This window comes from Mesoplodon densirostris, chromosome 6 (genome assembly GCF_025265405.1).
Source record: "Mesoplodon densirostris isolate mMesDen1 chromosome 6, mMesDen1 primary haplotype, whole genome shotgun sequence".
In the NCBI taxonomy this organism is placed as follows: Eukaryota; Metazoa; Chordata; class Mammalia; order Artiodactyla; family Ziphiidae; genus Mesoplodon; species Mesoplodon densirostris.
In genome coordinates, this window is record NC_082666.1 from 128,377,275 (window position 1) to 128,449,363 (window position 72,089).

The 72,089-nt window shown below is 44.0% G+C and overlaps 1 long non-coding RNA gene and 2 pseudogenes across 1 annotated transcript; 2 read left to right on the forward strand and 1 right to left on the reverse strand.

Moving 5' to 3' along the window:
• Positions 1 to 20,755: 20,755 nt before the first annotated feature.
• LOC132491714 (polyadenylate-binding protein 4-like) lies at positions 20,756 to 24,693 on the reverse strand (annotated as a pseudogene).
• A 1,740-nt stretch (positions 24,694 to 26,433) lies between these two features.
• On the forward strand, positions 26,434 to 30,107 carry LOC132492224 (uncharacterized). Its single transcript, XR_009532788.1, has 3 exons — positions 26,434 to 26,518; positions 29,139 to 29,232; positions 30,056 to 30,107. It is a non-coding gene; the product is annotated as an uncharacterized LOC132492224 (long non-coding RNA).
• Positions 30,108 to 33,227: 3,120 nt separating this feature from the next.
• Positions 33,228 to 35,796, forward strand: LOC132491715 (large ribosomal subunit protein uL22-like; annotated as a pseudogene).
• The last annotated feature ends 36,293 nt before the right edge of the window (positions 35,797 to 72,089 follow it).

Consider the following 72,089-nt stretch of genomic DNA (forward strand, 5'->3'; position numbering starts at 1 on the left):
CATGGCTCACGGGCCCAGCTGCTCCACGGCAATGTGGGATCTTCCCGGACCGGGACACGAACCCGTGTCCCCTGCATCAGCAGGCGGACTCTCAACCACTGTGCCACCAGGGAAGCCCAGGGATCACCATATTTTGACAATTCAGGTTCACCTTCATAATTTTTTATATGTTTGGGTACCTCTTGTAGTTTATTTACACAGTATATTTTTATTTAAATAAACTCACTTTTCACTACCAGAGATTTGAATGTGATTGGTCTGGTTGTGTCCTGGGATTTTTAAAATGTCCCCAGTTGATTCTCTTATAAGCCAAGGTTGAAAACCACTTCTTCAAAGCAAGAAAGGGAAATCCCAAGTTTCTGGGGGTGAAGAGGGAATTGAAAGGCAGAGTGTTGGTGTGAAAGCTGGTGCTGTGGGCCCTGGAGTCTGGGTGGGTGGATTCTGACCAGGAAATGGATCTGATTGGCTAAAGGCTTGGGTTTCAACATTCGCACAGGGACAGGTGATGAGGCCCCAGGCCTGTGAAAAAGGGGAGCTGGACTTGAGACCCCTGCTCAGTGAAAGGGGGGACTAGAAATAGCCTACCCACTGGTGAGGGAGACTTTGTGTGCCTGGGGCTCTAGGTGGGAAAACATCTCCCAGGATAACCCAAACTCTAGCTGAGAAATTCACTTAAAAATCAGTTCCCAACAACTCAACTATCCATCCATGGATGAATGGATAAACAAAATGTGGCATATACATACAGTGGAATATTATTCAGCCTTAAAAAGGAACAAAATTCTGTTTATTTATTTATTTTTAAAATTGAGATATAATCTATGCATAACATTGTATTAGTTTTAGCTGTACAAGGAATGAAATTCTGACACGTGATACAATGTGGATGAACCTTGAAGACATTACACTGAGTGAAATAAGCCAGTCACAAAAAAGACAGATATTGTGCGATCCCACTTCTGTGAGGTACCTAGAGTAGTCAAATTGATAGAGAAATAGAGTCAAACTAATAGAATGGTGTTTACCAGCAGCAGAGGGGAGGGGAGAGTAGGGAGTTAGTGTTTAATGGGGACAGAGCTTCAGTTTGGGATGATGAAAAAGTTCTGGGAGATGGATGGTGATGATGTCTTCACAACAATGTGAATGTACTTAATGCCATTAAACTGTACACTTAAAATGATTAAAATGGTAAATTTTATATTATGTATACTTTACCTCAATAAAAAAAAATTGGTCCCAAGTTTATGGTATCCCTGGAGCTTTTGGCAGAATCAAATAAAATTCTCCTTGGAGGAACAATCCTCTTCTCAGAGTGTATTGGTTCCCACAGTAGAGTGGAGAGACAGGGGATGGGGTAGGGTGAATCCTCACTGAAAATAGTTTCATAGTAATAAATTACAAAACACAGGAAAATCACCTACCTCGATAGAGAAACAGCAGGATTACCACCCAAGAGAGCGAGATAATGGGACAATCTAAAAGAAAATAAATATCTTAAAGATGAAAGAAGAACTAGAAACCATTAAAACATACTATATACAAAAGAATAGCAGTTTAGATATGGCTAAAGGGAAAATTAGCAAATGAGAAAACAGGTCTGAGGAAACTTCGACAAATAAGGCCCAGAACAAAAAAGAGATGGAAAATATAAAAGTGAGTTTAAGAGGCATGAAAGATGGAATGAGAATTTTAACTATAAATCCGAAGATGATGTTGGTGGTGCCCTGTGCTAGTCCCTGGACCCACCTGATTTAGAGCAGTGGTGGTGGATAATTCCAAGCCCAGTGCCAACATCCTTTCTCAACCATGTGCCACTTCTCTGTTCTGACCCTGGGCTTTCACCAACTGCAAAAGCCTACTCAGTTTACACGTAAGCACAGGCTGGAAGTTTGAAGGTGTTAACACTTCCAGTAGCAGCCCTCAGTCAATGGAGGATGGGAGTAAGTAAATAAATGTCTCAATTAAACTGTCCTTTGTTGAAACAATTGGGGATATATGCTATAAAGTTCTCTAAAGAATCTGCTGCAGGATTGAGTCCCAGTTGGTCACAGTGGTAACTAGTTCAATAATGCAGACTTTTTTGAATTTCCTGCTTCACTCTCCATTCCTCACTATTTCTGGTCACTGAGATAACTTCCAGAATAAACTACTTGCACCTAAATCCTTCTCTCAGGCTAAACTAAAGCACGAGGAGGGAATGCAAAAAATGCATTATGTGAAGAGACAATATTGGAAGGGGTAGTATCTAAGAATTTTCCAGAATTAATGAAAGACAAGTAGCCTTAGATTCAATAAACACAGTCCTAAACAGGATTAAAAAATAAATTTAGGGCTTCCCTGGTGGCACAGTGGTTAAGAATCTGCCTGCCAATGCAGGGGACATGGGCTCGAGCCCTGGTCTGGGAAGATCCCACATGCCACTGAGCAACTAAGCCTCTGCACCACAACTACTGAGCCTGTGCTCTAGAGCCCATGAGCCACAACTACAGAGCCCACGTGCCACAACTACTGAAGCCCAGGCTCTGCAACAAGAGAAGCCACTGCAATGAGAAGCCCATGCACCACAACGAAGTGTAGCCCCTGCTCACCACAACTAGAGAAAGACCACGCACAGCAGCGAAGAGCCAACACAGCCAAAAAAAAGAAAATAACTTTTGCACGGTGAAGGAAACTATTAACAGTTGAAAAGGTAGCCTACTGAATGGGAGAAGATATTTGCAAATCATATATTTCATAAGGGGTTGATATTCAAAATATACAAAGAAGTCATGCAACTCTATAGAAAAAAAACCCCAAACAACCAAACTAAAAAATGAGCAGAGTACCTGAATAGACATTTTTCCAAAGAAGACATACAGATGGCCAACAGACACATGGAAAGATGCTCAACATCACTTATCATCAGGGAAATGCAGATCAAAACAACGAGATACCACTTCACACCTGTCAGAATGGCTATCATCAAAAAGACAACAAATAACAAGTGTTGACAAGGATGTGGAGAAAAAGGGAACATTTGTGCACTGTTGGTGGGATTGTAAATTGGTATAGTCACTATGGAAAACAGTATGGAGTTTCCTCAAAAAGTTAAAAATATAACTACTGTATGATCTAGTAATCCCACTTCTAAGTATTTATGCACCGAAAACAAAAACGTTAATTTGAAAAGATATATGTACTCCAATGTTTATTGCAGCATTATTTACAATAACCAAGATATGGAAGCAACCTCAGTGTCTTTTGATAGATGAATGAATAAAGAAGATATGGTATACACACACACACACACATATATATGCGCGATGGAGTATTACTCAGCCATAAAAAATGAAATCTTGCCATTTGCAACAACATGAATGGATCCAGAGGATATTATGCTGAGTGAAATAAGTCAGACAGAGAAGGGCAAATACCACATTAACTCACATGTGGAATCTAAAAAACAAAACAAAAACAAAACAAAAAGACTCATAGATACAGAAAATAAACAGGTGGTTGTCGGAAGGGAGGGTAGTGGGGGGGTGTGAAATAGGTGTAGGGGAATAAGAGGTACAAACCTCGAGTTATATAATAAATAAGTCATAGGGATGTTAATATACAGCATAAGGAATATGGCCATTAATATTGAAATACCAGGACTTCCCTGGCGGAGAAGTGGTTAAGAATCTGCCTGCCAATGCAGGAGACATGGGTTCGAGCCCTGGTCCGGGAAGACCCCACATGCTGCGGAGCAACTGAGCCCGTGTGCCACAACTACTGAGCCCGTACACCTAGAGCCCATGCTCCGCAACAAGAAAAGCCACTGCAATAAGAAGCCCGTACATTGCAACGAAGTGTAGACCCTGCTCACCGCAACTAGAGAAAGCCTGCATGCAGCAACAAAGACCCAACGCAGCAAAAAATAAAAATAAATAATAATTATATATATATATATATATATATATATATATATATATATATATATACATAGTAATAACTTTGTATGAAGACAGAGGATTACCAGACTCATTGCGGTGATCATTTCATAATATATGCAAATGTCAAATCATTGTGTAGTTCACCAAAAGCCAACATAATACTGCACATCGACTATATATCAATTAAAAAAATGATAACAATACCTATTTCTTCATCCTTTCACCAAAACCGGTTGTTTTCATCTTTTAAATGTTTTCCCTGACGCTGTTTCTCACTACTCTCCCACTTCTCCATCCCTTTGTGCCATCGACTTCTCTTCCGACACACCAAACACAGACACACTTCAGAGACTCATACTTTGTATTCAAGTCATAAAATCACACAAACATAATCCATATGGTCAGAAGTCATGGAGTGAAAATCACTCAAACAGGCATCCACGGGAATTTGTAAAATCACACACACACACGTCTTCACACACAAACCCAATCTTCTTTCCAGTCAAGATAAGACTATTGGTGGGAAAAGTGCCGCAAACTATCTCATTTCCCCGTGTGGGCGTCCCAGATAAGTGGCCTCCCACATCTGGACAATAATACCCCAGCTGACAGCTTCTCTGCAGCCCTCAGCCCGCCCGTCCGGAGAAGTCACCGTCGTCACGGCTGTGCCTGTGGCTGGGTTGGGCCAGCAGCTCTGAGCAGATCGGACGGGCGGACAGCGAAGAGGACCTAGGAGCAGGGGTCACAGCCACGATCGCGGCGTGGCTGGGGATGCCCGGGTGCCCAGCATCACCTGGGAATGGTGGCGGCCAATCAGAGTGATGAGAGTAACCCCGGGGGCCCACATTATCACTGTGGCCTGGAAGGGAGGATGCTAAGTGGCCAAGCTTGAGGGGTGCATCCAACAGGCGTGTAAACCGTCCTGTGCTCTGTCTACCGGGCACTCTGGGTGGGACGGCGCTGGTAACAAGACTCTCTCTGCTGACAACGTTCCCTCCTTTCCCTCCTTTCAGCCTCCTTTCAGCCTTTACGCTGCAGCTTCTGCGTTAGGTGAGTGAGTGCCAGGGACTCTGCTGGTCCTAAAGGAAACGGAACACACACAGTTAAGTGCTCACTGCTGCCCTCAAGTACCTCATGGTCTGGAGACGTGTCTCGGATCCCTCTGGCATTATAACTATTTTCTAATCCTAGACCATGTCTTCCCGCCCCGTGTTCCTTGCTGCTGTGTCCAACGTTCATGGTCTCGAGGCCACTGATCTAGCTGCTCACGATGCCTGTTTTGAGTCCTTACTGCTATTTGGGAAGTAAAAACCTTGAGACGGGCACGTGGGAGACCAGCAGCGACGAACCTGAGGCCAGAGGAATACACGGCTCCACGTCCCCGCATCCAGGGCTCGGAACGAGAGGCTGGAGCCCGAGAGACTCTGCTTGGAAGCCTGGAGGTGTTGTCAGGCTGTGCAGAGCGTGAAGGTGGCCCGTCCTGATGATGTCTGTGATCCTCCCACTTGGGAGGGAGGGGCAGGGCTCCTCACATCTGCTACAGACGAGAAACTGAAGCCTGCAAAGGTTAAATGACTCGCCCCAGGCGGCACAGCTGGAAAAGGAAGAACCCAGGTCTCTGGACTTGAGGAATGTGGGCCCAGCCACGGGTCACATCCACGGGAGCCTGGCAAGCGCCCTCTCGGTGGAGGAGGCGGGGGCATCCCTTGTGTTCTCCTGGGGCCCAGGCCCCTGTGTGCATCCTGAGGGAGACGGGAGACACAGCAAGTCACCTTTATGCCCTGCTCAGCCCCCAACATGAGCCTCCAGGTGTAACAAGGTTAAGAGGGGAAATTAAACATTAAGGGTGGGCTTGAGGGGTTTATGGGCTGGGTGTGTGTATAAGCCTAATATCCCCAGCACTAGCTGATGAAGCTGCTGGCTTTTCCCTTAGAAATAGTCTGAGCCTTTTGTTCTCCAGTCAGATGGAAACCCCAAACCCTGAGAGTTTTTTACTTGCTGATTTACCTCACATCGGCATCCTGACCCCAGTGAGAGCCGTGCGACGGGGCCCTGAGCTTGGATGTGAGGGCCACAACTTGCGCAAGTCCAAGCACAGCCTGTCTAGACTGGGAAGAGTCACACACTGGGGTCCACGGCGGAATTCTATAAAAGAATCTAGGGTTAAATATCAAACAGCGGGAAAACCAAATGCCAAACTGGGCCAGAAGAAGGAGTGAAGCTTTAATGTGGAGCTGGGATTCGGAGCTGGGTCAAGAAGAGGCTTGGAAACAGAAGGGAGGGTCAGGGAGAAGAACTGGAGAATTTGGGGGTCATGGTGTTAACGTGGTTTGAACCGTGGAGCCCAATCTCCCCCCAAAAAAGGTTGTTTCAATTTTCACTGCTCCCAGCAAGGGGTGACAGTTCCTGTTGACCAGCACTCTTGCCCATATGGTCAGTCCCCTACATAAGAACGAGTTCCCTTCCAAGAGTGCATTCGTAAGTCCAATTTGTTTGTAAGTCCCACAAAGTCAGCCTAGGTACCCAACTAACACAATCGGCTATATCGTACTGTACTGTAATAGGTTTATAGTACTTTTCACACAAAAAATACATTAAAAAACACAAAAATAAACATTTTTAATGTTTAAAACTGTTTTGTTTCTCTGACAATACAGTACCTTGAAAAGTACAGTAGTACCAGCTACATCACTGTTGCTTTTATGCTTGCTTCCAGACATCCTAGGTTTGAAATAAAGATACTGTACTACTGTACTCTATACAGTCCTGTACAGTAAAGTACACAAAAGCACAACCACTTGTGGAGGATGCACGCCACGTGACAATGTACACCAGACACGTGAGCTAACTTAGGTGATGACATGCGAGTGCACGTTCGCATCTTTGGAAGCTCGCAACTTGAAGGTTCATATGTAGGGGACTTGCTGTACTTGATATTACAACTAAAAAATGGGATCTCATCAGACTATGGTCCTGGAGGGTCTTACTGTCTGGGGGAATTTAAATGCCCAGCCCGTGGAAGACCCTCAGTAAGCATAGCAATTCATGGTTATCCCCCGGATTAGGGGGAAGGGTTTGCAGGCCTGGGAGGGGAATCTGGAGGCCAAGCCTTAGGTGTCCTGGCCCCGCCATCCCTAAAGGAGGGAGCCAGCCTCTTCCCTGGGGGCAGCCGGACAGATACAGGCCTGCTCTCTAGAACCAGAACCAGAAGGTCCAGATCCTAATCTGGAACCAGCTGTGTGACCTTGGGCAAGTCACTGGCTCTCTCCTTTCTCAATGTTCTTGAGCACAAGATAGAGACAGAAAAACCACGTTTCCCATACGTGGAGCTGTTGTCGGGAGATGAGGTACATTCAATTCAGGTAGGGAAAGATAAAAGTCTCACAGAAATGCAGGAAGCTATCGGAGGTATTAAGAGGGAAATGGGGAACAATGTGAGATCTTGGTGGCACGTGGGATGAGTTCTAGGCCCCTTCTGCTCCCTGACCATCTGCCCTGCATCCAGCCTCTAGGAGGGAGGTGCAGGGTTTACCTGGGAGATGACTCCTGGTCAAGAAGGGACACTCAGAGTCTGCGCAAACGTTCGTGAGAGTCAACTGGCCTGGTGCTTCCAGAAGGGTGTAGGAAGTGAGCAGAAGGGAGAGAGAGGCCCTGGGATGTGTACGGATGGCACATTCTCCATCACTGGCACCTCACCCGTGTGGGGTCGGGGAAGGCAGGGTGCAGTTGTCCCCTCATGTGTGACAAATGTCCCCTTCTCCATCTAGCGATTCCTGAAGTCAGGAGGTGGCTGAAGTGCCCAGGCACCAGGAATCACTGTGTGTCCTGGTCTGGGGGGAGAGGTTGGAGGCCTGTGATCCAGCAAGAGGGGGGCCCAGGGTCCCCTGGGGGGAGTCATAGAACCCTCATTTGTACACCTGAAGGTGGTGCAGGCAGATTGCTGGGGGCTGAGGGAGCCCGGCGGGGGCGGACCGCCATCTCACAGAGACAGGGGACGAAAAGGACATGTTTCCTGAGTGTTTGCTGCCCACCGGGCATGAAGTACTAATGTATTCGTCTATTTGGTCCTTGCAACATGCTCTGAGGAGTAACAGTTACACTCCCATTTTACAGATGTGGCAACTGGGGTTGCAGGGAACTGCCTCTACTTCAGAGCACGTGGCCGTGGGAAGCCCAGCTCCAGGCCCGTCCTCTGGGGATGACAAGGTGAGCCCCACCTGGCCGGGGCAGAAACCAGCCCTTGCAGTGCTGGACCAGACTGGAAACTGATCCCAGCTGTGAAGCCAGCAGAGCAGCGACATGGCCGTTCCCCTGGGCTCCCCCAGCTGCCCACAGCTCTCTCCATAGCCTCACATGACACCGGAGGAGGACAGTGGATGCTGAGCCTGCACTGTGCCGGAGACTTTAATTCCTGAGCTGGATGAATGCCACGCTGGGCTGGACTGAGACGGCCAATACGGATGGAAATAAATGGCCTGGGTGGTGGGGACCTGGGAGCAAGCACGGACTTTTATTTCAGGGGACAAGGGGAGACTCCCTCTGCCCTTCTGTGCCTGGCTAAGTGGTGGCTCTGTTTGCAGCTGGCCTTGTTCCCAAGTGCAGCTTGGACGGGGGTGGAAGCTGAGCTAGGAGAGGTGGCCATGTGCCCTGATGGCCGGGGCAGCAGGAACCCCCAGAAAAAGGTCCGGAGCCACGCGGATTTGAAGGCTGCGGCTGACAGTCTGCAGAGGCCCAGCCTGTGCCAAAGTAACCAGAGCTCGGTTGTCCTTTGCCTCCAGGCTCCCTCCCCTCTCCGGTCCCAGGGAGGCCGAGCTGATAGGAGCTGGGTTCTGCCATGAAGTCATCTGTTTTGGTGCCAGGGAAGGGAAGGGCTGGGGGAGCAGGCCGAGGGGCCACAGGGCCCCCGCTCTGTCTGCCTTCCCCAGGCCGGCGCCACGGGTTGGAAAGCCTGAGTCTTATCTAGGCAGTGCCCGCTGCAGGGAGGCGATGGTGGGTGGGAATGGGGGCCCTAGGAGGGCAGGGGGCCGGCTGGGAAGGCCTGTGTATTGTCAGCAAATCTGGAAGAGAAAATGAGAGTTTGGTGGAAATGTCAGGGATCGGGGCATCTGTAGGGCTCTGCAAAGTTTGTCTAGCTGATACAGGGAATGATTCAATCGTGACCTGATGTGAGCACTCCTTTGACCATGTGCCACTCTACAGAAGAAGGAAAGAACCTAAGGGACATTCCAAAGTGCCGAGGTCGCGGGGAAGACGTGGACCAATCCAGCTCTCTGAGAGGGGGAGGGGCGTCCTGGAGAGACGGTGCTGGAAGTTACCTCCTTGCGCCCAAATGAAGCAACAGAGAATGTTGCAGGGCAAAGTAACAAGGGTGAGAGAAGTGTGCGCCCACGCAGGGCAAGGGCACCCATGGGCGTAAGACCCAACCAACCAAGCATCAAGAAATCAAGACCAGGAGAAGGACCATCAGTGCCCCAGGGTCCAGGGCCCAGGCACAGTGAAGGATGTGTCTCTTAGGGGACAGAGAGGCTGGAGACAAGCCCTGGACGGGAGGTGGACAAGAGCAGGCGCAGCCTTGGAAGCGGAAGCAAAGAGCCTCAGAGGAACACTCACCATGTCAGCTGTTATTCTTGACTAGTGGAGCATGAGGCAAACTGAGTCCAGTGCTGGCTGGGTCTCTTGGACTGGACTGAAGGCCCGTCTTGGGATGCTTCTCCAGACAGAGCAAAACGTTGTGCTCTTCCTCAGGCGTGGGATATAATGCGCACGTACTCAGGGAAGGGGTCAGAAACAGAGGGAAGCTGAAAGCCCGGAACCCAGGGCCTCACACCCTCTGATGTGGTCTGAATTCTGTGTCCCCCTCCAGATTCACACGTTGAAATCCCAACCCCCAAAGGTGATGGTGTTAGAAGGAGTGGCCTTTGGGAGGTGCTTAGTCATGAGGGTGGAGCCCCCAGGAGGGGGGTTAGTGCCCTTACAAGGGACCGCAGAGAACTCCTTAGCCCCTCTACCATGTGAGGACACAGCAAGAAGGCTGTGAGTTAGGAAGCAGGCTCTCACCAGACACCCAATCTGCGGGCACCTCGATCTTGAACTTCCAGCCTCTAGAACTGTGAGCAGTGAATTTCTGCTGTTTGTAAGCCACCCAGTCTGCGGTATCTTGTTAGAACAGCCAGTATAGGCTAAGATATCAAGCTGATGCCCTTAGCCCTGGGCTGGGCCTGGGACAGCACAGCCTCATCAGGACACCGGGCAGGGTGGGGCCCCAGGAGCTGGTTCTGTGCTCCCTGTGGACTGCCCAGATCCAGAGCTGGCTGCTCTGTGTTAGTGTGTAGAGCACAGCAGGAGAGGGAGCCCATCCCTGACACCCACCCGAGACTGCTGCAGAGCCCACCTGACAGTTACAGACCAGGTGCCCCTGGGGCCGCTGGAGGAGGTGGTGCTACCAGTTCCTGCTAAGGTGTGGCTGGAGGCTCGGGGCAGTGCTCTAAGGTGTGGCCCTGAAGCTGTCTTTACCTTTTTCAGCTGCTCTTGACTAGTTGCAGCTGACGTGCTCTTTAAGTGATACCTAGCCAGCTGACAGTGACTATTCTCAAATTAGAGCTCCATCATTATTTTGAAACACACCTTCAAAAGTCAGAGCATCATTCTTTTGGAATGTTTCCTATGGATTCAAAAATCCATTCTCATTGTTATAAACTAGTTGAACATTATAGTGTGAAATAAAAGGAAGAAGTATACTGAAGTATAAAAATGGATATGAAAAATACATATTCAGAGAACTTCAAAGGACATATTAAAATTAGAACTATGATATAGGAAAACACTTAAGTACCTTGGAACATGCCTCTTCTCACCTCTTGTGAAACAGAATCTGGGTACAGACCTGACCTGTGTCATTGATTCTTATTATCAACAAATAGATACCACATCTATTGACTCATAACATGACATGGTGCCAACCACATGAACTTATGTGTGGCCTCTTGAGTGATTATTATTTTCCATTTACATATGAGTAACTGAGGTTCAATTCTTTTCCTAATGTCACTCAGCTAGTAGGTGACACTTGGGCCTGAACGCAGGGAGGCTGCATCTGAGTCTATAACACTTCAGTGCTGTTCTCGTCACTGATTTTCCATTACATTTGCTCTGCCTTCCCCTTTTTCCCCCAAGTTAGTTTCTTTCCTTTCATATACACTTGAACGTACAATTAAAAAAACTTCACGTCCAATTGATACATCTTATCAATTTATATTTGCTAATGATTTCCATGTCTTAAACAGTCAGAAATTGACTTTCGTTACAAAACTGGAACAAATACTCTCCCCTTCCAATCCCCCTTCCCCTCCCCCCCAAAAAATCCCCCCCAAACCCCAAAACCAAACAACGTACAATTTCATTTCTCTGGTTCCTACTGTGTGATGTGAGGTTATATCCAAGTTCACACTCTTCCAGTTTTCCGTCCCACTCTTTCAAAAGTTGTTGAAAGTTGCCTCCTACAGGTGGAAAAGTGGCGAGAGGGATCTTCTGGGCTCTGCAAAGACCGCCCCGCAACGGGAATGGGAGAACCGCGGACACCTCCGCCGCCCGCCCGAGCGGGAAAAGCAGGTAGGCCGCGCCCCCTGGTGGTGAGAACAGGCTCTACCTGCTCGCCCGCAGAGGGGAGGGAGGGGGTGGAGTGGGAGGGGAGGGGGGTGGAGTGGGCGGGGTCTTCCCGCCCACGGTCACTCTCACCTGTCCAGAGCAAAAGCTCTTAGGGGCTTTTCAGCGACTCGACTCGCTTTTGGACCATCATCGGATTGCATTTAATTTCGGTCCTATTTCTTTCTAGTCCTACACAAGTTGGCACGTATCAATTTTCCCAAACAGGCACGGTTAAAAAGATTGAAAAAATGTAAATGGTGGCTCATCATTTTGACCAGCTCCTTCCCTAAATGCACGTGGTGTGGAGCAGGGAGCACGGGGCTGCCTCTCAGAGACCTGGGTTCTTTCCTGGGTTCTGGCCTCACTAGTGGCTTCCCGTCCCCTCTCTGGGCCTCCGTTGTCTCATCTGTGGTGATGATTTCTAAGGGCCTTTCCAGACCCAGGCATCATCGGTGCGTGAGTGTTTTCAGACAAGAGGGGGCTTCCTCACTGGCCTGTGCTTGGGTCAGACGCAGCAGGGCAAGAGCCTCAGCCCGCTCTGCTCCCTCCCCCAACCCACGGTTAGGACACTGATGGCTGTGGTCCTTGGCTTAAATTTTCATGTGGGGTCTGACTCTCACTTGCTGTGTGGCTGGGACCGCAGCTTTAACCTGTCTGTGCCCTCGTTTCTGTAAACTGTCATGTTCTGTAAACAGAGCCCTCTGGCAAGTGGACAGCATTGCGGAGAAATCACAGCACAGAGGGGGCTCTGCTTCTATTCATCGATTGTGCTTTTGATTGAATGCTGACTCTGTGCCCAGTATCGCGCTGACCATGAGGACCTCAAAGGACACGAAGGAGCTGGTTGTTAAGCTGGACGTTGGAGAAGACGTCCGGCGGTGGTGAGCGGGTGGACTCTGGAGTCGGAAGGCTGCAGAGGGAGCAAAACAGACAGAGCCTGCCACCTGGTGGCAGGAAGGAGTACTGCCCCATAAGGGGTGCTCTGTGCAGCTCCCCCCGAACAAGCGGGACAGAAAGGGAAGAGCTGACCGGCCACGCGCCTGGTACAAAGAGCAGGAGGAATTGTTCCATAAATGAAGTTGTTTTTGCCTTGGTACGGATTGATTTCCTTCAGCCCCGTGACCTATGGATATTTAGACTTGGTCTGTAGGACAGGTCACGATTATTTATTTAATCATAACGAGAGGTGATAAGCAAGTAAGGTACATCCTCCGGGACCTGGTCCAGGGTGACAACTCAGCTGTATATTGTTTTAAAAAGGAACAATTTAGTAGCATTTTGTGGCGCTCATTTTCCCCCACATCCCCTCTCATCTTCCCCGTATCAAGTTTGCGTGTGTGAACATTACAATACTCCGAGGAATAGGCGACACAGTGGAAGTTAGGAGACCCAAGCTCTTGTCTGAGCTCCATCATTAACTTAGTGATGCCCTCATGGCTTAGCTATGGTGCCAGGGCTGTCGAGCTCGATTTTAAAGCAGATAAAGATCATTTCATTACTGTCGACATATTTGTCAACTCAAATGTTTTAGAAGTTCTACAAATCAATAAAAAAATGACAAACAGCCCGATAAAAGATTGGCCAAAGGTATGAACAGGCGCTTCATGACTGAGGCTCTCCACGTGGCCAATAAGCATGTGAAAGATGCTCAGCATTATGCTTATTAAAGACATGCAAATGAAAATAACAAAGAGACAGTAGACACATCCGCCAGAATGGAGAGAACGTAAAGACTGACAATGCTGTGTTTGTGAAGATGCAGCGCAACCTGACCTCTCACGCATTGCTGATGGGAGTTAAACTGGCACAGCCAATTTGGAAACGGTCAGTATTCACGAGGAAATTGGTATATAAATACACTGTGGTACCTGCACAGTAATAAAAAAGCATGGACTACTGTTACATGGAGCATGGTGGATGGATTTTATAAACATTGTGTTGAATGAAAGTCAGGCACATAAGACTGCACACAGTATGAGTCCATTTACATGAAGTTCAACGGTAGGTAAAAATAATTGATGGTAAAAGAAGGGGTTATTGACTGAGAAGGGGTAAGAGAGAATCTTCTGGAGGTGGTGGAAATATCCTATATCTTGATCTGGGTGTGGTTATATAGGTTGTGTACTACGTATGCACACTTATGTATATATGTACATACACACATGTATGTATGTATGTACACATACATATATATTAATGTGTCCCTACACCCTTCCTTCAAAGCAATTACAATTTTTGTGATTTTTTTGGTGAGTAGATAATTTCACCAAAAGGCAATAGTAATTTCCCCCTCCCCCTCCTCCTCCCCTCCCCCTCCCCCTCTCCCTCCTCCGGTCACTCGCTTGACCTGCTATTCGTTGAGTAACCTGCTCCAGGTTTGAGAACTGAACTTCGAGACTTCTTTGCACACAACCTTAGAAATCAGGGCCTGGGACTTGTGTGAACATCCGCAGCTCGTAAGCAATCACTTTCTGTGTTTCCCGCTGGTACCGAGTCCAGTCTGAGTTCAGAAGTTGCAGACCCAGAGGCGACCTGAGGTCTGAAATAGTTGTCATTGTCACTTCAACCGGCCTTTTGCAAATTCACACGCCGGGCCTGGTGCTGCTTGTGAAATACGCTGTAATGCAGCTTTCGAGTATCTGGGGGCTGCGGGGGAGCTTAAGGAACTGCCGCCCCTGCCAGCTCCGGGATGGTGCATTGCTGTTGTCCTCGGAACCACGCCTCGGCACTGTAAGTTGAGCTGCAGTTTGAGAACAGAACTGCTCACATGCCTGAAACAGGAGGGAAGAGGGCAGGGCACAACCTTTAAAAGAATGACATAGCGGGCTTCCCTGGTGGTGCAGTGGTTGAGAGTCCGCCTGCCGATGCAGGGGACACGGGTTGGTGCCCCGGTCCGGGAAGATCCCACATGCCGCGGAGCGGCTGGGCCCGTGAGCCACGGCCGCTGAGCCTGCGCGTCTGGAGCCTGTGCTCCGCAACGGGAGAGGCCACGACAGTGAGAGGCCCGTGTACGGCAAAAAAAAAAAAAAAAAAAAAAAAAAGAATGACATAGACATAGGACATGACAAAAACTGGTTAGAACTAACTAGATCCAAGATGGCGGAAGATTCGACTCCCAGGGGACCTAGAGCCTCATTCTATGCTCACTGTAATACATCAGCACATGCTAAATGCCACAGCTACCGGTGTCATGACAGTTCCGAGACGAGCCATAAAAGGCCCAAAAGTGGGCGATGACCCAATTCCTGGAAATCCCTGCCTTTTCCCTCGAAATAGTTGGAATAATCATCCCACTCATTAGCCTATGAAATTACTCAGCCCATAAAAACTAACTATGCCATATTTTGGGGCCTCTCACCTTCTGAGATGGCCCACACTCTGTGTGTGGAGTGTGTTTCTCTCTAAATAAATCCACTTCTTACCTATCACTTTGTCTCTCACTGAATTCTTTCTGCAACGAGACATCAAGAACCTGAGCTTCATTAAGTCCTGAGACCAGGTGTGTGACCTCAATTAAAAGACCGTGGATTCATGTCCCAATTTGGATTTTGTCTGGGTTTGAGTTCTGGCGCGTGAGCTCAAGTCCCAATCTGAGTTGCACAGTTTCATATCCAAACCAAACCACCAGCATGTGCAGGAGAAACTATTGTCCCAACAGGTTGATTCCAAGGTACTTCATGTCTTATGGAGTCAGAACCTCTCTGCTGGTGGCTTGTGGAGAAGAGATAAGAAGCAGAGGCTGTCTCTGGACCTTGTGGGCAGGATAGCCCACCTGGACCTGGCAGGTGGAGCTCACTGCTGCTCTGCTATCACTCCGGAGGGGGAAGAGGGTGGGGAACACAGCCCCGGAATGGCCCGGCCCCGTGACACCCCGTCATACCGCACGCAGTCCTCTCTGCTAGGGTCTCTGGGCGTGTGCCCAGCATGACTGGCCGTTCTTGTGCAGACAGAAGACATGTGATTCCTGCCAAAGGTTGGTCTGGGGCTTCTGCTCTTTGGCTGGAACTCTGAGCACCCAAGGGTAGGGAGCACATCGTCTTGCTCATAGAATGCTTCCTTTTTCAGAGCCTGGCACAATCCCAGCGTGGGTGGATGTAATAAACACCTCGTGGGGCCGCTAAGACCCGGTTCTGTTGTGTGGAGTTCTGACTCCTGGACCCGACTGCTGGCCAGAGAGAGGACACGAGAAGGAAGCCACAGAGGCGCCCCTGATGCAAAACTGCCCCCCACCTTTCCAGTCTCGCACCCCACTTGCCCACCCCACCAAGGACCATTTCTCCCAGTGTGATTTTTGGAGCTCCTGAGACACAAAATTGGGAACTGGGTAGTGAAAGAGAAGATGGGAAGCCTCGGGTGGATAAATTAGGAGTCTGGGATTAACAGATACACACTAGTATATATAAAATAGATAAACAGCAAGGACCTACTGTATAGCACAGGAAACTGTATTCAATATTTTGTAATCTATAATGGAAAAGAATCTGAAAAATTTGTATATATATGTGTGTGTGTATACATATATATATGTATATATATACACACACACACGTAACTGAATCACATTGCCGTACACCTGAAACTAACACAACATTCTAAATCAACTATACTTCAGTAAAAAAAATACATCCAGTTAGATTCCTCGACTTAGTAATTGAAAGGTGGTACACCTTAATAGTGTAGACACCGGATCAAGACTGTCTGGGTTCAAATCCAGTGCTAACTAACTCTTACTAGTTATGTGACCTTGGAAAAGTTTCTTCATCTGCAAAATGGGAGAAATAATAGAGTTTTGGGTGAGGATTAAGTGATTAAATACGTGTAAACCACTTAAAAGTGGGACCGGCATGTGGTAAGCTATTGTTATTAGGCTCAGTGGATGTCATATCCTTGGGCCTGTGGTCACATACTGATCAACTGATTCTGAATGGGATATAGGAGTGATTGATTGGAGATTGGAGGGCAGAAAATAGAGTAGGAATGCCTTTTGACACAATGCCCCTTTAGAAAAACACATCTGGAATTTCGCCAGTAAATTGGTTAGAATCTGGCGCCCATGTGCAACCCATAGCTCGTTCACCATCCTAACGCGCAGATTGGAGGTCTTGTCCTTTTAGCCATTTGCGTATCCTTTTAATGTGGACCCATGAGGTGAGGCTCACGTTTCATAGGCCTGAGGGGGAAGATGTCTCTTCAGTTTTAGGCAGCAAGACAATACGTTGTGACAGTAGGCAACCCATTTCCATCCTACTCTACAGCCGAAGAAACATCGGCCCCCAAGCGCAGTGCAAGTACGGACTTCCACTCCATCATTTCCAAAGAAGCCGTCCCCTGAAGGGAAAATCACACACACACACAAGAAAGGAAAGTCAGTCCTCAAGAGGCTGGGGGAGATCTTAGGGCTGTCCTCCCTTTCCTGGTGAAGGACTCTACCCTGACTCCACCCTCTCACCTCCTGTTACATTTCGGCGAGGGCCGCTGAGTCCAACGCTAATCAGAGGAAGTTGAGGGAAGCAGGAATTTGGAGAGCTGGAAAGTGATCTCTGCATGTGGTGAAATGGGCTCCCCTCTCTTAAGCTTTGGCAGATTTTCAGGATGGAGCGACAGATGAGCAGGTCAGGGGCCGAACACCACTAACCCACCTCTTGCCCCTAGTCTGCTGATCTATCTGATATTGGTGTCTCCCTGCTGGGCTTACACCCATAGGGCTTTTCAGGTGCCTCAGTCCTTGGAAGATCCTCATTTCCATGATCAGACCTGCACCCATCATCTTACCTGAAGGCAATGAGATCACCAAGAGGAAGAGTAACCCAGAGAGACAGAGGCTCATCGTGGAGGAGGGCACAGAGCTGCAACTTCCTGGGGGTGGCTGTCTGGGAGGCTCCTTTATAGCGCTGGGCAAGGCTGGGTGGGGCTGGACGCTGGCTTCATTCTATCTGGAAGGACACCCAGGGGAGACAGGCTTCTTCAGGGTTAGAGGAAAAAGAGTCCCTAGGCCATTCTGTGCTACTTCCTCTTCTACAAATCATGGGACAAGAAGGGACTCAGTCAAGGCAGAACGGGAGCAGAGACCAGGCATCCTCATGCTCAGGCCTGGGCACTTTCCCTGTAACTTCAAATGTACATGGATGGAAAAATGGCAGGAAAATGTCTGCTTGTTTTTCCGGTCCAACTGAGAACACAGGAGCCCAGAGAGGTGATGTGATACAGGCTTAATTTCAGGCCAGAAAGGAAGTCGGCAAGAATTCACACTGTTCCAAGAAGCAAAGGATCTCAAGGTGTCTTGGCCTGACCAAGAGCTAGGTAGGTGTTCAGACATAGTGGAGAAGGGAAAGCCTTCTCTTCAGATGCAGATTTATTCTCCTGTTGGAGGCCCAAGCTGCAGGGCATCTTTCCCGCAGAAAAGTTCGCTGAGGGTCTTCGTTTTCCAAATGGCTGACATAAAATGTTGGCTGGAATTTGGCAACCTTGAGGGTTCTGAGAAAGATTCTCTTTTTGGAGTGGGTGGGTTAGAACCCTCTCCTGGCCCCTGACAGGAAGAGCCAGTTCAGTGCTACGTTCAGGGTTGGCTGCCCGCTGTCAGGAGAGGAGTAGAACAACGCTTCCCCAGAGCTGCAGGGACATGGATCTGGGGAAGGGTCGTTAGGTCTGCCTCCTTGGAGGGATGGTGGGGGACCGAGAGTCGAGAAGACACGAACTTAGGGTTTATTCTTGCTCCTGAGGCAGGCTTGTACCCGAGTGACCCACGACTGTAGGATTCTGAGTCTGTAAAGTGGCAACAGAGCATAGTTTTATTGATTACACTCTGTTTTGCAGTAACAGGCCCTTGGATAAATTATTTAGCATCTCTGAGCTTCAGCTTCCTCTTTCTTCCTTTTTTTTACTATTTTTAAAAATTTAAGTATGGTTGCTGTACAATATTATGGAAGTTACAGGTGTACAATATAGTGATTCACAAATTTTAAAGCTTATACTCCATTTATAGTTATTATAAAATATCGGCTAGATTCCCTGTGTTGTATAATATACTTGTAGCTTATTTTATACCTGATAGTTTGTATCTCTTAATTCCCTACCCCTATACTGCCCATCCCCTCTTCCTTCTTCCCACTGGTAACCACTAGTTTGTTCTGAAAATCTGTGAATTTGCTTCTTTTTTTGTTATGTTCACTAGTTTGTTGTATTTTTTTTAGATTCCACATATAAATGATATCATACCGTATTTGCCTTCTTTGTCTGACTTATTTCACTTAGCATAATACCCTCCGTGTCCATGTTGCTGCAAATGGAAAAATTTCTTTCTTTTTTACAGCTGAGTAGTATTCCATTGTATGTATATATACACCACATCTTTATCCATTCATCTGTTGATGGACACTTGGGTCGCTTCTTGGCTACTGTAAATAGTGCTACTATGAATATGCACTCTGGGGTGCATGTATCTTTTCAAATTAGTGTTTCTGTTTTTTTTTTTTTTTCCAGATAAGCTTCCTTTTCTCTAGAAGTGCATGGTAAGAGGTTTTTTTGATGATGAAATGAGATACAGCTTGAAAAATGCATCACATTCATTCTGGTATAGATTTCCTTCTTCTCCTCTCCTCCTCCTCTTTCTGCTACTCTTCGTGCTTATTCTGTATTAAATCCCACCACCACCATAGCTGTGTTTCTTTCTCTTCTGCAGACCCTCTCCAACAGACTTCTTAGTGAATGCAAAAAGTTGCTGGGAAAGTTTTATTCTGGGTTCAACAATGCGTCTGGTTGAGAGAACGGCTGTAGGCTGGAATGGGAGTGGGAGAGAAATGGTGGGCTAGTGGACTAGAAATATGGAGGTCGGTGCTAAATCAGGGCTGAGCATTCCCTTGCAGTCCCCAGGAAAGGCTCCCAGGAGACCCTGCACTGGGCATATGATTCCCGCCCATGGAGCCCAGGCCATATCCTTACCATCTGCTGCCATAGACATAGCATAGGCTAGTAGTGACACCTTATTCTTCTAGAGATGGAGGAAACAAGGCTCAGATTGGTGAACGGGCTTGCACAAAGGAAAGAAGCAAGCTGTGGGCTGTGCTGGCATCAGATGCTCAGCTGTCTCAATACTCGGTTCGGAACTCTGTCCTCCATATATTTTAGATTGTTCAACTGTGCATTAGGGAATATGGAAACTATGAACCTAACATTTTCTAAATACTTCTGAGTCCCTCCTACACACAGTTCTGGAAAAGCAGATCTAATATGTGTCTGGGGATCAGTATGTGTCCAGGACAGACTCTTCCCTTTCCACCCACAGATGTCCTGATTAAATTACCGTCCCCACCTTCGGGCAGGAGTTTCTCCTAAGTGAGCCAAGTGTTCCAACCTCCTGGCCAAGGTCTTGTTGGGCTAAGCTGACTGGGAAACACAAGTGGATTTAGTGTTGCTCTGTTGGTGCTTTCTTCCTTTATCTTAATTTGCTGGAATTCTCATGCCCTCCTTATTTTCATCTTCACCTTTGAGAATAAAACATCCACTGCACATCCTATGTAACCCTAAATGAATTATCCTGTTTAAGGAGCATGCTTCCTTTTCAGTGGCCTCATTCACTAATCAGACCCTTCCTGAGTGCAATGACTTAAACTCCATTTTAAAATTATGTTTTTCTTTCCCATTATGGTTTATTACAGGATATTGAATATAGCTCCCCGTGCTATACAGTAGGACCTTGTTGTTTATCCATTCTATATGTAATAGTTTGCCTCTGCTAACCCCAAACTCCCAATCCATCTCTCCCCCACTCCACCCTTGGCAATCACAAGTCTGTTCTCTATGCCTGTGAATCTATAAAGTCCATTTTTTAGAGCAGTTTTAGGTTCACAGGAAAATTGAGTAGAAAGTGCAGACGGCTCCGTCCTGTTCCCACACGTGTACAACCACCTCCATTCTCGACACCCTGCACCAGAGTGGTACGTTTGTTACAAACGACGAACCTACATTGACACACAGTATCCCTCAAAATCCATAGTTTACACTAAATTTCACCTGTGGTGTTGTATATTCTGTGAGTTTTGACAAATGTATAACATCTATCCACCATTGTAGTATCATACAGAATTGTTACCCTACCCTAAAAATCCTCTGTGCTCTGACGTGGTTCTTATTTTTAAACTTTTAACATAAATTATTGATAAAAGATGAAATTTAAGACATAAAGAAAAATAAACAAATCACAGACGCAGCTTAGTGACTGAACATACAGCAAACACTGCATAACCACCACTCGGATCAAGGAAACAGATGTTCTCCAGCGCCACCGACGGTCCTAGTGCACCACTGAGTGCCCGCAGCCCATTCCCTCCCTCATAAGGGGGTTTCTGAGTGCAGATGAGCCGGAGCAAACGTCCACCCGCGCAGCACCTGCTTCCGCTCCTGGCAGGGCGGAGGGGCGCAGGTGTCGCGGCGGCCAGCGTGGGTGCGCTCAGCGGCTCCTGGCCCTGCGCGTGGACTGCAGGCTGGCGTGTCTGCAGAGGCTGTACGGCAGGGTGAGAGATACCCTTGTGGTGGACTTGTAAGGTGCAGCAGCCCGAGAAGTAGCAGCAGCACCCGCAGCACGAGGTGGTAAGTTCTGCAAAGCCGGGGGAACGCCTCCAGACGGGCAGCTGTCAGTCAGACCTTGCTAGGCAGCGCTAGCCACCAAAGTCCACAGCCAAGCAGTCCGGGGCACTCAGACCCAGATGGAGCCAGATGGATGAGGCCCAGACTGGCATATAGCACTTGGCATTCCTTGGAAGCCTTGCTGCCAGCGTGGATTAGGCCTCATCTGTGCTAGATGGTTCGGTGTGTAACACGGAGGGCTTTCCTGAGCCTGTGGAACTGCCGGCACAAAGTAGCCCCCAGAGGCAGGCTGGGACTGATTTCAGATGGCATTGGTGGGGGGCGCTCTCATCCCTGGCACGCGCTGCTTACACTGGTTGGTCAGGTGAGCCTTTCTCTGGTCCAGGGTGACACACAGTGGCTTGGAGCCCATGACGCATCCACTCAGTGACCGCTCTGCTTGCCTCTTGGGGGCATGTGGAGCAGACAAAGCCAAACCCTTGCTTCTCCCGTCCTCCTGCGTCCCCCTTAGCACTGGTGATTGATCCAAAAGGAGGAAACTCTCCCTGAACTTCTCATCATCACTGGTGTCATCCAAGCTCTTAATGTAGAGATTCACCCCCTGACAGCGACTAATTCTCTGCTGTTCCAGCGGTTCAAATTTCCACTTTAGGGCTTCCCTGGTGGCGCAGTGGTTGAGAGTCTGCCTGCCGATGCAGGGGACATGGGTTCGTGCCCCGGTCCGGGAAGATCCCACATGCTGTGGAGTGGCTGGGCCCGTGAGCCATGGCCGCTGAGCCTGTGCGTCCGGAGCCTGTGCTCCACAACGGGAGAGGCCACAACAGTGAGAGGCCCACATACAGCAAAAAAAAAAAAAAAAATTTCCACTTTAACGGGGCCTGCTGATTCACTTTCTTCTGTGCACAGCCGCACGGCCGAGGAAAATGACTTTCCCACTGATTGCTTTTCCATTTGTCTCTTTCAAGGCCTTATTGGCATCCTGGTGTTTTTTGTGACTCACAAAGCCAAAGCCTTTGGATTTCCCGCTGGGATCTCTCACTTACCTTGACGCTTAGGGTATTTACCAAAGTGGCTGAATAGCTCTTTCAGTCTCTCACCATCCATCTCTTCCCCAAAGTTTTTGATGTAAACGTTGGTGAATTCCTTGGCTTTGGCTCCAAGCTTGGCTTCCCGCTCTTTTCGAGACTTGAATCTGCCCACAGACACTTTGTGGTCACTGAGGGTCATGCCCTTCGTCTTCTCAATGGCTTTGTCAGCAGCCTCTTGGGTCAAAGGAATGACCCTTAGGGCCGGTCTCATCACACCCTACCTTGCAGGACAGAATGTTTCCAAAAGCAGAAAAAGAATCACGAAGTGCCTTGATATGTATAGATTTGCCCAGGTTCTTGATGAAGACGTTTCCCACGCCAGGTTTTCTCTAAGAGGGATCCCCTGAGGCCACGTGATACGGGTCAGCTTTCCCTTACTCACATCAAAGTTCGTGGTCTCCAAGGCCCACTCAGCCGGCTGCTGGAAGTGGATGCAGGCAGAACCCAGGGAGTGGCCCACACAGACGGACAGCACAGGCCCCGCGGGGCTGAACTTTGCTCACAGCGAGGCCTCAGTGATGTGCGAGTGCAGGTTACCCACACACGGGGGGCCATGGGGTAGCTGCTGGCAGCAGCGCTTATCTCCCCAGCCCCGACCGCTCCCAGACCTGCCAGGAGGACTTCTTAGCGGGACCACACAGGACAACAGGGGCTCTGCTTGGAGCCGTGGCTTGAAGCTCAGAGAAGCTGGAGGGGGCTCCGAGGACCAGAGAGAGGAGTTCAGGGCTGGCTCCCAAGAGACTGCCAAACCGCAGGCTCGCAAGGCTCATATGGCCCTCCCTGAGAGTCTGTTAATTTTCAGTTGTCCTGGTCTGAAGCAATGGACAAAGGATTAATCTCCAAAATATACAAACAGCTCATGGAGCTCAATATCAAAAAAACAAACAACCCAATTAAAAAATGGGTGGAAGACCTAAATAGACATTTCACCAGAGAAGACATACAAGTGGCCAAGAGGCACATGAAAAGATGCTCAGCATCACTAATCATTAGAGAAATGCAAATCAAAACTACAGTGAGGTATCGCCTCACACTGGTCAGAATGGGCATCATCAAAAAGTCTACAGACAATAAATGCTGGAGAGGGTGTGGAGAAAAGGGAACCCTCTTGCACTGTTGGTGGGAATGTAAATTGGTGCAGCCACTATGGAGAACAGTATGGAGGTTCCTTAAAAAACTAAAAACAGAACTACCGTAAGACCCAGCAATCCCACTATTGGGCATGTACCCTGAGAAAACCATAATTTAAAAGGACACATGTACCCCAGTGTTCATTGCAGCACTATTTATAATAGCCGGGACATGGAAACAACCTAAATGTCCAATGACAGATGAATGGATAAAGAAGATGTGGCACATATATACAATGGAATATTACTCGGCCATAAAAAGGAATGAAATTGGGTCATCTGTAGAGATGTGGATGGACCCAGAGTCTGTCATACAGAGTGAAGTAAGTCAAAAAGAGAAAAACAAGTATCGTATATTAACGCATGTATGTGGAATCTAGAAAAATGGTACAGATGAACCTATTTGTAGGCCAGGAATAGAGATGTAGATGTAGAGAATGGACATGTGGACATGGGGGAGAAGGGGAGGGTTGGACGAATTGGGAGATTAGGTTTGACATACACTACTATGTGTAAAACAGATAGCTAGTGGGAACCTGCTGTAGAGCACAGGGAGCACAGCTCAGTGCTCTGTGACCACCTAGAACGGTGGGCTGGGGGGGTGGGAGGGAGTTCCAAGAGGGAGGGGATATACATATAGCCGATTCACTTCATTGTACAGCAGAAACTAACACAACATTGTAAAGCAATTTTACTCCAAAAAAAAAAAAAAAAAGAAAGAAAATGTACCACCTGAGATCAGGAACCATTATCCTTCAAGTCTCAAGTGAAATGCCATTTCTTCAGGGAGCTCCTTCCTGATCAACTTATATTATTAACCCATTTGACTGTCCGTTTATATTATTCTTCTCAAGGTCCCAGAATGGAGTTACTCTTTCCCAATGACTTCACATCACCTTGTAATCACTGATCAGAACGAGGACTCTCTCCTCTCGTCCCTTGTCTCCATTCTCGTTCCCTCCCTTCCATTCTAATGTGGCTGGTATGTCTTTAAGTATGAGGGTGGCTTTTAACAAGATGTAGCATTGTTTTCCTGTGTGTATTTAAAAATTTTAATAAATGTCACTATGCTTGGGCTCCGGTGTTTAAAATTACAGCAGCCCGGGTAAGAGGGAAACCAAATATACGTAGGCGCCAACTCGGCAAGGGCAAGCCCTGGGCGCATCCGCCTGCCACGCCAAGTAGAAGCAAGGCAGCGCTGAGGCGTGGTGCGCGGACACACGGTGGGCGAACATGTATGTGGTGCGCGGGCACGTGGTGGGCGGACGCCTGGTGTGCAGACGCGTGGTGGGGGGGACACGTAGTGCGCGGAATCGTGGTGTGCAGACGCATGGTGTGCGGACACGTGGTGGGCCGACATCTGGTGCGCAGACGCGTGGTGGGCGGACACGTAGTGCGCGAACGCGTGGTGCGCGGACACGTAGTGGGTGGACGTCTGGTGCGCAGACGCGTGGTGGGCGGACACGTAGTGCGCGGAAACGTGGTGGGCACACGTCTAGTGCGCAGACGCGTGGTGAGCGGACACGTAGTGCGCGGAAACGTGGTGGGCGGACGTCTGGTGCGCAGACGCGTGTTGGGTGGACACGTAGTGCGCGGACGCGTGGTGCGCGGTCACGTAGTGGATGAACATCTGGTGCGCAGACGCGTGGTGAGCGGACACGTAGTGCGCGGAAACGCGGTGGGCGGACACGTATTGGGCAGACATCTGGTGCGCAGACTCATGGTGAGCAGACACGTAGTGCGCGGAAACATGGTGGGCGGACGTCTGGTGCGCAGACGCGTGGTGAGCGGACACGTAGTGCGCGGAAACGTGGTGCGCGGACGCGTGGTGGGCGGACACGTAGTGCGCGGACGCGTGGCGCGCGGTCACGTAGTGGACGAACATCTGGTGCGCAGACGCGTGGTGAGCGGACACGTAGTGCGCGGAAACGCGGTGGGCGGACGCGTGGTGCGCGGACACATGGTGGGCGGACATCTGTTGCGCAGACGCGAGGTGAGCGGACACGTATTGCGCGGAAACGCGGTGGGCGGATACGTGGTGCGCGGACGCGTGGTGGGCGGACACGAAGTGCGGGAAAACGTGGTGGGCGGACGCCTGGTGCGCGGACACGCTGTGTGCGCGGGCGAGGGCGGCGGGCGGAGGCGCGGGGGCGCGGGCACGCGGGCGGCTCACCGCTAGCCTTCCGGTCGGGGACCAAAGGTCGTCCAGGTGCTGGAAGCGTGCGAAAGTGACTTCCCCGCGGGTTCTTCGGGGAGGATTCGCTCTCCCGCCCGCGTCTGTTTTTATATTTTAAAGAGTTTTAGGGATTTTAAAAAACCTTTCTTTCTTTTTTTTTTTTCTTCAGGGTGCTAGGCGTGAAAGCAGCGGAGGCTGCCGCGACCCGGGGCGGAGAGAGCAAAGTATACGTGCTTATCAGTTATTTGCTATTATTGTCTGCTACGGAGGGTGACCTTCTGTTATAAATATCATAGGGTAGTCACCCTACGCAGGAACAAGAGAAGGTTTTTCAAGACAGGTAAGCGGTTAAAAAAAAAAGGCGCATAAAGTAAAGAAGCCGTAAAAGTTGCATGAGGTTTGTGGCATAGCAGAGCTTGAGGCCCATGAAAGACGTGGAAATCGAGTCTCGTTGGATGGGGAAGCTCAAAGAAAACTCACTGTGTATGTGGGGTCCCGTACTTAAATTGGGCGCTCCAAATGGGAATAAATGAGAGAGAATGGTTTCTTTTACGATTCCTTCTCAAAGTTTTGTACTGGTGTAAAGGCAGGCCATGTATAGTGGAAAGAACACAGCCCTTGGCTTCTGCTAGAATGGGTTGGCCTCTGGGCTCTGCAACTTACGAGTTATGTGATATTGGCTAGGTTACCTAATATGTCTGAATTTCGGGTTCTTCATCTGTAAACTGAAAAAAAATGTATCTCTTCATAAGGTTATTGTAGAGGTAAATGGAGATGACAAATATAAAATACAGGGACTGTGGGTTCTTGATTGTTCTTTTCTTTTTTCAATCAGGAAAAGGGAAAAAAAATGTGTGGAAAGTGGCTTGGCCTTGTATGTATAATATTATAAGTCAAAAGAATTGTGAGAGAAGAGGGATGAGAAAAGAACAGGAGCGACTTTGGCAGGCTGGCCCTTCCCTACTGCACTGTGGCTCTTCAGTAAGTCTTGTAGAACTGTTTCTCTGTCAGTTTCATCCCTTCTGCAACGCCTCTTTGGCCTCCACTTGCCTGACCCTGATGGAATAGCTGAAAATCTGGTTGTTCTAGCAAGCACACACCTTTCTTTCTTTTTTTTTTTTTTTTGAGGTACGCGGGCCTCTCACTGTTGTGGCCTCTCCCGCTGTGGAGCACAGGCTCCGGACGCGCAGGGTCAGCAGCCATGGCTCACGGGCCCAGCCGCTCCGTGGCATGTGGGATCTTCCCAGACCGGGGCACGAACCCGTGTCCCCCTGCATCGGCAGGCGGACTCTCAACCACTGCGCCACCAGGAAAGCCCAAGCACACAGCTTTTTCATTGGAAAAAGTTTAGGTGAGGGTCAGGGATGGATGACCCTCAGAAAATATCTTTCCCAGGTGTGCTTCTGAGGGTACTGCTTTGCCAGGGCTCCCCAAGGGATTCCATCCCTATTTCGACAACAGAACCCTTATGTTGCTGCAACCTTGTTTGATGGTTCTCTTTTGTGGTGTACGATCTGCTGCACACCTCCCTTCGTGGACTGCGTAATGCTCAGTGTATTCATGTTATAATGAATACTTTACCCAGGATCAAGTTGGAAGAGATTCTGTTTCCTATAGTGAAAATCCCTGGGATTAAAAAAAAGTCCTCCTATCTCACTAAGAAGATACCAGTGGGCACACACAACTCCTTTCCTTTTAACTTCTGTGGTTAATCTCTGGGGCTTAGGAACGCGGGAGTAGGGAGGGATGGTGCCTGAGGTTTTGACCAGGAGCCCAAGGTTTCACAACAGAGCACTGGATCGCAAGGTTTATAGATGCATTTCCCTGGACCAGCCTCCTCTTGCAGGATCTTTGCCCCACATCCAGCTCATCCCTAGAGAATCCGTGGAGATGTCAGTCCCGGGGAAGGCCTGAGACCTATTCCCGTGGCCCAGCTTAACTTACACCCATCCCCTTATCTGGAAGCACACGTGCCAAGAGGAAGACCCGGGTCAATGCAAGGAGGTGGCCTCCCATAGCTGATGAAGGGACATGGTTCAGACCCTAGAACTTCCCAGTGGAAGATGGGGAGACCCTTGTTTCAAGCTGGGCTGGACGGTTGGGGCTTCAGTGTGACCCATTCTGCCATATAGAGCTGATAGGAGACTCCATTGAAGTCAGAGGGTAGGAGTGCATTGCTGCCCTCTCCTTAGCAACTGGGGGACTTCAGACTTTTTCTTCAGGCTGGTAGGCCCAAAAGCAGTGGAGGCTGCAGCGACTGGGGGCAGAGGAACAGGAACAAAGGGTCTGAGCACAGCAGCTCCTCTGATACCTGGCAAAACTTGACCTAAATCTTGGTTCTCCTAGGGCATGGTCCAGAACCTTCCACTCTTTTTTTTTGCGGTACGCGGTCCCCTTACCCGTTGTGGCCGCTCCCGTTGCGGAGCACAGGCTCAGCGGCCATGGCTCATGGGCCCAGACGCTCCGCGGCATGTGGGATCCTCCCGGACCGGGGCACGAACCCACGTCCCCTGCATCGGCAGGCGGACTCTCAACCACTGCGCCACCAGGGAAGCCCAACCTTCCACTCTTTTACTATGTTCTTCTGTTTGTTGGGGCAGGACTTAGAGTGAGGATTAAGATCATAGTTTCAGTGTCTCTAACACCCTGAAAGCTCTGAGAGACAACTTCAGACCAAAACCCAAGTCCAAACCCAAGTAGGAAAATCCAGCTGGTTACATGTAACAGCTCCTTCGATATGAGGATAATGAAGAAATCACTCTCTGGACCTGGAGGAGTTCAGAGAGGAAAGTGGGGTCTGGTTGTCCCAAGTGATCAAAGAGACACATCTGCCTGGAAGGGGCTGTGTGATCAGGTGAATCAATTTATTGCCTTTAGCAAGATTTGATTATGTTTGGAGTCAGGACATTCTGTGAGGAGATACTGGCTGGGAACTGGTCCCCTGCCACACGCAGGGAAGAATGTTCTCAGTACCTTCTTTCAAGATCAGATGGCCTTGTGCCACTGGGACTGATGCCCAGAAGTCCCCAGGGCTAGTTTGCCTTCTTCCTTCACTTCTGCCAGATTGCCTAGAGAACATGATTTTTTCCTTTGGGCATTGAAGTCTTTGCCCCATCCTCAAATTTCTTAGCACACTTGTTGCTAACCGGGCTGTCCTTATCTCCAAGGATTTCTATGAGGGGCTGTGGAGAAAGGCAGTTCTGCACCACTGGTCATGCGCCTGGCATGTGACACATATTCAGCCTTACTCATAAGTATGGGCAGATCACCAGCCCACCCTTCCCTTACTCAGACTCATATCTGTAAGAAGTGAGGCACAGACCCAATGTGGGAAAATACGGAAGGGCCAGGATCACTATGGGTGTGGAGGAGAACTGTAGCATGGGGCGTGGAAGTAGAGCGCTCTAGAGAGCAGGAAAAGGGGGATATCCAGTTCAGTTCCATTCAGTGTGGCCAGCATTAGTGGCACTTTATGCCGGGCACTGTGCTGGGTTCCAGGGACGTAAAGAAGAGAGAAGACTCTGCGCTCACAGTTGCATGGGCCATAGGTTATAATTTTAATATGATGAGGTAAAAGCTGTTCTACACGATTTATGTACAGGGTGCTACGGAAACTTGGGGCATGAAACTGAGCTTTGAGGGAAGCAGGGAAGGACTCCTGGAGGAGATGATACTCTGGAGCAGAATCTTTAAGGGTAAGTAGGGATTATCCAGGAAGTACAAGAAAGAGGGCTCTAGGAACCATCAGTAGATCCATGGGATTGGGGGAGAGAGGTATAGGAAAGTTTGGTGTGTGCCAGTATGAAAGCACATTTATGAATCACTGGAACATGGGTGGTGGTTACAGATAAGGCTGGAGAAGGAGGTGGAGCCAGGTTACAAAGGACCATGAGTGAAAATTTATTTATTTTTTATTGAAGTACAGTTGATTTACAGTGTTCCACGTTTACAACAGAGGGATTCAGTTATACAAATATGTATTCTTTTTCAGATTCTTTTTTTTTTAACTTACTGAAGTATAGTCGATTTACAATGTTTCAGGTATACAGGGAAGTATTTAAGTAATACATAAATGTATCTATATGTCTATTCTTTTTTTAAACATCTTTATTGGAGTATAATTGCTTTACAATGGTATGTTTCTGCTGTATAACAAAGTGAATCAGCTATACGTATACATATACCCCCATATCCCCTCCCTCTTGCGTCTCCCTACACCCTCCCTATCCCACCCCTCTAGGTGGTCACAAAGCACCGAGCTGATCTCCCTGTGCTATGTGACTGCTTCCCACTATGGGAAGTGGGACTGCTTCCCACTTCCAAAGCTATGTTGAATAAGAGTGGTGAGAGTGGGCAGCCTTATCTTGTTCCTGATCCTAGTGGAAATGGTTTCAGTTTTTCACCATTGAGGACGATGTTGGCTGTGGGTTTGTCATATATGGCCTTTATTATGTTGAGGTAAGATCCTTCTTTGCCTACTTTCTGGAGGGTTTATATATATGTATCTATTCTTTTCAGGTTCTTCTCATGGTATTAGAAGATATTGAATATAGTTCCCTGTGCTATACAGTAGGTCCTTGTTGTTTATCTATTTTATGTATAGTAGTGTGTATATGTTAATCCCAAATTCCCAGTTTATCCCTCTCCACGTGAGTGAAATGTTAACAACTGTAGACTGAATGTATTATAGAGGCACTCCTGAAGGGAGTGTGAGGAAGTGGGAAGGTCTGACTTGTCTTTTGGATGGACCCATTGAGCAGTTCTGTGTGGGATGGATGTCGGGGCAGGATTAGAGTTAAGGAAATTAGAAGGTTGTTTCAAGTGTTCAGTCATCTCATTAGGCAATGCCTCTGTTGGCTTATCCCTTACACTGAAACATTGCTCAAGCTGGTAATGTCCACTATAGAACTATTAATAAGAAAGTGATATTGTACAAGCGAAGCCTATGCAGATGTTGAGGGGAGAGGTAATACCAGTATGTGAAGAAGAGTGGTCTGACTCTGGGGTACTCATTACACTTGTGTATTTGCCATAATCCAGGGTCTGTTTCTTGGTTTTCCACTCTCCCGAAGCACATCCATCCCCCAGGGTCTAGATTCACATAAACCAGGCTCATCAGATTTATTTACAAAACATGTATCATAATATATTGATCTATGATGAGAAACAGTCATCACGGGGTTGAAATATTCTATGTCAAGTGGGTTGCAGCAAGAGTACTTTGAGCCCCTCATGCTCTGCTGGAGGATGGACACGGTTGGAGTATTTTATGATCACGATTACAGTGATGAGGGGTGGCCAGAGAATAATGCGTTTTATTGATACGGGTTTGAAGTCCACACATCTTACATTGGTTTTCCTTGGTTTGTGTCCTAATACATGCTTCCTAAAGTTGAAATAATATTAACTTTGAGGCTTATGTGGTAGATGGAGTACATGTCCATACCTTATATCTATCATCTTTTTTTTTTTTTTTTTTGCTGTGGTATGCGGGCCTCTCACTGTTGTGGCCTCTCCCGTTGCAGAGAACAGGCTCCGGACGTGCAGGCCCAGCGGCCATGGCTCACGGGCCCAGCCGCTCCGTGGCATGTGGGATCTTCCTGGACCGGGGCACGAACCCGTGTCCCCTGCATTGGCAGGCGGACTCTCAACCACTGTGCCACCAGGGAAGTCCGAGATTATTTATTTTTAACCAGTAAACTTTATTAAAAAATGTCTAAAGTTAATCATTATCTTCATCTTTTTCCAATAATTCAAAGACTTGGGAATGTTTTACTGCAGTAGTTTTCTGCTCACCTTTCATGTTGTGTTTAATATTTTAATTTAACCTTGTTTTTATACCTCTAAATTACTTATTTATGTATTTTATTATTTTAATAGTTGTTGCTTATAAGTATTCTCTGATGCAAATAATTTCCTTATTAATGGTTTTTCATCTTATTTCTTCTCTCTGGGCTTAATTTACCGCTTTATGAAGTGCATCTTTTAGTAATAGTTTTAGTGATGATTTTTATTAGTTACAATATAGTTGATGTACCATATTATATGAGTTTCAGGTGTACAACATAGTGATTCACAATTTTTTAAAGGTTATACTCCATTTATAGTTATTATAAAATATTGGCTATAATTCCTGTGTTGTACAATATATCCTTGTAGCTTATTTTCCACATAGTAGTTTGCACCTCTTAATCCCCTCCCCCTGACTTGCCCCTCCCCGCTTCCGTCTCACACTGGTAACTACTAGTTTGTTCTCCATAGCTGTGAGTCTTGTTTCTTTTTTGTTATAGTCATTTGTTTTATTTTTTAGATTCCACATATAAGTGATATCATAATGATACTTGTTTTTCTCTCTCTGACTTATTTCACTTAGCATAATACCCTTCAGGTCCATCCATGTTGTTGCAAATGGCAAAATCTCATTTCTTTTTAATTACTGAGTAGTATTCCATTGATTACATATGTATATGTTTATGTGTGTGTGTGTGTGTGTATCCATCCCATCTTCTTTATCCATTCATCTGTTGATGGACACTTAGTTTGCTTCCATATGTTGGGTATTGTAAATAATGCTGCTGTGAATATTGGGGTCGTTAGTTCCATTTTTAATATTTGAGGAACCTCCATACTGTTTTTCATAGTGGCTGCACCAATTTACATTCCATCAGTTGTGTATCAGGCTTCCCGTTTCTCCACATCCTCATGTGCATTTGTTATCTCTTGTCTTTTTGATGATAGCCATCCTGACAGGTGTGAAGTGATATCTTACTGTGTTTTTTACTTGCATCTCCCTATCTTTTCTCCATTGAGTGTTCTTGGCTCTCTTGTAAAGTATTAGTTGTTCATATATGCATGAGCTCTTATTTCTGGGCTCTTATTTCTGTTCCATTGGTGTATATGCCTGTTTTTATGCCAGTGCCATACTGCTTTGATTACTATAGGTTTATAATACAGTTTATAATTAGGAAGCATGATGCCTCCAGCTTTCTTGTTCTTTTTTAACATTATTTTGGCTATTTGGGATCTTTTGTGGTTCCATATGAATTTTAGAATTGTTACTTTTATTCTGTAAAAACTGCCATTGGCAATTAGAATATCACCCCTTTTCAACCCTTGATGAATTAATGGATCTGGGAGTTAAGTATCAATGATTACTGAAAGCACAAAAAGAGGCACAACCAGATATTATGAGATTTTTTTTTAAATTTTATTATTTATTTATTTATTTTTGGCTGTGTTGGGTCTTCATTGCTGAGCGAGGGCTTTCCTCTAGTTGTGGCGAGCAGGGGCTACTCTTCGTTGTGGTGCGTGGGCTTCTCATTGCGGTGGCTTCTCTTGTTGCGGAGCACAGGCTCTAGGAGCGTGGGCTTCAGTAGTTGTGGCACGTGGGCTCAGTAGTGTGGCTCACAGCCTCTAGAGCGTGGGCTCAGTAGTTGTGGCTCACGGGCTTAGTTGCTCAGTGGCATGTGGGATCTTCCCGGATCAGGGCTCGAACTCGTGTCGCCTGCATTGGCAGGCAGATTCTTAACCACTGCGCCACCAGGGAAGCCCTATTATGAGATTTTGATGAAGAGACACAAGAAAACTTGTAGTTCTGGTAAAGGGATTGAACCTGAGCCTGACCAAGCCTCTGGATCCAGCTGCCAATCTCCAGGAAATATGAGGACAGAGGTACAAGTTCAACCTCACCATGAGTGAGTACATAGTCAAGAAAATCCAGGTTGTGGGTACATCTGCAGGTCAGGTGTCCTAGGCTATTGAACAGGTAAATTGTAAGAGAGCAGGAGGGAGAACACACAGATAAACAGAGACCAAAAGATATAGTAAAAAAAAAATGAGCAAAATGAAATTTTAGTTTTGTAAGATTTGTAAATTGTAGCTTGCTCAATTGATTGGCATAAATAGAAAGAAATTCAGGGACGTGATTACAATAAAAGTCAAGGGTTGTGATAACTTGCGAGGGTTATGATTGAGATGGGGGTATAGAGAGGTATTTCTTGGGTGGCTACAAAGTTGTGTTTCATCATCTGGGTGGTGTTACTATAGGGTTAAGCTTATAATAATTTGTGAAGCCCTACATTTGTCTTTTGGGTTTTTTGTATATGTGTTATTTATGTATTTTACAACCAAAAGTTTTATTTTTTTGATTCCTTTTCCAGTAAGCGGCCTCAGGTGACCTCTAAAAGTGGTTCGCTATTCACTTGACCCAGAAAACCCCACAAAATCATGCAAGTCAAGAGGTTCAAATCTTTGTGTTCACTTTAAGAACACTGTGAAACTGCCCAGGCCATTAAGGGTATGCATATCCGAAAAGCCACCAAGTATCTGAAGGATGTCACTCTAAAGAAGCACCGTGTGCCATTCCGTCATTACAATGGTGGAGTTGGTAGGTGTGTCCAGGCCAAACAGTGGGGCTGGACGCAGGGTTGGTGGCCCCAAAAAAGTGTTGAATTTTTACTGCACATGCTCAAAAATGAAGAGAGTAATGCTGAAGTTAAGGGCTTAGATGGAGATTCTGTGGTCATTGAGAACATCCAGGTGAACAAAGCCGCCAGGATTTGGTGCAGGACTTACAGAGCTCATGGTTGGTTCATCCCACACATGAGCTCTCCCAGCCCCACTGAGATGATCCTTACTGAAAAAGAACAGATTGTTCCTAAAGCAGAAGGGCAGGTTGCGCAGAAGGGCAGGTTGCACAGAAGGAAAAGAAGAAATGCTGCAAAAAATAAATGTAAATAAAAGTAAAAAAAAAGTTTTACTTTTTTAAAAGAGGGGATTAATGACAAAGAAGCATAACTTAAGAGATGGGTGGGCATGTGCTAGGAGCGTGGCTGGAAGGATAAGACTTGGCAGGAGAATTGACACTTATTCCTCTGAAGAAGAAGGAAAAGAGGAAGAATACATATATATTTATAGGTATATGGTTGCTTATTGAGTGAGGTGGGTGGGAATAGGGTGCAAAGGTAAATGACTTAAGACCCTCTGACGTTTATTTTTTTCTGGAGCAGAAACCAGATCACTTGCTGAGAGTAGGACAGGCTCTGGTGGGCGGTGAGGTCAAATAGCATCTGAAGTGAAAGGAATGACCTAATTTCTACCCTCAGCTTGCTTGCAGGATTGTGTGATACTCTCCAGTGGCGTTCAGAAGCCCAGGAGTAGAAGCAGCTCTGTGGCTGACTTTTCTTCTGTGTAGTGTGATAGGACAAAAAAAAATGACAATTAGTGTCCTAGAAAAAAATTGTTTGATGTGATGTCATTTGGGTCATAGATATTACCCAGGAAGATGTTTGTCATGGGTTAAACTGTGCAAAGGTGCTGGAGTCCTGACCTCTGGTGCCTGTGAATATGACCTCATTTGGAAATAAGGTCCCTGCCGATGATCGAGTTCAGGTGGGTCCTGATCCAACACGACTGTGTCCTCATAAGTGGGCAGAATTGGACACAGGCACAGACACATGCGGAGGGAAGACAATGTGAAGACATAGGGGTAACACCGTCTCCAAGCCATGGAATGCCTGGGGCTACTGGAAGCTAGGAGAGAGACTTGGAACTGATCCTGCCTTCACAAGCCTCAGAAGGAAACAACCCTGAAGGCAGCTTGATTTCAGACTCCTAGCGTCCAGAACTGTGAGACAATACATTTCTGTTGTTTAAGCCCCCCAGGTTGTAGTGCTTTATTATGGCGGCCCCAGGGAATTAATGCAGTGCCCTAGAGAAAAATTTGTGTTTGGTTGATGTGATGTCATATACATGTGATGTGCGTGGTGCACGCTCTCGTTGAGCTTGTAGTCAAGTGGAGGAAGCAAATATTAAATCCAGAAAAACATAAGTGTGCTAACAATGGAAAAGGACCCTGTGATAAAAACTAACGAGGGAGAATGTGATTTAGCTGTGGAGCGTTCAGGAAAACTTATTCTGTGGAAAAGACTGAGAACATCTCTTTAAATGAGTAAATGTTAGGTGAAGGTTGGGGGACGGCGATGCAGGTTTCCAGGATGTGCGAATAGCCTCGGTAGAAGCTGTTGGGCATGTGTTTGAGAACAGTGAAGTCCAGGGGTTGGACCAGGGGGAGGGGTGGGCAAATGAGAGGAGTAGGGCTGGGGAGGCAGTCGGGGGCCAGTCGGGGAGCTTGGCGTCCATGTAAGCAGCTGGAACTTCAGCCCATTAGGAAGACGGTGAAAGGTTTTATGCGTGGCAAATGCGTGATCCAGTTTCAATTTTATAAAGGTCACTTTGATGACTACGTGAAGGACGAATGATAAATACGTAAAAATGACACAGGAGGCCGGTTAAGGGGCCACTTAGTCGAACGACAGATGGTGATGCCTCGAGCTGCGTGGTGGTCGTGCAGATGGAGGGGTGGGTGGGAGTGAGCTGACTGGTGAGGTTTGTTGAGCAATGCGGTGCGGGTGGGGTGAGGGAGAGGAGGTGTCAGATCATGTCTGGGATTGTTGTGGAAACTGCATGGGGCTGTTAGCAAATGCTCTTGCCTGTTCCATGGTGTGTGGAGCCTCAACAGATGAATAGCCTCCAGTCACCAAAGGCTGCTGGGAAGCAGCATCCTCCAGAGGAGAACCCTGCGTTTCACTGGAACGTAGAGGTGGAAGGGTGTGCTGGGGAGAAGGTATAAAGTAGAAGGAATTGGGGTTCTGGAGGGCCCCGTGGTTAAGAGTGGAGTTGGAGGCCAAGGAGGAGGGCTGGAGAAGGGGAGATCAGAGCCAGATGAGGTGAACAAATGCCTTTCTGGCTGTACTTGTTGCTTCGGTCTGGAAAGTGGTTCTCGTGTCGCTAAGTGCACCCATGCTCTCTTGATCATTTCCCCAAACTCACATGTTTCACCTTTTCTGTACTGAATGATTGTTTTGCTCTGCGGTTCTTTTAGGGTCTTGCACAGCTCTGTAAGGGCAGTCACATCACAGGCTTCCTGAAGCTGGAAGGCACGAGGCCACCAAAGCGGTACACGTGCAGGTGAGTTTCCATGAGGCGCCAAGCACGTGGGATGGAGCGATGGGGGGTGGGTTGCTGCCCCGGCTCCGCTGCTCTAGTTGGAGGAGCTGCGTCTCTACGGCCTGTCCTACGGGCGAGAGAAGTGACGTCTGGAGAGGCGGAGCAGTGCCGTGTTGAAAGCTCATCAAGCTGAGTCCAGATCTGAACTCGGATTGCCTGATTCTGGGTTCCATATTCTTGATAAAGCTCAGACAGAGGTTTCGTGAAGCTTAAAACACGTTGAAAACTGTCAAGTAAACTGTCAAGTACTCTGACCTTCAGTCCCTCAAAGCAAGAGTTCTAACACGAATTCTCTGTAGATCCCCCAGTGCCCAGCATGGAAGACTCATGTTGATGGTATTATAGGGCTTTGCCCTGCTCTTTGGGAAGCTCTGATTTCCCTAAATGGATTGTAGCCACACTAGAACTGGGCTGGAGCATGCTTTAATTCTTCCGTATGCAGGTGTCACGTTAAGTTGGGTTGCTGTCATTTATGATCTGTATAAACTTGAGCAAGTCATTTTTTCCACCTGAGCTTCATGTTCTTTGCTTTTAAAATGGGAGAGTAATATCTACCTGGGGTTTCTTTTTTTTTCAGGGTGAGAGATTGAAAACAACTGTTGAAAACACTTTGTCAGCTAAATAAAGTAGCCTTACAGTTCTCTGCACACTACAGGCATTTGTTAAATGGATGTACTGTAAAGATACAAGGAAGCCTACACAGCATCCTTCCAGGCCATTAGGGCTGTTCCCACGGTGAGAATGCAGTTTGCAAGTGGCGCTCAGGAAGTGTATTTTAATGGTGAGACATCATGTTCAAAGTCAGACTTTTAGTTTATTGAACTGCTCAGTGGAGCGAGCAGATGTTCTTGTTCCTAAAAGGTTCACTAGTCACGCAGCTCCCTGTGTCTCGAGAGCTACATATAGAGTGACTGTCCCCTGCCGTCAGCTGTCTTTTTGCTGATTGGTTCAGCTATGAGGAGCTCACTCTTGGTCCCTGTGGTCCTAGTCTTGCTCTCCTGTGTTCCCCCAGGTAAAACGGAATCCCCTCCCTGTGGAATTACGAACAGTTAAGGGAAAGTGGGTGTGACGTCCTATAAGAGTGGGGAGGAAGCTGGACTCGGATGAAGGAAGTTGAAACAGGGAGGGATGTGAGCAGACATGGATGCTCCAGGCCGTTCTAGGGGACGGAGATAAATGCTAAGGACACATAGTATTTCAAAGAAGAAATTGGTTCTGGATTTTGGTCTGGGGAACCTGTGAAGTTTGCAGGGAAAGTTGGACTGGTGGTATTGGCAGCGCAAAAGTGTGAGACCTTTAGAGGACAGGTAGGCTTTGGGAGTGGGAAGGGGGCTGTTCCTTTAGGACTCTTAGAACTTGCACTCCCAAGTCAGTTACCTGGGTTATTTTTTCACACGTTTAGAAACCAAGGCAAGCTTGATGCTGAGCAGCATCAACAGAGAGAGCAGGTTGTTCCAGTGTGTTAGCTTAAAGCAGGATGGGATCCTATGGAACATGAGTTTGAGGGGCTCAGAATTTATGCCCTCTGGACAGAAACCAGCAACTTGACACTACTGAAGAGGGTCCACTTAAGTCACTGAAGTGGAGGTTCTCAGACTTTGCTTGTGGTTTGCTAAAGTCTGCAGAAAGCTTTTACCCTTTGCCCCGAAGCTTCATATTCTAAAGGTATCACTTGAGGGCCAAAGGTGAAGTATTCAGAGGGCAGGTGAGGATTGTGTTGAGATCTCTGCCACTGTCCTGGATGGCAGGACCTCTGGACACATGGTGTCTCCACTGGACTCCTTTGTCCTCCAAGAGGTGCCCCAGGGCTAATGGGCATGTGAAAGGCAAATTTGCTTGCCAGTGGCCTTTGGTCATACCACATTGATTACTCTCACACCCATGGGCCAGCTGGGTGGAGAGACTGATAAGGCTTAGCAAAGAAGAGTGGGTCATTCAGTAGGGTGACTCAGAGCCACCTTCACCCTCTTAAACTGCCTGCCTTACCACTCCTCCCCGACCCCTCAGCTTCCAGAGGCACCCCAGTCTTAAAGTTAGGAAAAATACTAGCAATTGATTTAGATGCATGTTTCAGGTATTTCAAACCATTTCACGCTCGTTACCCCACAGGATGCTTTCAGCTACCCTGTGAGTAAGCCTGGGCAGGTAGTCGGGCACGGAGCAAAAAGTCCAATAGAATGTTACTGGGGAGCCAGGCCTAGAACCACGGGCTTCTGTGATGCTGTGTTCGTGATCTGTCCTCCTTCAAGCCGACGCCTGGTAATCTCAGACTGCCTTGCTGCTATCCTAGACCCTGCATGTCTCCTGGTATGAGGCCTCGACAGGCTCCTTGGTCTACTTTGAGGTGTAAATGTTTCTTCCATAACAAATACTCCCAAGCGAATCTGGCCCTGTTTACCTGTACATAGTTGTTTAGTGATTCATGTGAGTCGGGACCATGGGAACTAAGGATTCATAATAGGGTCTGTGGAAAATAACTGCAGAGCAACTGAAAAAGGGGCACTCAGCCATAACATGACTGGGGTCTTCGTATCCTGTCCAGTTTACAGTTAAAAAGTTTTAAAGTAAAGCCTTCAATCTAATTTATCCATAGCTTTATGACCCTGCAAGCACTGTGCATTTATTTTTGTTTTTGTTGGCAGTTAGAAGTGGACGGAATACATACATAAGAAGATTGTTTCATACCTGCTGGCGAACAAAAGGTGTTTGCAAGAGATCATGTGGAAGCGATGAAGTATTTCATATTTTCTGTGAAGTGGCAATTCTGTGCTGCATTGACAAAAAGTATTTGCCTGTAACGGTTGGGAAATAGTTGTATATGAGGCCCCTGCTGACTTCCTCAGATGTACCATCCCATTAAAATGATGCCTTTAGCTGATGTTTTTGTGTTGGCTATGTTTCTCTTTATTTAGAGGCGTTCATTGTCTCTCCCATGGAAATAATCATATAATCAGAGTAGTGTAAAAATCATAAGTGAGCCTCATAATGAATTTCACAAATTTAGCATGTCCATGTAGCCTGAACCCAGATGAAAAAAAGAATGTAATGATATTCCAGTCACTACGAGTCACTACTCCACAAAAGACAGTCCGTAGCCTGACTTCTAATACCATGACTTCTGCCACCTGTTTTTGAACTTTATATAAATGGAACCATACAGTAGGTGCTCCTTTGTATCTGACTCCTTCTGGTCTACATTATTTCAAGGACATTTATTCTTATTTTTTGATGTAACTGTAGTTTATTCATTCTCCATGTTGTATAATACTACATTGGAGAATAGGCCACAGTGTATTTGAAAATTGTAATATAGATGGTCATTTGTGTAGTTTTCAGGTTTTGGCTCTTTTAAATAGCTCTGTGATGAGCATTCTTATGGATGTTTTTTAAGCCTTATATGCAAGCATTTCTGTGGGTATATACCCAGGAATGGAATTTCCAGTCATAGGCTGTACATGTATTCAGTTTTAGTAGATATGGCCAAATTGTTTTCCAAATTGGTTGTACCAGTTTACAACTCGCACCCACAGTGTCTGAGAGTTCTTGTTGCTTTACATCCTTTTCCACAACTATTATTATCTTCCCCTTTTTTCCATCTAGGAGGTATATCATAACGGCATATGCATTTCACTGATGGCTAATGAAGCTGACCCCCTTTTCACTTGTTTATTGGCCATTTAGATAATCCTTTTTTGGTGATATACTGTTCAAGACTTTCATCTATTTTTCTACTGGATTGTCTAACTTTTTCTACTTGGGAACCTCCTAAGGAACGCTCATTATTTGACATTGGCAATAATAAAGTGAAATTCGTATTGAAAATATTGATGTTTAAATATGGAGTATGTTATAGTTTACAAGGCACAGTTACAGAAATGTTGTACTGTTTAGTATGACCAGACCATCAAAATGTTTTAGTTCTTAAGTATTTTTAAATTTCATTAACCTAAGCAAGATAAATCACTTGAGTTAATGACACTTCAACCCCCTTCTTTTTTGAGTAGGTTTTCGGAGGAATTAAGTCGATGAGAGAGAGGCAGTGCTTCCAGCATGACGGGGAGAGGAAGAATAGATTTGCTTCTTTTTTTTTTTTTTTTTTGCTTTTACTACTTTTTTTTTTTTATTAGTTTCTGGTTTATAACAAAGTGAATCAGTTATACATATATATATGTTCCCATATCCCCTCCCTCTTTTTTAAAAAACAGAAACAAATCATTGCACATATAGCTAAAGCTTCACTTTTTCATGCCTTTTTCTTCCTTCTTTGGAGATTACTGTCATCCTGAAGTTGATATGAATCATTAATATGCCATTTTCACCCTTCTATTTTTGGTGACAAAATTGTCCTAACTCCTTTTTTTTATGTTTCAAAGCGTATCTAATTAGGTCGAACCATTGATAAGGTTACGGAAAATTGAAAGAGCTATGTTTTAAAGACCGGAATTATCCCAAAAGACACAGTTTTTAAAAAATTTATTTTATTTATTTTATTTTTGGCTGCATTGGGTCTCCGTTGCCGTGCGCTGGCTTTCTCTAGTTGGTTCGAGCAAGGGCTGCTCTTCGTTGCAGTTCACGGGCTTCTCATTGCGGTGGCTTCTCCTGTTGCGGAGCACAAGCTCTAGGTGCGTGGGCTTCAGTAGTTGTGGCACGTGGGCTCAGTAGTGCGGCTCACAGCCTCTAGAGCACGGGCTCAGTAGCTGTGGCTCGCGGGCTTCGTTGCTCAGTGGCATGTGGGATCTTCCCGGATCAGGGCTCGAACCCGTGTCCCCTGCATTGGCAGGCAGATTCTTAACCACTGTGCCACCAGGGAAGCCCCACATTCTGTTACATTCACTTAGTGGTATATTTTAAGCATATTTCCTTGTCCTTAAGTTTTTTTCTACAGCACCATTTAAAATTACATAGAAACACTATCTTATCCCCTCTATTGTATGAAATACAGATTTCCACCTATTTTTTTTTATTATTTAAAAAAAGTATTGTAGTAACACCTTCCCAGTCACAATTTCATTTTCCCTTGCCATCAGGAAAGCAGTACCATGATAATTATTTCCTTGTTTTTCTTTATAGTTTTCTGGCTAAGTAGGCCACACCCTTAGTGTTCTCTTCTGACTACTTTCTCATTTTTTATAATATGGATAGGCTGATAATTTTCAAAATGTTTTAAGTTCTTTCCTTTCTGTTATCAATTCTGTCGTTATATCATTTCTCTCTTCTAGCATTTTACTATAAGCAGTCAGGAGGAACCAAGCTTATCTACAGCGTTTTGCTTCAGTTTTTCTTCAGCTGAAATTCCAGTGTCATCACTTTCAAGTTCTGCCTTGCACAATACAGCAGGACATGAGCACAGTTCCGCCCCATTCTATGCTACTTACCACAAAGACCACCTTTCCTCCAGCTTCCAATAACATATCCCTTATTTCTGGCTGAGATATCATCTGAATGGCCTTTTCCATCCATATTTATACCGACATTCTATTCATTACTTAGGTGTTCTCTGTGAAGATTGAGGCTTTTTCTGTCACTCTCCTCTTTCCTTTCTGAGCTGTCAGTACAATCTCCTTTAAAGTTTGGTTCTTAGCAACGTAGGGTGTTTCTCGCATGTACTACAAAGCTCCTCCACCCTCTATCCATTACTTAAATTCAGTGCTGCTTCTACATTCTTAAGGGTTTGTTAGAGCAGCACTCTGACTTCTCGGTGCCAATTTCTGCTTTATTCTGTTCGGGCTGCTATAACAAAAATACCATAGGACGGGCGGCTTATAAACAAGACATTATTTATCTCTTACTGTCCTGATGACTGGGAAGTCCAGGATCAAGGGATGAGCAGATTCAGTGTCTGGTGGGAGCCTGCTCCCTGGTTCATTTACAGCTTCTCCCTTGTGTCCTCACGTGGCGGAGGGGGATAAGGGAGCGTTCTGGGGTCTCTTTTGTAAAGATACTAATCCCATTCATTAAAAGCCACACCTTCATGTCCTAATCACTTGCCCAAGCCCTCACCTCCAGATACTATCACATCGGGGATAAGCTTCAACATATCTTTTCTTGTGTGGTTATTCTCAGGTTTTTTTGTTTCACCTTGTTGCTAAGATTTCTTACACGGACTCCAGTACTCTCCCAGAGCTGTTTTTGTTCCTGGATAGCTATCTAATTATTCATCATTGTTGGGGGACAGAGGCTGGGTCCTCCACGTTACCTTTTTGGTCACCAAAAACCGAATCTTATAATCCTGGAATAAGTCCATCTGGATACTTTAATGTATTACTGGATTAATTTGCTGTTTTGTTTGAAATTTGTGCTTGTGTATTTATGAGTGTAATGGCCTGGAATTTCCTTTCTCATAGTGTCCTTCAGGCTTGGCCTCAAGTTTATTCTAGCTTTAGGAACAAGAAGGTACATTTTCCCTCTTTTCTCTATATCTTGCAGAAATGTATACAATTAGTATTTTTCTATATATATCTCACCTAGAAGTTAATCTCGGCTTGGAATTTCCTTGTGGGAATGTTTTTAATTAAAGGATTCAATTTTAAAAAGTTTTAGGGCTATTTAGTTTTTCTGTTTTCTCTTGTGCTAGTTTGGTTAAGTTGTTTTTTCTATAGATTTGTCATTTTAATCTAAAATTTTTTAATTTCCATTTTATTAATATGTTTTTCATCATTTCTTTCAGATTTCTATTGAGAGGTGAAGGGAGCAAACCTATTTTCTGATTTCAGTCTTCTAATTTAAGGCTATAATTGCTATTTAAATAGTATGTTAGCTGTACTCCACAGTTTTTGAAATGCAATATTTTTGTTTTTTAGTCAATGCAAAACGTGTCCAGTTTTCAAGTTTTTCTTCTTTGACTGAAGAATTATTTAGGTATATATTTCTTAATTTCAAGAAGCATGGTGTATTAGTTTCTTAAAGTTGCCGTAGTAAAGTATCACAAACAGGATGGCTTAAACAAGAGAAGTGTATTGTCTCAGAGTCCTGGAGGCTGGAGATCTGAGATCAAGGTTTTGGCAGGGCTGTTTCCTTCTAAGATAGTGGGGGAGAATCTGTTCTGTCCGCTTCCCTTGCACAGGTTGCCCCGGGGTGGGAGGGGAGCAGTAGTAGGATCCCTGTATGGCTGAGAACAGCATGGAAGTAGGGAAGACATAGGTATTCCCACCTGACTTTCTGGCAACCTGGAATGATAAATGAGTAGCAGAATTATCCCGTACACTAAAGAACAAGCCTCCCCCAAAGAGTTTTAATAATTTTATTAAGAATAAGAGGAAACTCAGCAGCTGTACCTTGACTAGTGACTAGAGACAAAGTAAGAAAGAGAATGTCCTAGTAATGTCAACATAATCAGGGCTCTCCCGGCTGCCTCACCACTCCTCTGAAACTTGCAAGTAACTTGGAGAAGAAAGAAGCAACTCTGAATCGACTGAGTTTACATTTCTGTGACCAGGTAGAATGAGGTTTGCAATAGGAATTAAGTTCATTTATAAAAAATAAAGTTACACTTCTGCAGATGTGCCTAGTGGACTAATAATCATATCCTGTCCGTGACTCAGACTCCTTTACACCAAACATTTCTTGGCCGACTCCCTGAACTCCCAACCTGCTTTCTCTTCTTGGCCTGTTTTAGTGACCCGCATTGCTAACCATCTGTTTTCCAGCTTTGAAACACCAGTATCATCTTTCATTCCTTTTTCTCACTGTATCATAGGGCCACTACCTTCTGTCAGTCCTCCTTCTGAAATCCATCCTGAGTCTCTTCTTCTTCTTAGTCCTCACACCAGTGTTCCAGTCCTAGATGACTGGAATATGATAATGTTGCATAAATACACTGTTTTTATATAAGATTATACCTCTCATAAACAGAAAGTATACCTTAGTTTCAAAACCACATGACATTTTAACAAATATCCATTTTATCCTGAGACTGCAAAGAATGATTCAGTACATTCACAAAAGCTATAGAGAAGATCACATTCTCTGGTACATATGTTTAGAGCTCACGTTGGGGTCAGGTGCTGCTTAAGAACTTTACATATGACAAACTCGTATAATCCTCACAACACCCACCATGATGCAGGTACATGGGTGTCCCATTATATAGCTAAAGAAACTTGAGGGTAGAGAGAGACTAAAGAACTTGCCCAAGGGCGAACAGTTAGTAAATGGTGGGGCTGGGATATAGTACTACAGATGAAATAACAATGTGGGGATATAAGTTGGGGAAATTAATGTAAAAGTAGACACATGAAAACAGAGTGTAAGCTTCTATAAAATATGTACTTTAACCTGACCACCTACACATATAATTATCATGAGTTTCCTTTAGCCATCATATTAGTTCTTCTTATGTAGACAAGGGAGTTTTAAACATTTTAAGTTTCCTTTCCCGGAGCCTGAAGAAGATGGAGTTAGACTTTTCACCACTTCTTTTTTTCCTTAAACACATTTTTCTTCCCTCTGCAGCAGATGCTCCAGCGAGCACAGTATCTAACTGCATATTCATTAGTATTGCACTTCATTCTGCAATTAGAGTATCCTCAAGGACATCCTTCAGGAAAAAAGAAGCTTCTGGCTTTGAAAAGAAAAAGCATTATATTACTTGTTTGTATATGTTAATATCTGAAGTGTTTCATAATAAAACAACAATGATAGAGAACCTTCCCAGAAAAAATGACCAAAAAGAATGCAGGAGAGAAAAGTGGAGGTACTGAATAAAGAAAAATAAGGAAAACTAAGGGTTTCTTGTGTAGCGCCGTAGGTGAGGCAATGGTTGACAAGGGACTGCGTTTTTGGTAAAAACTATCACAGCATATTTCTGCCTGAAATTAATGACCCATGTAGGGGTGGGGATTCATGATTCAGGAAAGAATGTTTAATTTCAGAAGTGAAGTCCCTAAAGAGTGGGGATGAAATCTAGTGTATAATACAAGTGGAGGGAGTGATTAGAGAAGACATGAGCTGGTTCCATTGGCAAAATTCTCTGGGTTGAAAATGGTTTAAATCAGTATACATCCGAGCCAGACGCAGGCAAGAGGAATGAACAGACTAATCAAGTCACAATACTGGGTGGTGGAACAGTCAATTCCCAAATTTTCATTGCTGCAACATGATGCAGGATGTGTGAAATGGAGCTTGGAATGTCCATTTCCATAAGCACAGTGGGTCCCTACAGCATGAAGCAAGCACTTTTTGGCTGGTGTGCATATAGCCCCTGGTTTTGCTATAAGCATGGTGACTTCTTTGGTAAAAGTAGCATTTTCTGTATTTCAGAAGTCTTTTAGCCTTGAAGCTATCCTAGAATTCAGAGAAGATTTCCTTCTTTTGACTAGTGTCACATTTGACCTAAGATTCATGAAGTATTTTTCAGTCAGACTCACTGAAAACAGTCAGCTCTTCAGGACTCCTACTCACCACCCCAAGAGCTGCTCCCCTATCCTGTTTGTAAAGAAATAGGTCTCATTTTCCAAACCAGGATCAAAGCAATTCAGGAAGATACCCATGTAATTAAATTCAACAAATACTTACCGAGTAACTTCTGAGTCTAAAACACTTTGCTTCATTTGGTGATGACTTACACATTCCTCTTGCGCTGTGTTAATATATTTATATGCACTTGTTGATTTCTTGCTCAGTGAATAGTTTTTGCTTGTTTTAATAGAAAAGACATGAGTAAGAATGCCAAGTTTAGAGACTGCAAAGTGCATTCACATTCATGATCTTGTTTGGTCTTCATAATTTCTTAGACGCCCTTACTCTGGGTTGAGTAACTTTTGTCAGTACCAAGAAGGAAGCTCCTTTCTGCCATGGCTTCCTCTGGGTACCGCTTCCACTCCTAATGGAATGTGACATTATTTGAGCAGGTCCTCCCCAGCTATTGAGGCTTTGCAAATGACATCTTGAGCTAAATCAGGGATGGAGGGTCGGTGGAGGGATGGGGGATTGAGGTCCTGGAAGAGGCAAACTTCACCGCCTTAGCCTAAGGAGGGCCAGTGAGGGGGTGAAAGCTCTGGGGATGACTTTCCCTAAGCCTGGGTTCAGGTTTTGTTCTCCTCTGAGGTTGCTGGGGCAGTGGCATCTGGGAACAAGCCTCTCCCAGTACCCTAAAAACTCACAAAGGGGTCTTCGGGTCATTGGGGAATGTGCTGGTTCCCTATGACTACTCCGTTTACTTAAATCTGACTGGCTGGGGATCTTTCGCACCTCTGATCGTGAAAAGCTTTGGAAGCCTAGGTTACGTTGCAAAGGAATCACATTTATGAGCACACATCGTTGAGGTCCCTTATGGAACAGTAAGGGCTGAATTTTCATCGAGGCTTTGACATTTTCTGTAAAATTGTTTCTCGTCCAGGCAGATCTGGAGCCAGGAGATGGGCTTGGAAGGCTGCCCAGGGAGCCCAAGAACACTGGGTAACTCATGGGCTGGTAGTCAGGGACATCAAAGGAAAGGTCAGAGGAAGGTTCATTGCACTTGGGGTGGGTTGGTGGGCACCAGGTGAGCGTTGAAAGGTAGCTTATCACCAGATTGCTCAGGGCCTCAGTAGAGAAAGATAAAGCACTTTGACAAAGGCCTTTCCTTAAAAGAACACAGAGGAGAAAATCAGATAGCTATCAAGCTATCAAAGTACAAATTGTTACAACAGAAGGAGAAAGGAGTTAATTTTCCATGAGATAATAAATTAGACTTAGGAATTATTGGGTTTTACTATTGAACTTAGCTCTTCAGAAAGTCAATAGATAACTCAGATAATTTATAATCGAGTGTTCATTGTTTACCTTCCTTCCCTGTACTCAGTAGTACTGAAAGCTTTGGAGTCATTGCAGCATCAATTGTTTCTTTTTCTTCTCATTGCTGCAATCTTTCTAAATTTATTGTTTCCTTACTTCAGTCTGTAAACATCCTCAAGTTCCTGTGCTTTGAAAGCAGAAGATAAAATAACATTCCTCTCTTTAGTTTTACTTTTTACATAAGACCCTAAGTTTCCCCCTCTTGTCTCAGGAGAACAGTAGTATCTTCTCTGTTTCCAGTTCTTTCCATTCACCATTCACTCCTATACCCGCCCCCCATATTTATTTATTTATTTATTTTGGCCACGCTGGGTCTCAGTTGCGGCACGTGGACTCTTAGTTGTGGCATGCAGTTCCCCAACGAGGGACTGAACCCGGGCCCCCTGCAGTGGGAGTGTGGAGTCTTACCCACTAGATCACCAGGGAAGTCTCTCCGTTCACTTCTTAACCCTACAGGTTTCTGACATCTTTCATCTTTCTACTGAGTATACTTTTGTTAAATCGCCAATAACTTTCCCTCTGTATAAAAACATATAGATATAATACATACACACAAAAATATGTACATAGATACCTATATACTATATGTGTATTTTATTTTTGAATTCTCATTCCTAAATAATACATTTTAATTTTAAAATTGGAAAACCCATAAAATTACTAAGATGATAATAAATATAATGCATTATTCTACCACTTAAAAGGTCATTGCTCTTTTGGTTTATTTCTTTTCCATTAAAATAACAGACAGAGAAGAGTTGAAATATTATAGAATACTATGAACTCCGTATACCAAGTATCTGAATGAAGTGGACACTTTTGGGAATTGCATGTCAATAAAGTTGGCCAATAAAGTAGAATTGCAAGTAGTTGAACTTCTGTCCTTTCATCTTCAAAGGGTGCTAGAACGAGCAAGATCTTATGCACAACCTTTAAGGCACAGATCATTTCTATTTTGTGATAATAATTCAGATGATAGAATAAGCTGGACGGCTACTCAACACACTTTTTAAAAATAAATTTATTTATTTATGTATTTATTTTTCACTGTGTTGGGTCTTTGTTGCTTCACACGGGCTTTCTCTAGTTGCGGCGAGCGGGGGCTACTCTTCCTTGCGGTGCCCAGACTTATTGTGGTGGCTTCTCTTGTTGCGGAGCACGGGCTCTAGGCACGTGGGTTTCAGTAGTTGTGGCTCGTGAGCTCTAGAGCACAGGCTCCGTAGTTGTGGCGCACGGGCTCAGTTGCTCCGCGGCATGTGGGATCTTCCCGGACCAGGGCTCGAACCCGTGTCCCTTGCATTGGCAGGCGGATTCTCAACCACTGCGCCACCAGGGAAGCGCAACACATTTCATGACACAGAAGAGCCACAACATAGGTATGTCACAAGGCGACATATTAGTTGTATATCGTTGCATGACTAAACACCCCAAGATGCAGTGGCTGAAAACAACGAACATTTCCCACCCCACGGTGTCTGTGGGTCAGGAATCTGGGTGTGGCTGAGCTGGGTGCTGTCGGCTCAAGGTCTCCCCTAAGGTTGCAGACAAAGCTGTCATTGGGGTTGCATGGTCCTTTGAAGGCTGGGGGAAGGCTCTTTCTAAATTCACTCACGTGGTTGTTGGCAGCCCTGTCCCTTACCCCATGGGCCTCCCCACAGAACTCGTGGCGTGGCAGCTGGCTGGCCCAGGAGCAAGTGAGCTGAGAAGGACTGAGAGAGCAAACCCAAATGAAAGTCAACCTTGTAATAATCTAACTTTGAAAATGGCATCCTGTCTCACATCATATACTCTATTCATCATATCTAAGTTGGTAAGCCCAGGCCTCCCTCAGGGGGACAGGTTTGCACATTGGTGTGCACCTAGGGGCGGGAATAGTTGAGGATTATCTTTTTTTTTTTTTTTTTGCGGTACGCGGGCCTCTCACTGTTGTGGCCTCTCCCGTTGTGGAGCACAGGCTCCGGACGCGCAGGCTCAGCGGCCATGGCTCACGGGCCCAGCCGCTCCGCGGCATGTGGGATCCTCCCGGACCGGGGCACGAACCCGTGTCCCCTGCATCGGCAGGCGGACTCTCAACCACTGCACCACCAGGGAAGCCCAAGGATTATCTTAGAAGCTACTTACCACAGAGAGCAAACGATAAAAATAGCCAATCTAACCTATGAACATAGATACAAATGCTACAGAAACTATTATCAAATTGAATTTCATCTCAAAGTAAAAGAATAACACATCATGACCAAGTAGTATTCATCTGGGAAGGAAAGGATGAGCCAACATTAGAAAGTCAATTTATTTAATACACTAAGTTATTCCATGTTTTGAGCACTTAATATGTGCCAGGCACTGTCATAAGTCCTGGGAATACGGTAGTGAACAAGGCAGAGAAAATTCTTGCCTTCAGAGGATGTGGAGAGAAGGGAACCTTCGTGCACTGTTGGTGGGAATTGGCGCAGCCACTGTGGAAAACAATATGGAGTTTCCTCAAATAATTAAAAATAGAACTACCATATGATCCAGCAATTCCACTTCTGGGTATATATCAGAAAAACACTAATTAGAAAAGATACATGTACCCCAGTGTTCATAGTAGCGTGATTTACAATTGCCAAGGTATGGAAACAACCTAAGTGTCCATCAACAGATGAATGGATAAAGAAGATGTGGTGTACATGCATACAATGGGACATTATCCAGCCATAAAAAGAAAGAAATTTTGCCATTTGCAGCAACATGGATGGACTTGAAGGGTATTACGCTAAGTGAAATAAGTCAGAGAAGAACAGATATATCACTTATGTGTGGAATAAAAGAAAAATAAACTAATGAATATAATAAAAAAGAAGCAAACTCACTGATATAGAGGACAAACTAGTGGCTACCAGTTGGGAGGGGGAAGGGGGCAGGGGCAATATAGGGGTAGGTGATTAAGAGGTACAACCTATTATGTATAAAATAAGCTACAAGGGTATATTGTACAACATGGAGAATATAGCCAATATTTTATGGTAACTATAAATGGTGTATTATACCTGTAACTTATGATATTGTACATCAACTATAGTTCAATAAAAAAATTTTTTTTCCAATGAAAGAATTCTTGCCTCCATAGAATATATTTGTAGTAATGAGGCACACTTCACACACACACATGATTACTTAAGAAAAGATACCTTGTGTGATAACAATAAAATAGAGTTTTCACAAATTAAGGATAAACATGGTTAATGGTAGTCTTAGTTTTTTTCTTAGGTGCAAGCTCTGAGACAAGGATTTTAATGCCAGTAGTTTTTTAGGAAGATGATCCCAATAAACACCCGTAGAAGAGTGGGGAAATGAGACAAGGAAGAGAAGAAACTGAAAAAGGATGACTTTGAAGACAGTTACCATTTTGGGCTACTGTGTATCATTCCCATGGTGAACTCTGGAATGAAGTGTAGATGATCCTACAGAGTTGTGCCAGTGAAGGAAGAGGAAGCAGGGGTATTTATCTACACAACTCCTTATACATCATTGATTAACTGCTTCCAAGGAGACTAACTGCTTCTGGTATGCTGTGGTTCTCCAAAAGCCCTAAGGAAAAAGGCTCGGGGTAGTCACAGTAAGCACCCCCCTCTGTGTAGAGAAGAAAGCCACGGGATAAGAACAGGACAGCAACAGTGTGTGCTAATGTCCACCCCTTGCACCACTCAGATTCTCTCTTGCCCCATCTTATACCTATTTTGTCTTGTCCCTGATTTTTTAAGATTGTGGCTAGTTAGAACTCAAAAATATTGAAACACTAGGGTTAGGAAAGTTACAGGCCTTGCTGCTTGCAGTTGGTCTTGAGGCCATGGTTGATGTTCATTGTCTTTCTTCATTATTCTTGATGTCCCTCACCCATGAACAGCACTTCTGTTGATCTGTTGCTTGCCCTGTGTTGTATACTTCCGTATGTTTTCATGTTACTAATAAGCATCTTTTCACTTCAGCTTGAGGAGCTCATTTCACCATTTCTTGCAAGGCAGTGCTAGTGGTGATCAACTCCCTTAGCTTTTGTCTCTGTTAAGTCTTTTTTTTTTTGCGGTACGCAGGCCTCTCACTGTTGTGGCCTCTCCCGCTGCGGAGCATAGGCTCCGGACACGCAGGCTCAGCGGCCACGGCTCACGGGCCCAGCCGCTCCACGGCATGTGGGATACTCCCAGACCAGGGCACGAACCCGTGTTCCCTGCATTGACAGGCAGACTCTCAACCACTGCGCCACCAGGGAAGCCCTCTGTTAAGTCTTTATTTCTCCTTCATGACTGAAGCATGACTTTGCCAGTTAGAGTATTCTTGGTAAGTTGGTCTGGTGGCTACATGCTCATGGTCATTATGCAGCAACATGGCGTCTTCCATCTGGTGGAGGTTTTAGTATCTGCAAAACAACTCAGGAATATGTGTTAGATACTGTTATCTATGTCCTTCAGGGAGGAACTAAATACTCTGTGACTGCTGTATGGCTGATCTATCATTTAAATTGTTACCAGTTCTCCTGGCCCAACTGCCGTCTTTTTTACTACATGTTCACATTCTCTCAATCATTAACTCTTGAGCCAGCCTTTTGTGACACAGGAGAGGTCTGGGAGACTAAAGCTGTTCTACAAATGAGGCAGGTATAGGACATAGGAGAGTCTGTCCTAGGAAGACCCCATAGCGTCCTGCTTGGTTAAACTGCGAACATGGGGGTGCAGATGTCTTTTTGGGTGTGTTTTCTCAAAACAGCTATTTTGATTTTTTTTTATCATCTAGATCACAATATTTCATGGATTTGAGCTTGGTTGTTGGAGAATTACTATTTTCATTTTTGGTGATGGCGTATTTCCTTGATGACTTTAAAAATTCACTGCTTGTCTTGAGTTGGGAACTGCTCATTGGTGCAGCTGCGTCTGGGCTTCTCTAGGATTTTTATGGGCCGACCTGTTCACGCATAATTATTGCTCCCTCTTGTGGCCGAATTCTAAAGCCTGTATGTTTTCTCTTTTCTTACAACTCCCCAGGCTGGCTGCTGGAAACTTGTTTCTGTTTTCCAGAAGGTGGCGCTAAAGCTCCAGTTTGTGCTGATGTGCATTTCTGCGCGCAGTTTAGTCACTGGACCTGCTCTCCCTGCAGCACTCGGGAGCAAGTTCAAGGGTCTGGCTGCAGAGTGGGGGGAGGTGTGGGTTTAGCGCTCAGGGTGTTGGGGTGCCCACGATCCTGGTGGGGAGACCCTTGGGTGGGGAACTCCCAGAGGCTTGCGTGCAGCAGACTTCCTGCTCAAACCCTGAAGCAGCCAGGAGGGACTGTGTCCCTTTAATGCCCTTTGAAACTCTTTTAGGCTTCCTTCCCTCCCTCCTTCCTCCCCACAGCCATGAAGCTGCAAACACCTCCTCAAGTCTTTGCCAGTTACCTTCAGATGGGGGGTTCTGTTTGTGTTGTTATTAACTGAGCTTTTCTCTGTCTTTGTATCGGCACATTTTCCCCCTGCTCTTCTTGCTTTTCTCTTTTGGCAGAATTCTCAAGTTTTTATGTCTTCCCTGGTTTTTACAACTCACCAGCTAGCTGCTGGAAGCCTCTCTTTGCTTTTACAGAAGGTGGTGGTGTACCTCGTGGTCTATTTTCTCAGCACACCCCCGTCCATGAATTTTGCATTTTCAAATGTGTGGGAGTAGAAGTGTACACTGAAGAGAAAAATGCATATGCTCTTCTAAACAAAGGAATCGGCAGATAAAGAGTTATTAGACGAAGGGAAGGGTAAAATTAAGGCACAGAGTTTTCCCAATTAGATAGTTCAAAATTAGTTGTAATAAATGCCTAAGGAATGTCACAAGCAGACAAAGCAGTGACCTTGAAATTATATGATTCCCATCAGAGATTGAACGTGGCTTTGTGTTTAATTCTAGGAACTACATAATTGAAACATCAACCAATGCTTCCTCTTTTTAAGAAACAGATCCCAGTGGCTAAACTCAACCAACGGTGAGGATTAAGGGTAGCTCACAGGGATTGAGCCCAAGCACTAGACGGGTCTGGAGGTGAGACATGTGTTGACAGTGATAATGTCAGGAAGTACAAGGCTGCCACCCCCGTGAGCTTATGTCAGATATGCTTTCAGCAACTTAAAGACGTTTCCTTCTATCTCCATCTGATTAAGGATTTTGTTAAAGGGACGTATGCTGAGTTCTATCAATTGCTATTTCAGTGTATATTGAGATGATCAGAGATTTCTCTCCTTTAATCTGTTGATATTCATTTTTTAATAGTTGTCTTAATAAACTGCGGTCTTGTGTATCTAGGACAAACTCTTGGTTACAGCACACTAGGCTTTCAATACAGAGAGTTGATGGCTCACTTGGCTAATGTTTATTTAGGAGTTTTGCCCTTATTTTAATTGCCAAATTAATCATTTCTTTCTTCTTTGTGTGCTATCCTTTCGGATATCCTTTGTGTGCTTTTCTTTTTAAAAATTTTTTAAATTGGGTTAAAATACACATAACATAAAATTTAACCATCTTAACCATTTTTTAAAAGTATACAGTTCAGTGGTATTAAGTACATTCACATTGTTGTGAAGACATCTCCATAACTCTTTTCATCATGTAGATTTGAAATGGAGGTGAAACTCTATACCTATTAAAGAATAACTCCTTGTTCTCCTCCACCTCCAGTCCTGGCAATCACCATTACACTTGCTGTCTTTATGATTTTGACTGTTCTAAGTAACTCATATAGTATAGGTATATAAAATATATTATAATACAGGTATGTAAAATATATCTATCTCCCTGTTGATACTATGTAAAAAAGATTTTGTTCTTCATTTGACTTGTTCTTTAAAATGTTATATAATTCAGTGTAACAAGATGGCTTTGCTAACAAAATATGCTCATCTCTTGTAAAATTTTCTGTATACACGAATCAACAAAATCAACCTTAAATCTGAAAAAAAATGTTCTACAAATATAAGCACTATACAATAACTTAAATTCAGTTTTAGTTATGTTTTCTCTTCCCGAGTTTGCTTAATCTAAATAAAAAACAAAGTTTCCATTTACTTAATATAAACAACACTTGTTACTCATTTTCTTAAATGTTTAATTTTCTGCAAATGTAACAAAAGTTTGAAATTTAGGAATGTTGAAATTTTAACTACTTTTATATCCTACAGTATTTAACTCACATTTTTACCTAACACATTATGCTTGCATCGTAAATATTTTAAAACCATTCTTCCATATGGGTACTTCTATTTAATCTTCTCTGCCTGTCCAGTAAGGGTTTGGGACTTGACAGTATATGTCTCCTTGCTAGCTATTAAAAAAATTGCCATTGAATTTTGCTTGGGGCTCATAATTAGACTATAATCCCACCCCTTCCATGCAGGGCGGCAAGGCCATGCCACTGAGTTCCAGACGGGGAATGAGAACAGAAGTGATGGGTATCCCTTCCAGGGCTGGCCCATAAGAAGCTTCTGTGTATATTCCTCCATGTTCTTTGTTCCTTCTATTTAGTGGGATAAAGATGACCTCTGTTACATTGGAAGCCACGTGCTGAAGACGGCAAAGTCTCTGTCAGCCGGCTTATGGAATGACCCCGTGGAGGTAGACTCAAACTGCCAGAAACACCTTTCCTAGACTGTTCATGTCAGCATGAGATTGGTGAGATTTTGCAGCATGTTTATTACTCTGTATTACTATAACTAGTGTTACCAATTAATGCCTCAATTCATTATTTGAGGTGAGACAAAAGGAGACTGTAGAATAAGGGTGAGTACAACAGAGTATTTAAGAATGAGGCCCCCCCACCCCCCACTGTTATAACCTCTGTACTTACTATGAGAGGGGTACAAGTTTGGCTCTAAGGTGACTAGCAATGATGAGACTAAGGAATTATGGCTAGTAAACAAATCACAGTATAAGAAAATAAATGCAAGCAATTTCACAAGATGAAATATGAAGTATGATTCTGTAGGAATTTCTCTTGCCATTCAACCTAAAGAAGTAATTGTGTAAAAGGGCTTCCTAAAACCTTTGGGACAGTAATCTTACAGGGTTTCAAAGGCTGTTTTAAATAATAATCCCCAATATATGGTGATGTCATTATACTAGAGCTCTTGGAGCATGGTAGTACTTTGTATAGTATGGAATAATTGTATAGAGCTTAGTGTTTGAAAACACAGGTGTTTTCAAAAATCGGCATAGATAATTTTTTAAGTTAGAATGTATCTAATCTTCAAAATGAATGTTAAGGAGGCCAACATGACATTTCCACAGTGATGGAATCCTGAAACAAATAGAGTATAGGTGTGACCATCAATTCCATATCCCTAGGATCAAGGCAAAATTTTAAACATTTATCCAGTAATTCAGTGTGAACTGGTCCCTATTATTTTTGTATCCTGAAATCAGAAATTTTTTACCTGAGTCAAAGATTACACCTGGCAGACTACACCTGCCTTAACAGTCAGCTTCATCCACTCGTAGTTGATTTTGCCTCACAGAAAGCCACCATTACAGTTTCTTTTTCTTCTTTCTTTCTTTTTTTTTTATAATGTTGCTTTATTGTTTCTTTGGCTTAAAATTTTTTTTTTTGTTTATTTATTTTTGGCCACTCCACGCAGCTTTTGGGATCTTAGCTCCCCAACCAGGGATCAAACCCGTGTCCCCAGCATTGGAAGCACAGAGTCTTAACCACTGGACTGCCAGGGAGGTCCTATATTTTCTTTTTCATCTCCCAAGATTAAAAAAAAAAAAAGTCAAGCACTGTATACAGATATACAACGGGGTACACCAAGTAACAAATGAAAAATGTAACTCGAAATTATGTATGCACACTGACAGTAAGTGCAGTGGTATATTCTACACAGAATGATGCTAGAGGGCTTACAGACAGTTGATGTCAGTGGTTTCCAAGGAACTTACTTGATCAGACCTTTAGAGGCCCTAGAAACCTTTTTTTTTTTTTTTTTTTTTTTTTTTTTTTTGCAATACGCGGGTCTCTCACTGTTGTGGCCTCTCCCGTTGTGGAGCACAGGCTCTGGATGTGCAGGCCCAGCGGCCATGGCTCACGGCCCAGCCGCTCCGTGGCACGTGGGATCTTCCCGGACCGGGGCACGAACCCGTGTCCCCTACATCGGCAGGCAGACTCTCAACCACTGCGCCACCAGGGAAGCCCCAGAAACCTTTATTTTTAACAAGGGCCCCAGATGATTGTAGGTTTCGATCAAAAGTGTGGTTTGGCAATTCACTTTTAACCTTCATTGTGTGTTAGATTACATATATAATAAAATTAAATTACAAATCATGTAGTTGAACAAAAAGTAATTTTCTTATATAAGCTATTAATTGATACTTTAATATAATATGGCTCTTAAAATGAAATCATGTTGGTAGTTGTATTCCTAAAGTTAAGGATGCTAATAAAAAAGCCATACAGCAAAGAAACATTGACAGCAAATCAAAATACAAATGATGTTCCTCTGAATTCCATGTTTCATTCAGCATCAAAACCCACCAATCTTTTAGTCCTTCTCTTTACATTATTCTGTATCCACATGCTCTGCATCTGATTGCATCCCTGGATTTTATTTTATTTTCTGTGACATATTTTCTACAGATGTGTATCATTGTCTGTTGCTTTGGGGGTTGAATGTCCTTCTGGATGTCCACTGTTAGTCTCCATGTAGCATGGAGAAACTTCTCGCTCTGCACTTCCAAACAGATTCTGGCTCGCTGCTTTGTCGCTAAGATATTTTATTTTTGTCAATATTGCAAAATTATCTGCCCACCACCTTTCTCATACAAATACAATTCCAGACATTCTCTCCATGACTTTTCTTGTATTAATGCAATTCCACACAATAAAGAATACAAAAATAAATCATGTATTTCAGTATAATGTTGAACATCCAGTGAAATTCTCTGGTTTTGTTTATGTTTCTTATAGACTTACTCTAAATAATGGATGCAGAGACATTTGTATTTAAATGATTTTTACATGCTGATAAAATCCCATGACTTTTGGACATTGAGGTAATGAAAAAACCCTAAATCAGATACTACTCTGTGTGGAGTCTATAAAAGTAACTTATGGAGCAGAATATAGTTCAGAGCAGACCAAAAAAAAATCCTTTTCTTTTTAATGTCAGTTGGCTAGTTGGTAAGGAAACTGGTTTAACATTATTTATTTATTTTCCTTTATCTCATCAATTCTGATTTTCTACAGTAAGTTAACACTATCAATTCTTTGTGTTTTCTAAAGACTGCCTACCTTTCTGTAGACACACAACGAAGTCAGTTATTTGTGTATTTGGTTACAGTAGACTGTTTAAGTTGAAATAAACATTTGCATTGTGACAGTTTCTGTTTTTTTTTTTTTTTCTCTTGATGTTGAACAATTTTGACTGCTTTTAAAGGGCACAGCCCTAGCTGTCTTCATTTCTGCTGTGTCAAAATCATTGCTGTCAGGGATAGGTCATCAGTGCATTTCATGTGCTGGAATGGTTTGTTCTGCAGGTTTGGTACTATGTGGGACACAGACTTGGAGTTCTAATTCTGACAAAAACTATGTGCTATGAACATCCAGACCCAGAAAGGACAAAATGTGACTTGGCGTCTGGTAACATGCTGAAAAACAGCATTCACACATTTGTATCTTATATCAAACACTGAAAAGATGGCTTTTGATATAAAATTTAAAATGACTGAAATTGAAAATATGTTTATTATTATTAAATGATTAAAAACTTTATTCTTTAAACTCAGGTAGGTGGTAGCCTCCAGTTAAGATGATACTTCTAATGTTTGAAATTACCTTTTGACACATGTCACATTTATATAATCTAATCCCTTTTTACAGGAAATAGAATACTAAGCAAGAATTTTAGCTGTCAGCAAAAAATTTCACTGTGATACTTGTATTTCTAGGAGTAAAAGAAGATGTAAGAATAATAAATCAAGAATATTCCCATAAGGGAGGCCTTCAAGATGGCGGAAGAGTAAGATGTGGAGATCGCCTTCCTCCCCACAAATACATCTGACATACAGCTACACGTGGAACAACTCCTACAGAACACCTACTGAACGCTGGCAGAAGACCTCAGACCTCCCAAAAGGCAAGAAACTCCCCACGTACCTGGATAGGGAAAAGAAAAAAGAATAAACAGAGACAAAAGGATAGGGACGGGACCTGCACCAGTGGGAGGGAGCCGTGAAGGAGGAAAAGTTTCCACACACTAGGAGCCCCTTCGCGGGCGGAGACGGCGGGTGGCCGGAGGGGGGAAGCTTCGGGGCCGCGGAGGACAGCGCAGCCACAGGGGAGCAGAGGGCAAAGCGGAGAGATTCCCGCACAGAGGATCGGGGCCGACCGGCACTCACCAGCCCGAGAGCTGGTGAGGTCAGATCCTAGGGAGAGGACTGGGGTTGGCGGCGTGAACACAGCCTGAAGGGGTTAGTGCGCCACGGCTGGCCGGGAGGGAGTCCGGGAAAAGTCTGGACCTGCCAAAGAGGCAAGAGACCATTGTTTCAGGGTGAGCGAGGAGAGGGGATTCAGAGCACCGCCTAAACGAGCTCCAGAGACGGGCGCCAGCCGCGGCTAACAGCACGGACCCCAGAGACGGGCATAAGACGCTAAGGCTGCTGCTGCAGCCACCAAGAAACCTGTGTGCGAGCACAGGTCATCATCCACACCTCCGCTCCCGGGAGCCTGTGCAGCCCGCCACTGCCAGAGCCCTGTGATCCAGGGACAGCTTCCCCGGGAGAACACATGGCGCACACATGGCGCACCTCAGGCTGGTGCAACTTCATGCCAGCCTCTGCCACCGCAGGCTCTCCCCACATTCCAATTATAACTACCATACCCCTCCCTCCCCCTGGCCTGAGTGAGCCAGAGCCCCGAATCAGCTGCTACTTTAACCACGTCCTGTCTGGGCGGGGAACAGATGCCCTCAGGTGAACTACAAGCAGAGACAGGGCCAAATCCAAAGCTAAACCCCAGGAGCTGTGCAAACAAAGAAGAGAAAGGGAAATCTCTCCCAGCAGCCTCAGGAGCAGCGGATTATGAGCCTTGAAATGAGCCTTGAAAACAAGTGGGGCTTAGGGAGAGAGCCAGAGAGCTATAGGAAATTGAGACTTTTCTTGTGTGGGCTCATGCACAAACTCACTTGCTCTGAGTCCCAGCTCAGAGGCAGCAGATGGAAAAGAACCTGGCATTCAAGCCAGCCTGCCAGGACCCCCCTAGCATGCCCCCTGGCCCACAGCTGGCTCTAGCTCCAGCCCTTCTGCCAAGGTGGCGGGCCCTGGCGGGCCCCAGGAAAAGTCCTGGCCCATGTCAGGCTCCAGCTCCAGCCCTGTTGCCCAAACCACTGGGCATATGCAGTCTACATATGGGTGCACCTGCACAAGGCCATGCCTTCAAGACTGGGAGAGGCAGCTGTATTGCCTAATTCATAGAAGCAGACACAGAAAGTCAAACAAAATGAGAAGACAAAGGAATCTGTGCCAAAGAAAGAACAATGAAACCCCAGGGAAAAACCTTAAGAAAATGGAGATAAGTAATATCTGATAAAGAGTTAAAAGCAATGGTCATGAAGATGCTCACTGAACTTGGGAGAACAATGGAGGAACACAGTGAGAACATCAGCAAAGAGTAACTATTAAAAAGAACCAATCAGAGCTGACACATGGAATAACTGAAATGGGAAATACACAAGAAGGAATGGACAGTAGATTTGTGGGCCTTCAATTCACTCATATAAATGGACTGAGACTTTGAGGCATAGAACAAGTAACTGGGCAGTGAATGAACTGGGAAACAAAGCAATAAACCAAACATGAATACAGACCACAAACCAATGAGTCCAGAGCCAAGGCAGTGAAATGGCTTGTTGTTTAAAGAGGAAGCTGAAGCTTCCACATGACATGGTTTTTATTCTGGGTGGCCTCCCTGCCATTCCTATACAATAATATGTATATTGTCTGAATAGATTAAAACAAACCTGGTGAGGGCTTCCCTGGTGGCACAGTGGTTGGGAATCCGCCTGCCAGTGCAGGGGACACGGGTTCGAGCCCTGGTCTGGGAAGATCCCACATGCCGCGGAGCAACTAAGCCTGTGCGCCACAACTACTGAGCCTGCGCTCTAGAGCCCGCCAGCCACAACTATTTTGCCTGCGTGCCACAACTACTGAAGCCCACGTGCCTAGAGCCAGTGCTCCACAAGAGAAGCCACCATAATGAGAAGCCCGAGCACCGCAACAAAGAGTAGCCCCTGCTCACCGCAACTTAGAGCAAAGCCCGTGCATAGCAACGAAGACACAACCCAGCCAAAAAAAAAAAAAAAAAAAAAAACCTCGTGAAATAGAATTCACAGTCATAAAGTATAAGAATAGCTGAGGCTGTTTTCCTGGATGAACACTATACTGTAAGTGAGTTTTCAGTGAGGGAAAATGTTTTTTGGCAAAAGAGCAGGTAGAGAGCAAGAAAAAATGCTTTATGTAAAAATAAAATACTGCTTCATTGTATAGTATTTTTTTGAACCATGGGTTCAAGCCCTGGTCCAGGAAAATCCCACATGCCACAGAGCAACTAAGCCCCCTCTCACCGCAACTAGAGAAAGCCCACACGCAGCAACGAAGACCCAACGTGACCAAAAATAAAATTAAAAAAATATATATATATAATGAGAAGTGGTAGGTAACACATGGTCATGCTCTCACAGTCACCATGAGAAAATGATATTCTTGTTAAAATAATGAGGAGAAAAGAGAAGACTCTTCTCCATGAGATACATCTTTTTTTCCCCCCAACTCCTTTCGCTTTCACATAATGAGAAGAGACAGAGAATGGCTTATTTTGTTTAAATTTGCCATTGCAGCTACTTCCAAGCAATACAAATACAATTTTTCTCTCTTATACTCAAATCCTTTAGAGGCTCTGGAAAAATTCTAGGACATTTAAAATGGATTTTATTCTACCCTTTTTGATTTTTCTGTCTTTATGTCTGCACACACACAGTGGTTAAACAAGCAAGCAAATTAAAAAATAAAAACTAGTTGAATTTAGCAAAACAGCACATTATTTTGTAAACAGGTTAACAAATGGATAAAAAATTATGTATCGACTGCTTAAATTCAAACTTTTGGGCAAGTTATCGTCATTTTTGTATAAAAATAATTATGCATATTGGATCACTAATTGAGCAAGAAAAATGTCAGAAAGTTCTAAGAAATATCTAAAAACAATGATTTCCTGTGATCCAAGGATTTATGTTTATTTGGGAAAGTAAAAAAAAAAGAAAATCAAGGAACTCCACTGAATCTCAAAAAAAAGAACATTTTGAGTATACTCTATCTTGAAATAGTTTTGATCTTTCCTCCCATTTTGAACTGGGAGACAGGGAAGCAGAGTCAAATCTGCAGCACAGTCACGGCCATGATACTGAACCTACAGTTGTGTTTCTCCAAAGTCAGGAGTGTCACCAAGGCTAGAGCTGACACTAATAGCTATTCTTGAGAATTTCTGTTCGCCTGTTCTAATTTGTATAGGGTCTGTGTTATAGACAGAATGTGTTCCCCCCAAATTCATATGTTGAAGCTCTAAAGCCCGATGTGACTGTGTTTGGAGATAGGGCTTGTGAGGAGGTGATACATTTAAATGAGGTCATAGGGTGTGCTCTAATCCACTGCCATATGAGGGCACACTAGGGAGATAGATGGCTGTCCTCAAGGTAGCAAAGGAGCTCTCACCAGGAACTGCATTGGTCAACATCTTGATCTTGAACCTACCAGCTTCCAGAACTTCGTGAAAATAAATTTCTGTTGTTTAAGCTACCCAGTCTATGGTATTTTGTTATGACAGCCTGAGCAGACAAAGGCAGCCTGGAAATTAAAATATCAAACTCTATTCAAAAATCAAGTTGCATACACATATATTGTGAAGTATGGTAGGTTGCCTTAGGATGGGAGAGTTCAATCTCTGAGGCTGGGTTTCAGGGCCCCCATTAGGAGGGTCACTGGAGGAAGTTTATAAAGTTCAGGCTCAGGCACTGACTTAGATCACATATGAGAATTCTGGATAGCTAGCAGAAATGTTTTTTTAAAACGAGATCTAGCAAGGGAGTTGTTTGCTTATATAAGCTTCTAGAGTCTAGAAACTGCTGAGTTGCAGATATTAATGTAGAAATGACTTATTCATGAAAAACAAATATGCTAGAGGCCAGCTAAACTGTGGCTCAAACTGTGGCTCTTTCATGTATTTGTTATAAGACATTGGTGAAGGTATTAGAATTTTCTAGACCTCATTTTCCTTATCTATAAAATGGGGACAATACCTATGATTGTTGTGATAATTACATGAATTCATGCTTATAATATGCTTAGTACCATGTCTGACACTAATAAATTCTATATGTAAATTTAAACTAAAGAGTAGTCATAGTAATAGCAGTATTATGTTCTTGTTTACTTGTTGAAGTATCCCTCTTATTTTTATTGGCAACTTTTTGGTAGAGTTCTTTTTTCATATCCTTTACCTCTTTGCTTTTATACAGCATAAATATTCTTACTGATCTGAGGTGTTGCAGAAGAGGTAAGGCTTTCTTTAGGGCATGCAGGGATCTTCCATTTCTTATTGTCATCATAGGTTTTCTGGTCACTTGGCCATCTTCCCACAAAGCCCAACTTACTAGTCTTCTACAGCAGAAACCCCACTCAAGAGAGTTTTTCTCCCGATTCTAACTGAAAGACAGAGCCAGTCATCCCCTGGGGGTGTGGCTTTGGGCATGTGGAGTGTAGCTGATGACAGTCTGTCTATTTGCCCACTTGACTCCCCTTGACCCACTTCTTTCTCAGCTCTGCTTCTAACCTTGTGGTATTGTAACTGCACTGCAGCTTTCCAGGTCTTCCAATGTTGGTTTGGACTTAATTTTATTTTTATAAAAACCCTTGTCATTTCAATGACATTTTTGAAGGAGTGACTGTTAAAAGCAGTTTGTAGGTTAAAACTGAAAAATAATAATTTTTTTAAAGATAAAATAACAACAATGATAAATAACAACAAAAATGTAGTCCCAAAACCCTTCAAGTCCGTGGTTTAAGGTGTTGGCAAGTAGAGCAATAAATGCTTTAGGAGGAGGGGGAATGAGGCAGATAGCAAAGTTGTAGCATAGTGAGGGGACCACAACTCAAAAGAGTCTTCACAGCCTAGGTTGTGGTTTGTAAGGCTGAGGTGAGGATTCTGAGTGGAATAACAAGAAAAGGTCTATGCGATGGATATGTTGAGATACCTGGAGAAATGAACCAGGTGTGAGAAAGTAGAAAAGCAGCAGCTCTGAAGCTTTACTCTTTTTCTCTTCCCCCTGCCCTGGCCCATGTAGTCTGGACTGCTTCTGAGTGAAAGGCAGGAAAGATACAGTCTAGGAACAAGGAACACTATATGTAAAAAGAAGGATGATGAGGTCAAGAAGAGCAAAGAAAAATGGTGTTTCTGTGGCCACCGGCTTGAATGAGCAGAGTTTGGGTGAATTTGAAGATACTTAATTAAAAAAGAAACATGGCAATAAATCCCAACATAATTACTGCTAATATTTTCTTCCATTTTGAGAAAGGCATAGATCCTCAAAGGCATAAGATATAATTCACTGAGGTATAATTATTCAGTGCAGAACATCAGTCATTTGAATAACACATTTATACTTCTGTTTTCATGAATCACTCACATAGAACTGTATTCAGAATCTGTTGTACATTACCTTTCATATTTTCTAAGTTGGAAAATGCCTGATCTTTAATGATGCATCTTAATTTTTGAAATATCCAAAAAAACACATAGAATCATGTTAGAGGATAAGATTTTGATCAAACTCAAGTTATCAGTGTCATTTCCTTGTAAGGCTCATAAACTACCTTTGAAAACAAGTCCAAAAGAGGCCTTGCAGTAGTAGAAAATATGTACAGTGATGAAATAAATCTCTAAAGTTAAAACGCACAGCTTTCTCACCTGTTCTCTGCCTGGAGGTAGGTATTCAATATGTGCCAAATGAATAAGAAAAGGGAGAGAGAGAAAAAAAGAAATAGAAGAAGAAAAATAAGGAGTACAAAAAAGAAAGAACACATAAGCTAAATGATGGTTAATATCATTACATTGCTTTTTACATTACAGGCCACTTCTGTGCATGTTACCGCTGGGGCGTATACAAGTACAATGAAATAAGGACTTTGTAAAAACAGTATTATTCTGACATATTGTATTTTATTGAGTCATTTGGTTTTTATTCTCATGTAGTTGTAGATTCAGTTGTTAATACTTTAGAAAGATATGTAATACCTTAGAGCTTAAAGCAAAGTATGATTTGGATTAGCATAATGAGATTTTTAAATTTTGTGGCAGAATTTGTTTAAGGACGAACAAGAAATGTGGTTGATTTTGTTTCATCAGAAAATTTCATTTGTCCAATTCACAGAGCTCAGAATCCAGATAAAGAATAGCAAACCTACAGCATCGTTGTTTCCCATTTTAATGTTAATTTCTTTGTTCCTCTAAAATATAGTTCAATTAGAAACTATTAGCTTTTAATTTATTTTTGGTTGCCTGGATAAAGTAAATGGAGATATATCTATATATGTAGATATATATAGATATATAGAGATAGATATTTGACTCATTTCTTTTTCAGATTTTCCTTTCTACTTAATTTTTCCCAGGTCTTTCTGGTTTGACCATCATCCTGAATATAAAGTATATTATATACCAGTGGCTACAAAGCTCTGAGATATTGACACTTTATATTCCTTATTGGTGATGAAATTCCATGATACCTAAACTTTCTAAAAGCTCACAAAAATGGAACGTTTGTCATATGAAAGATAATACTGAGGACTTACTCTTCCAAAGCTGAAATTGTTCACAAGACTATTCAAAAATTTTTGTGTGATATTGACACCATTACTCTGGGTTTTATTTTTACTCAGAGTGAAGTTATATGACATAGACATTGTTTTTTTTTTTTTTTTTTTTTTTTTGCGGTATGCGGGCCTCTCACTGTTGTGGCCTCTCCCGTTGCCGAGCACAGGCTCCGGACGCGCAGGCTCAGCGGCCACGGCTCACGGGCCCAGCTGCTCCGTGGCATGCGGGATCCTCCCGGACCGGGGCACGAACCCGTGTCCCCTGCATCGGCAGGTGGACTCTCAACCACTGGGCCACCAGGGAAGCCCTATAGACATTGTTTTGAATTTAGGAGTATCTTGGGCAAAGCATGTTTGGAAAATTAAACTTGGCTTTCTGTAATATTCACATTTATATTCACATTAACATTCAATGAGTTGTGTGAGTTTAGTTCAAGTGCCTGTGTGCATTTGTTAAAATAGCTGCATGTTTTCATTCTTCTCTAAAAATAAAAATAAAAAAGGATCCCAGAAAATAGTGTCATTGATTCAAAACTAACTTATACACATTGAAAAGAATTCACCGTGTTTCATCCACTGGGAAAATGTCTTCTTTTGATGTCAGTGGATTAGTTTAAAAATACAACTTTTCACTGGCACCTAATATGTAGCAAAATTTCACAAGGATCTACTTTTTTATCATAAAGGAAAAAATGTGAAATATTTATTGATTTCTAGTGAGGAGACAAGAATTAAAATTTTTGTTACTGTACTAGCCCAGAACTGCATGAGGCCTCTTGTAACCATCCTGGGTTGAGTAGAAAACTCAACGAGATTAGTTAACTATCCTCAAGTCACACAAATCGAATGTAGGTGAATGGAAATATGCATTTAGATTTATCTGCATATAAATATGCATATAAAAACTTATCTGCCTCTGCTGTTGCTGTGTATTGTGTTATACTCTCTCCTTCTCTCGTTTCTTTTTCTTTTTGGCATTTGGATGCATTTATCTTGATGATAGCACTATTCTAAATATGTAATTTCCATTATTACATGATACATAAATTTATGAGAAAAGAAGAAAGAATGAAAGGGAAATGCGAAGGAACAAAGGAGAAGCTAGGGAGTGGGATCAAGAGAGAGACTGTGAGCTCATTTGCTTTCAAAAGGTAAAACCAGGGCAGCCAGTTGACTTTTATTTTTATTTTGCTTTAGGCAATGTTTTCAGTCATTTTGAGGAAAAAACCCTCATTTCCCACATATTTCTGAAGCCACCAGAATGCCCTTTCTCCTAGTGTACAAAAGAATTCCTCTGTCGTTTGCTTAAATAGATCGAGGGAATAGAAGGGCCTCTTCTCTACACATCCTTTCTCAAGTTGATATGAATACCCAGCGACACTGTGTTGAAGCTTTTCAATGCCTTTTGCATAAAAGGTTCTCTCTTTCTCTGAGGCAATATTCTACCAAGTTCTTACATTATCCAGTCTAAAAATGTCCTCTGCTCTCTTTTGTTCTTTTTTATTCGTTTTTTATATAGATAAGAACTATAACATTTAAAAAGTTTCACTTCTACATTGTCATTTGACATACGTGGACAAATCCACAAGTGTCAGGGTTTTAGAAGGCTTAATAAAGAAGTCTCTGCATGTATCATCCTTACTCATTAAGCCATGTTTATGTAAATACCACTGCTTATCCACATCTTCCCCAGCCTCCCAGAGTACAGAGATCTCAGCTTGCCCATGAAGTCCTTCAAGACAATTCCAACCGCAGTGATTTCTGCCCTCTCTGGACTTTAGTTGAGGGAACTACAGACAATGGTCACTTAGGGATTTCTCTTTACCTTCTGGAATTATTATTTATCCTCTAGCTGTCAGTTTCTCATCTCCCAAATAAGCTGTTATCTGATGATTTTAATGCTCTTCCTACCCATCCCACCTCTAAAAGCCCAACCCAGCATCTAGCAACTAGTAGGCAATTAACAAATATTTTCTGTAATATTTTTTCTCAACCCGTATTTAACACAGTAATGATGATGATGACAGAGGACAATAGTCTTTTCTGCAGTTCCTCAATGATAATGTGTAAAAAATTAGGTTTGGAGAAGTGTGATACAGTGGAAAGCATATTAACTTGAGAATCACAGGAGGCTCTTCACTGTTGTGGTCTCAACTTGTCAACTCAGCTCGGGCACTTAATCTCCCTGATACTTTTCCTTATCTTTAAAAAGAGAATGTGGAGACACATGTTCTTTAGTTTTTTTTTTTTTTTCTGGCACCAGCCTTCTGAAAAAAAACCTGATTTTTCCCCCTTGATCTCTATAAGCTCTAAGTTTGGTCGCTGCGCTGTCCATTTGTAGTCAATGTATATTGCTCTTTCCACACGTTAATGGATTTTCCCACAGGTTCAGACAGGCTCTGACGATGAAACCCTGCACTGTTGGCTCTTGCACACAAGGGAATTGTGAGCTTTAAACTTAATGTTATCCCAGGGGTTTCTTAGAAGAATTTAAGGAGCAGCTGGTGTGCATAGAAATTCTCAACTAGTCTGAGCCATCAGATACTACTTTACAGCTCTAGGAGAGAACTAATGTGGAGGAAACATAAAAAGGACCATTTCATGTACACCGTGGGGCTGGATTTTTCTATCATGTTTTCTTTACAAAGGTTAGCTCTCCCCTGGTTACTATGTTCTGTCCCTTTCATCGGCAGTAAGGGACTCAGACATAGCCATAGCTTCCTGGAAGTTCTGTTTTCCTTGTCTCTTCTGAATACCCAGCATTGAAATGGGAGAGATGGTTGAGGGAGTAGGGATAGTGAATTATCTGGAAGGAGCGAGCCAAAAGAAACATGTGAACTGCGTTCTTCAGCTGGAGTTGACAAAGCGCCAGCACCAGTGGTAGATGTGAGCTTCTCTGTGAAGGGTGAGAACTAAGGGAGGGATCCAGGGGTCCAGCTTCCTCCTTTCCTTCTTCTCTTTCTCCTCTCTTCCTTCCCTCCCTCCTTCCCTTTCTCTTCCAGTTCTTCCTTCATTCCATCCTTCTTTCCTATCTACCTTCCCTTTTTTCTTCCAACTTTCTTTCTTAAAAAATTATTATTTCCTTTCTTCCACGGCCATTTGTTCTTGGAATTCCTATGAGGTCGAAAACTCTGTATTTCTGATTTGTGCATTTTTACCTTATTCTTCACAGGCTCCAAATAATAAATTGAATTAAGAGTGAGCTGTTCTAGGATCTTGAAAAACACCATAATTTGGTTATTGTCTTGGTGTCTTGAGAGAGACAGTAATTTGCTCAATAGTTTTAAACCCCAAATAGGAAACACATAACCTAAAATAGTGTGTATGGTTGTGTTTGTGTGTGTGCTGTGAGAGATTAACTTTCTTTTTTTCCTAACTAGAGGTAAAGAAAGGCTTTTCCATTTTTCTTAAAGAGTATAAGTCCTTAGTAATTATTCATGGTGCCTGTCATGTATTAAATTTAATAAAAATTAAATGTATTTATATCAATAAAATGTTTCTCCCTTTTTCAGTAGAGATATGTCTCTTTAACAGTAGGGGATAATTTGGCTGTCGGTTCCTTAAATTTATAAAATTAAGTCAGAAGAGAAGCTCACATCATTTTCCATTTAGTGCACTAAAAATTCTAATACTTTTTATTTAGAAACTAATAAAAATGACTGAATATTAATTATATAATCGGCATTGAGACAAGTGTTTAAAAAGATTCAAAGAACCAAATATCTAGCTCTTGGTACAATAGATTTATATTCAAGTTGTGGAGATAAACTGACACACAAGCCACAATTAAGGGGTTGACAAACTGTAATAAAATGTAATATATACTTAGAATGTTTTATGGTAATTTGGGGGGAGGTCAATATAAACCTGATTTATAAAGTTTTGCACTTCAGATAAATAGACATTAAAATAGATGAAAAATAATAAAGTTTTTAAACTGTAACTTTTCCCTTGTCAATTAATGTTACTTGAGAAAAAGGTAGCTGGATTTGAATGATTCTGATAAAATTCCTAGTATTAATTCACATCACTGTCATATACATTATTTATAACTGAGGATTTCTATGGCTGTCCTTTTTAATGCTTTCCTGTTTCTGAAACAAATAAGTCTATTATAATAGGTATTTATCAGGGAAGCAATGCTCTTCTTGATGGTGACACCATAGGAATCCCTTTCTTTTTCAGAGAGTGGTTCCTATTTTGCCATTTCTTCTTCACAGATGGTCATAAACACACCCAAAGCTTCAGTTACTCTCTGCACATTCACGTATTTATGCATCTCTACTGTAGGGCCCATTTAACGTCCTTCTTTTGGTGTCTCATTCAAGCTCATCATATGAGAAACAACACACATGGTCCTCCCTCCTCCACCTGACATCCCCAAAGCCAGTTTCTCCTCCAGCATTTCCTGTGACCATGAGGGGCTCCATCTTCCAAACACGTAGATAAGCCAAAACTGGGTTTGTTGAGCTGACCCTCACATTTCCCTGACATTTCCCTCACTCTTACCCCTTTTCATATCATACACATCAGTAAATGCTGCCCATTTTTCTTTCCACATTTTCCTCAATCCTATATTCTTTCCATTTACTCCATCACTATCCTAGTTCTAATTACCAAGACAATTGCAACTATTAGCTGGACCCTCCATTCAGTCTTCTTCATGAAAACCAATCTCTACAACCAGTTATTTTTTTCTAAAACATATATCTGCTCATATCAATTCTGTTTGAAGCCTTTTATGCCTACCCCTGATCCTAAAGATAAAGTCCCAAATTCTTTTTATAGCCTACAAGACCCAACACGATTTGGTCCTTGCATGTTTCTCCAACCTTATTTTTTTGTCACTTTTCTCCATGCTTCAGGCATATTGACTTTTAGTGTTTCATATTTTGAAAATAAGAGATTCCACATAGAACTGTGCAGGATCCTTTTTTTTTTTTAACCTCCTGTTTTTTTCAAGCTGAAAACAATGGAGCAACCACCTCAGAATTGTTAAAATGAAACAACTACCTCAGAATTATAAGGAATATTTTTAAAATGTATATTTCTGAGTTCCATTCCAAAACTACTGGACCAGACTTTCTGTGAGTGGACTGTATTTTATCATATACCCAGGGAAATTTTATACACAAAAAAACTGAGAGCCCTTATTTTTTTTTAACATCTTTATTGGAGTATAATTGCTTTACAATGGTGTGTTAGTTTCTGCTTTTATAACAAAGTGAATCAGTTATACATAAACATATGTCCCCATATCTCTTCCCTCCCTCCCACCCTCCCTATCCCACCCCTCTAGGGGTCACAAAGCACAGAGCTGATCTCCCTGTGCTATGTGGCTGCTTCCCACTAGCTATCTGTTTTACATATGGTAGTGTATATATGTCCATGCCACTCTCTCACTTCGTCCTGGCTTACCCTTCCCCCTCCCCATATCCTCAAGTCCATTCTCTAGTAGGTCTGCATCTTTATTCCCGTCTTGCCCCTAGGTTCTTCATGACCTTTTTTTTTTTTTTTTTTAGATTCCATATATATGTGTTAGCATAAGGTATTTTTCTCTTTCTGACTTACTTCACTCTGTATGACAGACTCTAGGTCCATCCACCTCACTACAAATAACTCAATTTCGTTTCCTTTTATGGCTGAGTAATACTCCATTGTATATATGTGCCACATCTTCTTTATCCATTCATCTGTTGATGGACACTTAGGTTGCTTCCATGTGCTGGCTATTGGAAATAGAGCTGCAGTGAACATTTTGGTACATGACTCTTTTTGAATTATGGTTTTCTTTGTAGTTTTTTAAGGAACCTCCATACTGTTCTCCATAGTGGCTGTATCAATTTACATTCCCACCAAGAGTGCAAGAGGGTTCCCTTTTCTCCACACCCTCTCCAGCATTTATTGTTTGTAGATTTTTTGATAATGGCCATTCTGACCGGTGTGAGAGGATATCTCATTGTAGCTTTGATTTGCATGAGAACCCTTATTCTATATGTTAGGTTCCTTTATAGTTGATGGTGGGTCTTCTCTTGCAATCAGTACTCTCAGCTTTGGCAATTTTATCTATTCCCTGATTTTAAACATAATCAGAAGAACCCACATGTAAATCTCAAGCCTCTCTTTTGCACTTTCGACGTAGACATTTAATTCCTCCTCGATATCTCTACCAGATGGCTCACAGGCATCTCAAATTAATAAACAGGGATGTACTCAACTCATCACGGTGTCCCTACAAATCTTTCCCTTCTCCATTGTGTTTCCTCAAAAATCCACCCATCCACTTGCTCTTGCCAGAAACTTTTCTTTCACCTCTCACCAATCCATAACAATTTCCTGTCTTTACCTCCAAAAGTTCTGGTTTCTATTCACTCTTTCTGTATAAAAAACTTGGTCATCTACCGGCAGGTTTTGTCTCTACTATTTTATACTTGGTTTCCCCACCTGCATAATTACCTCCCAGGCCCACCGTAATAATTTAATACATTACAGTGAAAGAAAACCTGCTGCTCTACTATTTTAAGACCCTTCAGAGCCTTCCCATTGCATTAGTATAAAATTTAAAATCACTAATACAGCCAATAAGGCTCTGCATAATCTGGCCTTGTACTCCATCCTGGGCTTACCTCCTGTGGGCTCTTTCTGTGCTCCAGCCACACCTGCCTTCTGTCAATTCTTTCTGACCCGAGGCCTCTTGCATATTCTGTATCTTCCTTCCTTCCTCTTCTCTCCACCTTTGCTCATCTAACTCCTACTTATGTTAAAGTATCTATGTGTGTACATAAATATTATATATATACATATACATATATATATATATATATATGATCTCTACACATTTTAAAACATGCACAAATATGTGTGTGCACAGCGTGTGTATA